This window comes from Malus sylvestris, chromosome 4 (genome assembly GCF_916048215.2).
Source record: "Malus sylvestris chromosome 4, drMalSylv7.2, whole genome shotgun sequence".
NCBI classification, from domain to species: domain Eukaryota; kingdom Viridiplantae; phylum Streptophyta; class Magnoliopsida; order Rosales; family Rosaceae; genus Malus; species Malus sylvestris.
Window position 1 is genome coordinate 25,281,141 of NC_062263.1, and position 60,948 is coordinate 25,342,088.

Consider the following 60,948-nt stretch of genomic DNA (forward strand, 5'->3'; position numbering starts at 1 on the left):
GTTAAGTACCCTTCAGAAGTGATTGAAGAACCATAAATGATTTTTTTTAATACATTTATATTTTTACATTAAGAGAATGAGGAGTTCGGTTAAGTCACATAATGGATAACATAATTTGGTATCAAATTTGTCATTTACGAAATTTGAATCTAAGATCTCTCACTTTCAAGTGAAAATGAATATCACCGGACCATAGTACAAAGTAGCAAGAACAGTAAATGATTTAATTTAACAAAATTTTCACATTAGGAACTTTGTAACATTAACGATCAAATATCTAACAGTCAAATATCGTTGTTAAAAATATATTAGACTGTAGTATAATTTTTGCATTAGTTAGCGATAGTTAAACTCTAAAAGTGAAGTGTGAATTTAAATCCTAAAAGCTTTTGCTAGATACCTAGACTGTTACCCTATAAAACTGTTCGAAGTGTTTTTTTTTTCAAAAGTAAAAGTGAACTTTGAATATTTCAAAAGCATTGCAACCTTTCGAACCTTTGGATTCATATATACATGGCATGCAGTAGAGTTTATGAAAAGAGAATCACGCGGCCTACCAAAGAGGATTTGTTTTGTGTAAATTGTGTTTGGTTTTTATACAAAACCAGGCAAATGATTCAGATTGGCTTCGTAAAAGAAAGCAAGTCTTGTTGGTAATTGGTGAGTTTTCCATTTTTATATGAATATTTTGGCGATTTGAGCCTGCACTGCACTTGGTGCTTAGGACTAAATGACTTGTTTTCTGTGGCGGTAAAAGTTTTGGAGGTGGATTGTCTGCCCTCCCATTTTCATATTCTTCCCATCCCTTCTTGTTTGTGTGGTCATGGTTAAATCACGTCAATATTTTATATTTCTATTACTTTTTGTTTTATTATTTTTATAAAAAAAAATAATATAAAATGTTGACGTGGCTTAACCGTGACCACACAAACAGAAGAAGATAAGAAAAGTATGGAAATGGGAGGGCAGACAATCCACCTCCAAAAGTTTTAACCAATACGCGATAAGAAAGCACCGAGTTAGTGTAGTGTCTTTCTGGGACATGGAGTTTCAAGCTTGACACACTTTCCATGAAACAAAAGAAAAGTATATGTGATTTATTATTATTAAAAAAAAATCAGTCCCTAACTTTGCGGTTTCAATTTATTCTGTGTAAGATTGTTAAAAACTTCGTTTAGAGTTGAAAAAGAACTTTAGGCATACAGATAAATGTTATTAACCAACTGAATTACAAATCTCTTATAAAAACTCAAAACTCAGTTGATTTGTTTATATTCTATGTTGACTTTTGAAGTTTGTAGTAGTTCAGAATGTCTATTAGTTAAACTCACAAGAAACCTTCGCTATTACAAGCACAAGAACTTCTCTTATATCACTCATCTTCACCTAATCACAAAAATGTAAACACCCATTGCCATATTAATTAGGTTTTACAATTGTTAACTTTTGTCTAATAGCATAATGAAATCTATATATAATCACTTTAATAATTTCAGGGTTTCCCTTAATTAAGAATTGAATATGGACAAACCATAGGTATAACAAGAGATTAATTATTGACTATTAGTAGGAATTTGATGTAACACTTAACCCACCTCAACTTTAGTAGTTGAGGGTAGAGCTATCTTAACCTTATTGGTTTACCACTACAGACACTTCGGGGTGTTAAAACAAAGAGTAAAAACTGTGTATTTTTAGGGTTTTTGTTGAGTCAACAAAACACATAGCTGGCCCTACGACATGAAATTAATATTGAACTACTACGTATTTGGTTAATTATGCAAGAGTGTTTAATATTGAAATTCCGCAACCAGAAAGTATATTTTATTTGGACACACTAACCAGGAAACAACAATGTATTTTTTTTGTTTATATAAAGACGTATATCTTAATCCTATTCGAATAGCATAAAACATGCAACTACTTTGCTTGATATTGGACCAAAAAATTATAAACAAGAAGAGAAAAATTAAGTGTATGCATGTATCTATCACAATGTACTTTCCTTGTATTAGCCTCACGCTTCACTTAAAATCAACAACATTGACATAATGCCTCACTTAAAATGTTGCTATACGTTTTTCTCTCATATGCATAATATGTGTAAGATTGCTGATTTTCAGTATTAGAACTTAGTTGACTCATCATACCTGTTAAATAAAAAAACATTCATATACATACATACATATATATATATATATATATATCACAAGTAGAAGACATATATAAATATACTCTGCCTAAATTCTTGACCATATATCTCTTCACCAAGGTGAAACCAAGGATTAATCTACATGCATGCACATCCAAGATGCAACCATATAATATTCTTCTCGATATATATCTAGCCCTAGGCCGAATAATACAATAATTTTTTGACCATGGTATGGCTACGCTTAGCATATTATCTTGAGCCAAACCCCACAAGCCGATATATAAGGTATGGCCCTCTGGCTATGGGGTATTTATTAGAGAATCATTGCAAAATGATTCAACTTCAACGGACTGGACGGTCAAGATTAAAAGGTTTAATATGTAGGTTGTGTCGGCAAGCCGGAAGGAAATGAGACAGACGGACAGAAATTGATGAAAGGGTCGTTGACGTAAAGAGAAAGAAAGCACCGCAACATATATCCGCAGATTCTGGGTTTTTGCAGTGTCGTCGACTCGTCGCCATTGCCATGTAATGTAAAACCAGTAAAATATGCATGCAGCAAGGTAGCTAGGTAGGTAGTCCTCACACTCTTCGGTCCTCAGCTACCGAGTTTGGTCCAAGACTTAAACCTAGCAAGGGCTAGGGGCTTTACTAAAATCTTCAATAATTGGTGAGCATTCGTTTAATAAAAAATTTATTCTTCCCCATGACATCTCCTTCGTTTTTATTTCTGTTTGTTTCTTGCCTGTTAATTCATAGCCTCAAATCTTTGGCAACTAAAATATAATTTCAGTGACATCAATCGTTCAATTAATATTTGCTTCGTGTTTTCAAAATAAATCTTTATTCAAAAAACGTTTGTTGTACAAGCAGCTTGGCCTACCATTTCACATGCAAGCATCGGATGTGCCCGTGCATGTAAGGATAGAGTATTGACCAGTCAAATGATTAAATTAGCTCTCTATAGACACAAATTGCGGCTATCATGTACCGCAGTCTCCAAGTCAACCAAATGGAGTAAAGCAGAAACATAACGGGCACACCATGTTCAAAAAACCCACATTTAAGTGTTCTAATTAATCAAATATTAAGATTTTAATTTGAGTGCAAAAAGGAGCACAATATTCTAATAAATTTTGCCTAGTCAAGTTTATAAAGCCCAAACGCCCTAATAGCACAAAAGATCGATGGAAAACAGCTTTTTAACACCCAAATTTACTTAAGTGGATAAGATCTCAAAATAAATATTTATAGTAGAAATTTCATATGTTATATGATTCGTTGTTGAGCTTATTTTTATGAAATTTCGTATGTCATATGATTCAACATTCTATGTAACTCATTAATTATTAATTTGCGGTCGTCCAAATTTTCGAGGTATATAACTGTAGCCAACATTACCATTTGATCAAGAGAGTTAACATGAGTACTTTTCGGTTCTTAATTGTGCCATAAGATGTGGATTGCTCATGAACGATTCAGAGAGGAACCCACCTTCCACCTCATACCCAATAATTTTCACATGACCATCGCTACCTTCTTTTTCTTCTTTAATGTATAAACCTTCCACCGTCCTTTGGTCTGGTAGAAACCGGAGAAATATCAATGCTAACGTGCACGTGTGTTGAGGAGACAGAAAAATCTTTGGAGAATTTATGAGTACATATATAGACGACAATTCATCTGCGCACGGCTTTGTGAAGATTGAGTAAGACGCTGACTCTCAACAATCTCAGGCGCGGATTGTCTCTCTGAAATTTCAACTCTGTTAATTTACTTTTTTTTTTTTTTTTTTTTTTTAATTTCCATGCCTTGCCTTGCATGCAATCCCCACCACTTGCCAATAGGAAAGAGACGAAAACGAGATTTGGGGTTCAAGATTTGGGCACGTTGTAGACTCATAAACCAAACAACTCATCTTCCCTGCTACCAAACACAAAAGAAAACAGTTGAATCCAGATGAGTCAGTCTGAGGCCGATAGATGATGTCACACTACTAAAATTTATCAACTTCTTATTAAGTTCATATGGGATAAGTTGGGAAGGTAGTTTTTCTTTTGCTTGATGATGTATATATTAAAGATGAAGATGCTATATCATAACCAGAGTTGGTTACTAGTTTGTTATAAGTTTGTTACTCATGTAATTAGTTTGTTTTATGTGATTGGTTTAGATAGCTAAATGTAAATAGTCAAAAGACTATATATATGTAATTGTATTATTCATTTGACAATTAAATGGAAAGTCACAGATTTCTTAATTCTTAAGAAATATCTCTCGCTCTCTCTTCTCTCTCTCTTTTACAAGAACACAGAGTTTCTACATGGTATCCTTCGCCTTTTGCCTCACAGCTAATTCGATCCCTTCTTCCGCTTCGTCTCTCTGATTCTCGACGATCTTCTCTTGTAATTCTTGTTTCTGATTGCAATGGCATCTTCGTCAGATTCTTCCTCTCATGAATCTCTTCAGCATTCTGCCGCAAATTCTTCGACAAACCATAATTTGTCAAATTCGTATGCTTCTCTCACAATTCAGAATATTGGAAGCATGGTGTCGATTAAGCTCAAGAGATCTAACTATCTTCCATGGAGTGCACTATTTGCATCGATTCTCCGCCGCTGCAAACTTCTTAGCATTGTTGACGGTACTAAGCCATGTCCACCACCATTCATTCCAGATCGATTGATTAATCCAGTCTTTGAGATCTTGTATGAAAAGGATCAGAATCTGTTAATTTGGTTGAATTCTACACTCTCGGAAGATGTCATTCATTTCACTGTTGGTGACTCTTCTGCTTGAGATCTTTGGATCAAGCTTGAACAACGTTTTGGTGGAGTCTTAGATGCTCACATTCATCAACTCCGGTCTCGTTTTCAAGCAATTCAAAAAGGTGCTCAATCTATGGCGGATTATCTTCAACAACTCAAAGAAATCTTTGACTCTCTTTTTGCTGTTGGTGCACCTATTTCTGATCAAGATCTAATTACGGTTACTCTTGCTGGATTACCTGATGAATTCGAATCGTTTATTGATTCTTTCATGTTACGTCTCTATTCCACGTCTCTGGATGAGTTACATGGCCTTCTTCTCACCAATGAGCTTTCAATGTCTTGTTGCAAGAAGCTCTATTCTTCCACTACTGAGTCCTTTCAGGCGTTTTCTGCTCAGCCTCAACTGCCTCTTCTTCCAACTCCACCGCCTCAAGCATATGTTGCACAATCTCACCAATCTTTTCGATTCAACTCTCATCGTGGAAGGAACACCAATAGGGGTAATCATTATCATAATCATGGTCGGTACAATAACAATCTTGGACACAGAGGCAATTATCGAGGTCAATCCTCCAACCGTGGTCATCAACAAGGTGTTCGTAACTCTTCATTAAGTAGTACTCATGTTCCTTGTCAAATTTGTGGCTCCACCAGTCATGAAGCTATCGACTGTTTTGATCGCATGAATCCTGACATCTCTAAGAAGATTCCTCCTGCAAAACTTGCTGCTATGTGTGCACACTACACCTCCAAGCCTTCTCCATCTTGGCTACTAGATTCTGGCGCCACATCTCACATCACTAATGATATTGCCAACATCTCTTTACCAACACCGTACACTGGCAAAGTTTATGTCAGTGATGGTAAAGGTCTCTCTATACATCATATTCGCTCTTCTTCTTTGCATTCTTCTAATGCTAAATTTCATTTGAGTAATATGCTTCATGTTCCTCAAATGAAACACAATATGTTATCTGCATACCAATTTCTCAAAGATAACTATTGTGCCTTAACACTTGACTCTGATGGATCTATTGTAAAGGATTGTACTATGGGAATGACGCTTTTGTAGGTTCCAGTTAAAGATGGCTTTTACCATCCACAAAACTGTTCTTCCACTAATCAATCGTCTGGATGCTCTTATACTCTTGTCAGTGCTCAAAGTTCAGTCAAACTCTGGCATAGCCGGCTGGGACACCCTTCCTCACCTATATTTCGCAAAATAATCTCTAGTAATAAGCTTGTTATTAAAGGTACAACATATGTTGACTTCTTTTGCTCCAAGTGTGCTATTGCTAAAAATCATAAACTACCATTTGGTTCATCAACTACATTCACCTCTAAGTCTCTTGAGCTATTACATTGTGATCTGTGGTGACCCGTTCCTATCACTTCAATAAGTGGTTTTCGATATTACTTTCTCATAGTTGATAAATTTAGCATATACAGTTGGCGTTTTCCTTTAAAGACTAAATCAAAGGTGTATCCTACTTTTGTAACCTTCAAAGCTTATGTTGAGAATATTGTTGGTAATAAAATCAAAATCCTTCGTTCAGATTCTGGGGGTGAATTTACCAGTTCACAATTTAAATCTCTTCTACATACTCATGGTATTGTCCAACAACTTAGTTGTCCACACACACCAGAACAAAATGGTTGTGTGGAGAGGAAACATAGGCATCTTGTTGAGACAGCTCGGACCTTATTAGTTGAATCTAGTGTTCCTCATTCCTATTGGGTTGAAGCTTTTACCACTACCATTTATCTTATAAATAGGCTGCCTCTATCAGGACATACTAAATCACCTTGGGAGTTGTTATTTAACAAGTATCTAGATTATTTCAAACTTAAGGTTTTTGGGTGCAGTTGTTATCCATGGTTAAAGCCCTACATTTCATCTAAGCTTGATGGGAAAAGTAAAAGATGTGTCTTCTTGGGCTACAGTTTACAACACAAAGGTTATAGGTGTTTGGATTTGGACACCAATCAGATTTATATCTCTCGGCATGTTACTTTTGATGAGACTACTTTTCCATTTAAAGTTGTTACTCATGTTTCATCCTCTATTGATCAGTCTCCTTCTACATCTCCATCTATTGATCTTCAGTTTTCAATGCCTACATCTATATCCACTACACATGTGCCTCTATCACCATCCATCTCACCTTCCTCACAACCCACTATATCTCCTCAATCTGTGCATTCTTCTCATACTGTGCCTACACATCAACTTGTGCATCTTTCTTTTTCTAATGTTCATCCAATGGTTACTAGATCCAAAAATGGAATTCATAAACCCAAAGTCTTCATTTCTACCAAACATCCACTTCCATCCTCCACTGATTCCATTCCCAATATTTATCTTCAAGCCTCTAAGTCTGAAAATTGGAGATTGGCAATGCAAAATGAATTCAATGCTCTTTTATCTACTGGCACTTGGACACTTGTTCCATCCTCACCCTCTCAAAATGTAGGTGGCTGCAAGTAGTTCTTTAGAATAAAAAAGAATCCTGATGGGTCCATTGAGAGATATAAAGCAAGGCTTGTTGCTAAGGGATTTCACCAAAAGGAAGGTCTTGACTATACAGAAACCTTCAGTCCAGTTGCAAAGCCAGTTACTATCAGACTTTTGTTATCTTTTGCTGTCCAATTTAACTGGTTCCTCAACCAGCTAGACATAAGTAATGCATTTCTGCATGGTGACTTAAAGGAGGATGTGTTCATGGTTCAACCTCCTGGTTTTCAAGATCCCTGCAAACCTCATCATGTGTGTAAGCTCAGAAAATCTCTCTATGGACTTAAACAAGCTCCTAGAGCTTGGTTTGACAAATTATTTCAAGCTCTCCAATCTCTGGGATTTAGTCAATCCTCCTCTGATGCTTCTTTATTTGTTATTCATGCTCCCACTCTGGTTATTGTACTAGTCTATGTTGATGATATTTTGGTCAATGGTCCTGATGCTACCATTTGCAATCAGTTTATAGCAAAGTTGAGCACTTTATTTCTTGTCAAAGATCTAGGCCCCTTGCATTACTTTATGGGTCTAGAAGTTCACCGAACCAAAGATACTATGCTTCTTCATCAAAGCAAGTATTTGTTTGATCTGTTATAGAAAACAAACATGACTGGTGCAAAACCCTGTTGTAGTCCCCTTAGTTCTACCAAGTTAGATCACAGTGGGGATTTACTTGTCAATCCCACTGAATACAGATCAATTGTAGGTGTTCTCCAATACTTAACTTGGACAAGACCTGATATTTCCTTTGCTGTGAATCAAATTTGTCAGTTTATGCATGCACCTACTGTTCTCCACATGCAAGCAGCCAAACATATATTGAGGTTTCTCAAAGGGACTATAACTCATGGTCTCTTGTTTAAGAAAAGCTCACTGCATCTGTCAACCTATTCTGATGCAGATTGGGCTGGTTGTTCTTATGACAGAAGATCCACTAGTGGTTCATGTGTTTTTCTGGGCACCAACTTAGTTAGCTGGAGTGCCAAGAAACAATCAATAGTAGCACGTTCATCTACTGAAGCTGAGGTACAGATCCTTAGCTGACACTGCTGCAGAGGTTACTTGGATTTGCAAGGTGCTCAAAGATTTTGGTTTTCCTCTATCTCACAAGCCTACTCTCTGGTGTGATAATATCTCTAATATATCTCTTGCATCTAATCTTGTATTTCATGCTCAAACTAAGCATGTCGAGATTGAATATCATTATATTCATGAGCTAGTACTTGCAAATCTGGTTGAAGTTAAGTATGTGTTCAGTCAGGATCAAATTGCAGATATCCATACCAAAGCCTTCTCTACAACCGGTTCCAATTTCTGCCGTCCAAGCTTTCACTTGGAATTCTTGATTCTTCCATGTTTAGCTTGAGGGGGTGTAAAGATGAAGATGCTATATCATAACCATAGTTGGTTATTAGTTTGTTATAAGTTTGTTATTCATGTAATTAGTTTGTTTTATGTGTTTGGTTTAGATAGCTAAATGTAAATAGTCAAAAGACTATATATATGTAATTGTATTATTCATTTGACAATTAAATTGAAAGTCACATATTTCTTAATTCTTAAGAAATATCTCTCTCTCTCTCTCTTCTCTCTCTCTCTTTTACAAGAACACAGAGTTTCTACATATATAAATATAGTTGATAATCAATATATGTACACTATCATGGAGGTGAAATTTTTCGACCCTTGAAGGAGTCAATCACAAATAGTTTAATGCATGCATATGTCGGTGGTAATCTTGTTTATCTGTGGCATAAAAAAAGGAGTGTGACCAGTTACAAATGTAGTTATTTTAGCACACACTTTTTAATCTTTTGCACATTCTTTGTTAGTTTTTACCGTTGATTTTACTTTAATAATTCAACAACTACAGAACAAGAGAACTGTGTCTAAGGTGAGAAAGAATGAGTAAAAAGTGTTTCCCTTACCAAAATATTGAGTTACATGTGAGTAGATTGAAAAATTCTTAACATATTCTCTCGTGAGTGTTAACAAATCGAGAGGGAAAAGAAACGAATTACAAGCTCTATATAAGACTTATTCTTATAGAGTTACAAGATGTGTATTTATAAAGATCTAACCTTGAAACAAAGAGAGTCAGGAAATTAAGCAATCTTAAAACCTAATAAACAAATAGAAAAAAGATAATCACAATCCTTATCCTACTAGAGAGTCTTAAATACATAAAACATAAAAAATACCCAAACTTTTTCTGCATGAACAATTATTTATGAAAGAAGTAGTGAGTCTCACTATGCATACTAGATAGCTAGTCTCTCTTGCATGATGTGATCTTTTAGAATAGCATATAGTTAATTGCTAATAACTATAGTTATGTGCGCGTTAATGCAAACGTATATAAGTGAGCTTAGATTAGATTAGATGCTTTATGATTCGTTTTTACTGAATGAAAGATTGAGAGAAACTTCTTCAGTTTTGTGTCATCTTCAAACCCTAACTTCTTCGGTTCCTATTGATTCTCGAGTTGTTTCTATATGATTTAACAAGCTCAATCAGATGCATTAACAGTTAACCACCATTCTGTGAACAAGATCGACTTCCAAAAGAGAATCTCACAAAAATAATCAGTTGTGTTTTGCAAATAGGGTCATGTCTTAGTCTTACCAAAAGCTCACATGATTGCATGTTAAAGCATGCATAGTTGTTATAGTGGAGAAAAACTAATGGGGGTCCCCAATATAGGATTTCTTAATAAGTGGTAGATCGATCGAGTTAAGCCAAGATCAAATTTCAAAACTTGAGAGATTGGTTGATGTTGATTGGTGAGTTAAATAGAGAAAATGACTAAAAAATCTAAAGAGATTCTCTCAAAAGTGAAACTCTTTATGAACTTTCTACTATCTTATGTTTTGAACATAATGTTTTATAATATTAGCATGGAATTAGACGGTGAACTATAAGATGACAAATAATTCATAAAGAATCTCATTTTTTAAAGAGTCCCTTACCATTATTCTCAATGATTAAAGTGACTCCAACATCACCAATAATGTAAAGGGATTATGGTACGATTCTCTGATTAATACAAGGTACTTTAGTTTGATGTGTGCAATCAGATTCAATATATATATATATATACACACAGAAAGCTTAAGGGGAGGGATCCCCATTTTTTGAAAAAAATGGGGATTAGGTGTGGGGCCCACTTCACATCAATTTTCAACGATCCGAACCGTCTATTTTGTTAGTCTCGATTCATAGATCATCCTTGCAAAAATTCAATTCAATCCGAAACCATTTGCCTATTTAATTATCAATATCAAATTTCATATTTTCTTATATAACAAAGTATTCGTTCATTTCCTTGAACCCAATTAGATGTCTTAAACATTTCCAATTTAGCTAATATTTTGCAAGGATGATCTATGAATCGAGACTAACAAAATAGACGGTTTGGATCGTTGAAATTAGATGTGAAGTGGGCCCCACACCTAATCCCCATTTTTTTCAAAAAATGGGGATCCCTCCCCTTAAGCTCTCTGTGTATATATATATATATATATATAATACTAGGGCTCGGAAATCTTTCGCTTGTTATGTCATATGGGGCTCTAACATTGACGTCTCAACCAAACAAATCTAATCTGCTCCTTGTCAATTGCTTATATACCGCTGGAAATAAAACATAAATCAAGTAACCAAGCTTCACTCTTTTCAGCTTTAATTTATAACCAACCGAATAAACATGGCAATCAATCAAGAATCTTTGGCGAAGAAAAAAATGTAACCAAATCATTGAAAATGCTGTTTTAAGTGTTTCCAAAATGCACAATCATGAACAATGGAATGGAATTGACCAAATATATAAAAACAATGGATGGAATGAATCTTATCAACGATTGATTTTTCGTTATACTCGCAACATTGGTATGTGATGAGGTTATTATTCCACTTAATTATAACAGTTCTAGTTCTTAATATCGCCAACGGTTATGACATAATATAATAGTAATAATATGTCTTATTGTAAAAAATGTCATAAAATGGGCCTTATGCTAACCATTGCACCCAACAAAAGATTTAGACAACTCTAGGTGCACCCATTTGTTAGAAATTTAAGTAGTGAGTAAAAATTTCTTTGTCCCACATTGGCTATTCTCAAAATATTTCATCACTTTATAAGGCTTTGTCATTTATAGAAAGTAATTGGAGTAATAAGCCTTGGAGAATAAAATTGGGCTTACCCTTGGGGTTGGGCTTTGGGGTGTACTAATTAATTATCAAAAGATGGATGGCTCTTGGGCTTTGAAAATTAAATTCTTTAATTAATTTTATTTAATTAATTTCGAATTTAATTAAATTAATTTTTATTTGAACAGACTCATCTTTTCAGATGAAGTCTGAAGTCACTGAAAAATGCAGAGAGCATTGCACCCCATCTGAAGAGATGTCTCCCAACAATCACATCCCATTCTTATACTTGTTGCGAACCGGCATAATCCCACTATATATACATCCGTCTGCATGACATTTAGAACACAGAAAACATAAATCTCCTTCTATAATATATAGCATTCTGACTGAGAGTACCACAAGGAAATTTGCCAAAATTTAAGTTTTTAGGTGCTGGAATTCTAACTTGATCGTTGACAAGGAAATTCGCCACAAGGAAATTTCTGTTTCAAGGACATTGCGGTACGCAAGCCTCAATCTTCAATATTTCTGTTTAATATTAGTTCATTATTTATACACTGTTTATTTATTAGCATATATAAATTTATCACATATTGTTGACATATATCCAACAATTAAATTTAGCTTGCGCAACAAACATCCCAAAAAAAAAGACACATGTCCAATATGGTGGAATTACTGTGCTCATCACTGTAAACAGTAAACGCCTACATCAAATGAACTGCAATTGATGAAGAAATTCATAACTTCCTATCAATTATGATAGCTACAATATTGCTTAGAAATTATACAGACGTCCATGTATGTAGCAATGTGGCTTAAGGCTCCACTTCGTCCACCATCAAACTTGAAGAACAAACTTGGATAATTAATTTATATAGAAAAGAAGAAAAGCCAAAGAAGGAGGAGCTAAGCCATATGAGTGCTAGGGATTTGAGAATGCTGATTGTGATGTGCTTCCTTGTGTTGGGAATAGCTCAATCGCCTATGGAGTTGTGTCATAGAGATTGTGCTTTTTTTCTTTCTTTCTTCTTTTATTGACATAAGCAATAGAGTTTCTGTTCGTGGCAGGAATTTCCGTCGGGGATGACTTCCTGGCCAACGAGCACACAGCTCCCCTGGGAGATTGGCGCCGGTTGAGGGCTGCTGTCGGGCTTCTGCTTTCCTGTCGGGCTTTGTCGGGCAAGTCTCGTCGGGCAAGACTCTTCGGGCAAGGCTGAAAGAGAAGGACAACGTTAACTTTGAGATGTGCCTTTGTGGGGCCTTAGGTGTAGGCCTTGAGGCTCACAATCAAGGTTAACATTTTAGTGCTCAGGCGTGCCACTGTCATCTTCAGCATGGCAGATGTCGAATGGATGTCAAGTTTTAGTTGTGAATATGCATATGCCCGAGAAACCGTGTTAGATATAACAGGTGCCTTTGTGGGGCCTTAGGTGTAGGCCTTGAGGTTTCCTGTCAAACTAAACCAGTACTTGAGCATATTATATTTGGTCTTTATGGTTGTCGGAGTCTTATAACTATTATATTTCTGATTATCCGAGTCTGAGAGGTAGAGCGAACCCAAATAGGTGCCTTTGTGGGGCCTTAGGTGTAGGTCTTGAGGCTTCCCATTAGAGTTCGTTCTTATACTCAAACCATCTAGACCGCAGAATAGAATGAATCCAAATAAGTGCCTTTGTGGGGCCTTAGGTGTAGGCCTTGAGGCTTCCTATCAGAATCCATTCCATACTTAAGCGTTCTATGATAATCATGATATAATAGAAATAAAACCAAGAGGTAGGTCGATTACTTGCGCCCCAAGTAACTTCGGACTTCTCGTTTATCAAGGATTGTCGTGGATGGGTTAAGTCCACATAAAGTTCTTTTTTATGCCTTGAGGCCAAGGACTTTTAAACTAATCAGATTTACATGCCTGAGGGCTTAAGACTTGGATCTGATTTAAACACTGAAGATATATTCAAATCGAATCCAAGTACTGAGAAAGCTTTGTCATCGTGATTTTGCTAGAAACAACTTGCATATAACTGGAAATATACAACATATTGCTAGACTTTAAAGAAAGATAAGACAAAGACAGAGAAAAGCAGGTCGGGCAAGATTAAACCTTATCAATTAAGGCTGATCGTCATGCAGGTCCCTATCTTTGTAGTTCTGTCAAAGGTCTGAAAGCTTAGAGGGGGAAAGGGGAAAGGAGAATACAAAAGGTGAATCGATACTACAACAAGTTCGAACAAGGTAGCAGAGCTATTACAGAGGTTGGGAGAAAAGATTATCCCGCGGGGGATGAAGGCTTGGGCTAACTACAGCTTCGTTTTGAAAGGCAAATCTGGCTTTTTGAGCAGAGTTTGTGCTTTTGTTTGTTTGATTGAGTGTCTTTATTCCTGTCTTCTTTTCCTCCTTTTATAGACGACTCGGTTTGGCTCCTGTAGCGACAGCTTTGCCCGAATGCGGTCTGAGGGTGATGACTCATCAGCTTTATTACATGTAATGCCACCATAAAGTACTTTATGGGCTGTGCAGTCTGATCAGTCTACACCACTTGGTCTTTGGGTAGGTAGGCAAGTGGCCCTTATGAATTGTATCAAGTCAAAAAAGGCCATTTCCTGCTTTCCCAAGTTTCGGCCGGGCCTTGATCTTCTATTCCTCCAGGCCTCCTTTTGGGCCGACTCCATCCTTGGGCTAAAAATCAAGTTTTAATCCAAACAATGCCCCCTTCAATTAATGTGAAGGTTGGAATCCCAAGCGTCGACATTGATTGAATACCCGCATGCATGCATATCCGTCCTTGGGAATTTGTGCTTCCGGTGCCCCCTGCTCTTCTCACGACCCTTGAACTGTCTTTTGGGCCCTATAAAAATCTAGCTCGGGACTTCTCCTATCAAACTACCAAATCCCATTTGGCTCTAGCCTTCAACTTCCATCCATCTTGAGCGTTCTTGTCTCCTCTTAGAAACTGAAAAATGGGTTCCTCAGGTTTTGAGTGGAGTTTCCTAAAACTCCCCTTTCGCGAGAAAATGAGGTTTCACCTGATGACTGCTATCTCCAACACCCTTGGTCAACCGCCCCTCTATCTCCAACACCTTTGGTCAAGCGGCTTCCTCTTGATGGTTTGTCTTCCCGCAAGCTGCGGCGATAAATCGGGCTTCACCATCACATATGGTGACAGCCCCGTCGGAGGATCCTCTACCAGGCCCATGTTGGCCGCACAACCCGATCACCCGATTGGGTTCCATCCATGAAGACATCGGGAAACCAGCTGAAGACACCACTATACTCAGAGAGAATCAAATGTAACACATAGGATTGGAACTCTGTAAATTTCATCAATTTGTCGACATGAAATAAATACTATTTTAGCAATTTCTGTCTTTCTGCCTTCTTTGAATGTTTGATGAACAAAAACACTGCACATGAGACTCCCAAAGCCTGTTTCACTCTGCCCCCTCTTCAATGTAACAATCCCTAACATCCCATAATGTAGGACAATATTTTTTTAAGAATCTAACATTAATGGGATGTTTCTGCCCATTTCCTTCGAGGTCCGCTAGGTAGTATCCTCCTTTATTCAAGACTCGACTAATAATGAAAAGACCTTCCCATGTCGGGCTCCACTTTCCAAAACCCCGAAGCTGAGCTCCCAGCGGGAGGACTGTTTTCCATACTAAATCTCCCTCTTTGAAAGACTTTACCTTCACCTTCTTGTTATAAGATCGGGCAACAGCTATCTTTCCTTCTTGAATCTGGTTCAAGGCTTCAATTCGGGTTGCATCCAGGTCTTCAATACCTTGACACATGGCTTCGATATATTCCGCACTATGTAACCCAAATTGGTTCTGAATTCTTACGGAACTAACGTTGATCTCCATGGGGAGCACTGCATCTTGCCCGAACGTCAAAGCATAAGGAGTTGTGCCTGTTCCTGCTCTTTTAGAAGTCCTGTATGCCCACAACGTATTCCCTAGCATCTCGTGCCACTTTTCTGGACTATCCATCACCATTCTTTTAATAATGTTGACCAGGATCTTGTTACTAGCTTCAGCCTGCCCATTTGACTGAGGGTAGTACGGACTGGATTGGATCATCTTTATCTTGTACTTGCTTGCAAACTCCTCGACTTCTTTTGAAATAAAAGATGGCCCACGGTCCGTTACTATAGTCTCGGGTACCCCATATCTGTGCAGGATCTTGGTCTCGATAAAATTCTTGACTACGGCGGAAGTTATGGATTTTACTGCTGATGCTTCCACCCACTTGGTGAAGTAATCCGTTGCTACAATTATAAAAGTATGCCCTTTACTAGAAGCTGGATAAATTTGCCCGATGAAGTCCATCGCCCATCCTCGGAACGGCCAAGGCTTGACCACTGGATTCAAAGGCACTGAAGGCACGTGCTGGAGAGGTCCATGCCTCTGACATTCTTCACAACCGCGGGCATAAGATTTGCAGTCTTTTTCCATGTCGGGCCAGAAATAACCGTACCTTCTGAGTAGCCATCTCATCTTTGTCCCTGCTTGATGTGCTCCACATATTCCCTCATGTACTTCGGCCATCACTCTCATGGATTCTTCCTGGCCTAAGCATTTTAACAGTAATCCATCTGGGGTTTTTCTTAGCAGGTTCTTCGCCCATAAGACATATTTGGTTGCTTGCTGCCTATTCTTCTTACTTGTATGTGAAGAGGGATCCTTCAAATGATGAATGATGGGTGCCCTCCAATCTTCCATCTTGGTTTCTAGAACCATTACATCCAAACTAAATCCCCTGTCTAAGATGGAAGGAAGGTTTCTTGTTTGGATCTCGACATCTATTCCATACTTTCTTTCTTGTATTGGCACTCCTGAGGCTAGTTGCGCCATTTCATTGGCTGCTAAGTTAGACCCCCTAGGAATATGATTGACTGATATCTCAGACTCCCAGAAACTCAACAATTATGTTGCTGCCATATAGTACCCCGCCATAGTGATATGTCTGCACTTGAACTTGCCATTTAGCTGGTTTATTACCAACTCTGAATCACCAAAGACTTCTACTTCTGCTGCCCCTAAATCCAACAGGATTTCTAGACCAATAATCAATGCCTCATACTCTGCCCGATTATTAGTATTTTCTTGGTAATCGAGCAGGAATGAGTAATAATGATAAACCCCTTGAGGATTTATAATCACAATCCCAGCCCCTGCAGCCTTCTGAGTGTGGGATCCATCGAAATACAACTTCCAAGGAGTAATCCAGAGGCCCGTTACTCTTCTTATCTCTTGCTGGATCCAATCTTCTTTGCCCGAAACATCACTTCTTGGTGGGATCCAAACGCTAGTAACCTCCAAACTTCCCGGGATATTGATTACCTCACTTTGAGGTTCCTGATGCTCGGTCAAGAAGTCAGCAATTGCCTGGCCTTTAACTGCCCTTTGGGGTACATATTGAAAGCTGAATTCTGATAGTGCTAGAATCCACTTCCCAATCCTTCCTGCTAGCATAGGTTTTGACAACATGTACTTTATCACATATGTTTTGGCAATGATGTGCACGTGACAAGGTAACATATAATGCCTTAGCTTGCTGGTAGTAAAATATAGAGCCAAACACAATCTCTCCACCGGAGAATATCTTGTTTCTACCTCGGTTAAAATTCTGCTGAGGTAGTATACGGCCTGCTCATTTCCACCTTCATTATTTTGTGCTAGCAAACTCCCAATTGATTTTTCCGAAGCAGAAATATACAGCTTCAAGGGCTTTCCCCTTTGCGGTGGTACCAACATTGGTGGAGAAGTTAGGTAGGCCTTGATGCTGTCAAATGCCTGCTGGTGGGTCGGCCCCCACTCGAAATTCTCTTTATCTTTCAATCTTAGTAGATGAGTTAGCGGCTGGATTTTGCCCGCTAAATTGGCAATGAATCTCCTCAAGAAGTTGATCTTGCCTAGTAGCCTTTGAAGCTACACTTTGTTGGTGGGTGGAGGGGACTCCAATATTGCCCGAGACTTGTTCTTGTCCACTTCCACACTTCTCTGATGCACCAAGAATCCCAAGAAGTTGCCCGCTCTTACTCCAAATGCGCACTTCTTTGGATTCATCTTTAATTTATGGATCCGCATCCTTATCAATGCTTGCCTGAGATCTACTAGATGCTGCTCTTCTGTTTTAGATTTCACCACGATGTCGTCGATATATACCTCCATGCTCTGGCCAATGAGATCATGAAAAATGGCATTCATTGCCCTTTGATATGTTGCGTCAGCATTCTTGAGCCCAAATGGCATGACCAGATACTCATATGCCCCCACATGACCAGGACACCTAAAAGCTGTTTTATGAATATCATCTGGAGCCATCTTTATCTGATTATATCCGGCATTTCCATCCATAAAAGATAAAACTTTATGCTTTGCTACTGCATCTATGGATAAATCAGCCATGGGCATGGGGTACTCATCCTTTGGTGTAGCGCCATTAATATTTCTGTAATCGACACAACATCGTACTGCTTTTGTTACAGCTTTTAAAACGGGTACAATGTTGGCCAACCACTCCACATATTTGGCTGGTCTGATAAAACCAGCTTTCACTAGCTTCTCAATCTCTTCTTTGACCTTTTCTTCTATCTCATTTGACATCCTCCGTGGTGCTTGCTTGACCGGTTTATATCCTTCCTTGATGGGCATTCTATGTTCCACCAAGGTTGGATCTAACCCTGGCATCTCGGTATAATGCCAAGCAAAACAGTCTTTGAATTCTTGCAAAAGACAAATAATTTTTGCCCGATCATCAACCCCTAACAAACCACTGATCTGTATTGGTCTTGGATCCTCCTTCGTGCCTAGATCAATAACTTCCAAAGGATCCTGAACTTCGGGTGATGGCTTATCAGGTTCTGCACATAAAAATTCAACCAACTCTGGGCTCTCGGGCAAATCGTCTGGCCCATCTAGATCATATATGCACTCGGCCATTTGAATGGCCCTATCCAGTTCTTCACTGCAAGATTCCTCTCCATTTCCATGCTGGCTGGTTGAAGCTTCTTCCTGCCATTCTTGCTCTTCCTGCTCCCTTTCTTGTCTTCTTCCCTTCCCATATACCAACAGTCTTTTAATTAGGGATCTGACTGCCATGACCTGATCTTTCTTCTTTTGTTCAGTCATTGATGGTGTAAGGAATTTGGTATGAGACAGGGTCTATCCCACTCCTCCTTAGTAAGGAGCATTCCTTGTTCCAGAAGCTTTTGGGCCGTCACCTTGGTAGGGCGGCCGTTCTCGTCAGCTCCTGAACACTTCAAGATTCCTACATTGGGGTTGTAGAAACTTGCTTCCACCATATTGGCTGTGGGGAGAAATGGCCGTGATTCGGCCTCTACTATCTCCCAAAAACCTGGTCCTTCAGTACCTGCCTCATGATATACAGCCACTTGTTGATGAAAAGTGGAAGGTATGGCTAAACTTTGGTGGATCCAATCTCTTCCGAGTAAGGCTCCGTAGGTGGAGGTGCAGTCCACCACAAAGAATGCCAGCATTATCTTTTTGGACCCTAAGTCGACCTCCAAAGGTAATATCCCATGCGTCTTAGTGATAGCACCTAAGAAGCTAGAGACCGTAAGGTCCGTGGGAATAAGATCTTCCGTACCTCTCCCCATCTTCCTCATCTGCTTGGCCGGTAACACGTTAACAGCTGCTCCTCCATCAATTAAAATTCTTTTGAAGGGCACACCTTCCAAGTGAGCTGAAACATATATAGGCTTCAGATGGTTGGCCAACGAAATACTCGGGCGATTGAACACCATCTCGTCTGTGTAAATCCTCATAGGACCACATTTGGATGCTTCTGAGGGCTCAGCCTTGCCCGAGTCTTCTTCTTCTGCTATCTCCACATTGACTTGTGCCATCATTGGCTCCGTTGTTAAGTAATCACCCTCCATAGTAGCAGGCTGATCAGGTCTGGCACCAAACGTGGCGGATAATACATACGCCATGTTGATGTGGAAATTACTGGGCTCGAGTACATCCTCTTTCTTGCTCCCAATTTGGTCCATGAATTCATCTAACCAGGTCATCGCATCGGCTGGAAGTAGTGGTTCTGGTATCCCTTCCTGTTGTGGTTGATCCATGGCCTCGTACAACGTTTGTTTTGGGACTTCACCAAAGGGATCCACCAATGGCAGAGAAAGTGGTCTTGCAACAGTCCCCATGTGAATAGGTTACGGCTTCCACCCAGGAGTTGGTACCATGATCAGACCTTCTTGAGCTCTTCTCAAGATCCTATACTTCCCAGGATGTTGGCTCTGCGGCACATGATCCCCCACCCCTTCTGCTTTGTTATTGGCTTTCTCTACCTCCTGCTTACTTCGCCAACGGGGCTGGCTACTACCTCCAGATGTTGCTCTTTCCAACTTTTGATTTTTTTAGGCTTCGGAGGTAGTGGGGGTCTTCAAAGAGTTCATGTAGGCATTGCGCTGCCTTTGAACCCTCATGATCATAGAGGCTCCCATCAGTTTGGTAGGCTGTCCGTTCTTCCCGACTACATACCATTTTCGCCCGAGGTGGGCAGGATTCCCTTTTCTGCCGGGATTAGCTATCCCATCAATTCTCTTGACTTCCCTCCCCATCTGGCCATTCTGAAGATGATCTGCACCTCTCTGGACTTTGGCCTCCATTTTTTCTGCCTCGTCAGAAGCTTCATGGTTTCGAAACACTTCTGACAAAGCCTTGGGCTGGGAATCACCTCCTAAGCGTTGAAAAACACTTCGGGAAGTATCCTTCTTTGTTGCCTGCTTACTTCTTTCGCGGGCTTCTCTTCTTGTATCTTATTCCTTCCTCCTGATTAACTCGTGATCAATGAGGACTCCAGCCAAGGGAACCTCGAGCTCACATTCACACTGGCATTTACTACACATAACCATCCCCTTGATTATGGCAGCCTTTGGATACTCGAGCCGTTTGATTATTCCCTCTGTAGGTTTTTCGGCCAGTCTTTCTTCTTCTTCCCTTGTAATCTTCCCTTTTCCTTTCTCCGCCCATGTCATTTTGAGCATATTTATAGGGGCCACTGAGAAAGGAAATGCAGGTTTGATTATGACCATCTCGTCTGGCTGGCTGTTTCTACGTCTTTTGCCTTTGGGAGGAACCACATCTATATCACCTCTAGAGCATGTGGAGGCTTTCTCCAATCGTTGCAGCATTTGAAATAACGTGGTCTGTAAGTCTTCTGGCATATCTGTTTCTTTATCTTCTGATTAGAAATCCCATCGGGCGTGCCAAAACTATGTTTGTGGCAGGAATTTCCATCGGGGATGACTTCCTGGCCAACGAGCACATAACTCCCCTGGGAGATTGGCGCCGGTTGAGGGCTGCTGTCGGGCTTCTGCTTTCCTGTCGCGCTTTGTCGGGCAAGTCTCGTCGGGCAAGACTCTTCGGGCAAGGCTGAAAGAGAAGGACAGCGTTAACTTTGAGATGTGCCTTTGTGGGGCCTTAGGTGTAGGCCTTGAGGCTCACAATCAAGGTTAACATTTTAGTGCTCAGGCGTGCCACTGCCATCTTCAGCATGGCAGATGTCGAATGGATGTCAAGTTTTAGTTGTGAATATGCATATGCCCGAGAAACCGTGTTAGATATAACAGGTGCCTTTGTGGGGCCTTAGGTGTAGGCCTTGAGGCTTCCTGTCAAACTAAACCAGTACTTGAGCATATTATATTTAGTCTTTATGGTTGTCGGAGTCTTATAACTATTATATTTCTGATTATCCGAGTCTGAGAGGTAGAGCGAACCCAAATAGGTGCCTTTGTGGGGCCTTAGGTGTAGGCCTTGAGGCTTCCCATTAGAGTTCGTTCTTATACTCAAACCATCTAGACCGCAGAATAGAATGAATCCAAATAAGTACCTTTGTGGGGCCTTAGGTGTAGGCCTTGAGGCTTCCTATCAGAATCCATTCCATACTTAAGCGTTCTATGATAATCATGATATAATAGAAATAAAACCAAGAGGTAGGTCGATTACTTGCGCCCCAAGTAACTTCGGACTTCTCATTTATCAAGGATTGTCGTGGATGGGTTAAGTCCACATAAAGTTCTTTTTTATGCCTTGAGGACAAGGACTTTTAAACTAATCAGATTTACATGCCTGAGGGCTTAAGACTTGGATCTGATTTAAACAATGAAGATATATTCAAATCGGATCCAAGTACTGAGAAAGCTTTGTCATCGTGATTTTGCTAGAAACAACTTGCATATAACTGGAAATATACAACATATTGCTAGACTTTAAAGAAAGATAAGACAAAGACAGAGCAAAGCAGGTCGGGCAAGATTAAACCTTATCAATTAAGGCTGATCGTCTTGCAGGTCCCTATCTTTGTAGTTCTGTCAAATGTCTGAAAACTTAGAGGGGGAGATGGGAAAGGAGAATACAAAAGGTGAATCGATACTACAACAAGTTCGAACAAGGTAGCAGAGCTATTACAGAGGTTGGGAGAAAAGATTATCCCGCGGGGGATGAAGGCTTGGGCTGACTACAGCTTCGTTTTGAAAGGCAAATCTGGCTTTTTGAGCAGAGTTTGTGCTTTTGTTTGTTTGATTGAGTGTCCTTATTCTTGTCTTCTCTTCCTCCTTTTATAGACGACTCGGTTTGGCTCCTGTAGCGACAGCTTTGCCCGAATGCGGTCTGAGGGTGATGACTCATCAGCTTTATTACATGTAATGCCACCATAAATTACTTTATGGGCTGTGCAGTCTGATCAGTCTACACCACTTGGTCTTTGGGTAGGTAGGCAGGTGGCCCTTATGAATTGTATCAAGTCAAAAAAGGCCCTTTCCTGCTTTCCCAAGTTTCGGCCGGGCCTTGATCTTCTATTCCTCCAGGCCTCCTTTTGGGCCGACTCCATCCTTGGGCCAAAAATCAAGTTTTAATCCAAACAGTTTCATTACCACAAAGAACCAATTACAAGGGTGCCAGATGGGAATATATCCTCCGGTGATCAATTTCTTGATCTGGAGAAAATTAGCACAAGAACACAAATAATTTAAAACCCCTGTACGACTACCCCACAACTCATACCACTAGAACGAGGAGTCTTGAAACAAATATGCCACGTAGATAAGACGTGATATACCAAGCGTCAAAACCCTCACAAAAGCCAACGCAGTTAACGAGGCTACAAAACACTGTAGCTGCACAATCATCTTGACGAAGCAAGCAGACAAAATAACAAAATGACCTAGAATAAAAAAACAAGAAAAACTTACATGTCCACAATGGAGGAACATGTGCAGAATTGGCAGGAGATATGGGAGCAGAGTCACATGCAGAGATGGCATGAGGCATAAGATGCTAGCTGTAGCTGGGGCAACACCCATAGCACCAAAATCAGTCATAAATTCTGTCGCCCGGTAGGGGTTGTAACGGTAGTAAGGTTAGCGATAAACGACATGGATGATAGAGGGCAGGCCAAACCATCCATGCCACCACACCTCTAAACCCCACCACCGCCATGAACCCAAATAGGCTGAAATGATAGTTCCAAGGGCAAAGCCTTTGGAGAGCCCAAATCACCAAGAGAACGACAACAGATCTGCAAGCCAAACTGTAGGCATCCAAGAAGGCCGCCGCCGGGAACACTCCAAAACTGACTCCATCCAGGACACATAAACATGACAAATCTGAAGGCTCTTCACGTCAAAGCGAGAGAACGACCCTACGAAACATGCATTCAAAACGCCGCAACACCAAACCCAACAACCACCATAACCATCCAGGAAAGCCACTTATGTTGGGAGGGAGTAGAAGACGCGATACACCAAAAAGCAAACCCCAGGTTAACATCCACCAAACGAATGACCAAGGGATGCCATTATTCAACCCGCTCAGGAGAGAAACTGGAAAAACAGTGGCCAGAACCGTCTAAACTAAAACATACACAACGGCATAGCCATACAAGGGAACACACAGAGCAGAAGAACCTTGGATCTAAGCCCGCCAGTGGGACGATGGAAAAAGCGTGGGAGGAAAGGGAAGGGAGAGAAGCCTGGGATGAGGGAGAGGAAGAAAAAAGGGATGGACACAAGAAGTATGAGCTAAAAGTAGGGAGGGAGAAACAGCCACCAGCCCCTAGCCATAGCCAGAGGCCGGCAGCTAAGGAGATGGGTTTTTCTAGAGTTGGAAGGAAGATTGAGAGAGAAAGATTGGAAGAAAGATTATTAGGGATTGTGCTTCTCTAGCTATGCACGATTGTGCCTTCATGTCGGGCAAGCTGCGTCGTTTTGCCGCCTTTGGAAGTTTCCTATGATTGTACTCACTACTCAAGATTATGCCAATTCAGTCGCCACCACTGCCGCCGCTACCACCTCCGCCGCCACCACAGCTTCAATTCCTAATAGTGGATATACTTTCAATTTTCTAATTATTGGAAATTGTAGTACTCTCGTTTTTAGTCATAGTTATATTACAGTTGTGTGTTTAAATAACATTAGCGAATAACTATTTATAGTTGTATTATCAAACACGATATACATTTATGGTTTATTGCATGTCATGTCCACGGTAGATGATCACTACGTTAATTCTTGGTACAAGAGATGCTCCAACTCCAAGAAATAAAAACTAGTAGCTTGTACAACTCCACAATCCATATAATGTTTTACAAGTTTACAACACAATACATAAAATATTGAAATGCAATAATGTTGGAAAATATTAGTATTTTGGCTTATTTGAATGTTTGGTTTTATGGGCTTAGCCCGTTAGAATTAGGTTTTATTAGAGATTAGGGTTAGTTTATTATAAATAGGGTGCTTTGTTATTCATTAGAAAGAAGTTAGTCACAATGTAGTCTCTTAGGGTTTTGTAGCCGTTTCGGCATTCTCGTTTATTTAATAATATTCCTATTATTTTGTTAGTTTTATTCGTTGCACACTATGATATTCAACTTGGTATCAGAGCAGGTTCGATTCTTCGGAATTTAATATGTTCTAGATGGGTATCAATTTGTTCATCCATTTGTCCGCTGCGTATCAGTTTGTTCAGAAGTTCGCAATTGGCATCGGCATCGGCATCAGAATTTGAAGGCTTGCATCCACATTTGCTTGTTGGCAAACTCATGTCGTGTACCGCCATGAGTTTGACGGGGGGTGTTGGAAAATATTAGTATTTTGGTTTATTTGAATGTTTGGTTTCATGGGTTTAGCCCGTTAGAATTAGGTTTTATTAGAGATTAGGGTTAGTTTATTATAAATAGGGTGCTTTGTTATTCATTAGAAAGAAGTTAGTCACAATGTAGCCTCTTATGGTGCGTTTGTTGCACCGGACTGTCTCGGACTGGACTAGCTGCAGGGACTAAGCTAGACTGGCTTAGACTAGACTAAGCTGGACTAACTTAGTGAAGCGTTTGGTGCAGTGTCGGACTAAAAAGCAGGATAATGAAAAAAAAAGAAAAAAAAATAACGGATCATGTATAACAAAATATTAATGTTATTTGCTTCAATCCAACAAAAAGTAGCATATCCGCAATAAAAAAATTGAGGAACAAAGTCTTTCCAAAAAAAAAATAATAATAAATGGAGGAACAAAGCTAAACATAAGCAATTCTTGGAAACGAAATTGAGTAAACAAAGAAACAATTCCAGAAAATATAACAGTTGACTCTGAGCCACTTATCCTTTACATTCCCAATTCTTGTAATTAGATTTCAACTTCTCACTACAGACTAAAACTAAGATGAGAGCTTTATATTGGAAGAACAAAACCAAACCAATTCTACTTATCCAAACTTGTTTTTTCTTCTTCTAGTTCTTCTCCAAGGTTGTTCTTCACCTAAAGTCCTTTTCCCAACGACCAACAACCGCTGCCAACGGCTGTTAATGTCAATGGAGCAACAGCTGCGGTAAGAAAAAAAGAAATTAGCAAGAAATCCCCAAGAGACATTCCATGTTAAATAGGAAATTCCCCATGAATTATATGATCACACATAATAGCATTACTTGGTTAGAGGTGGGGTGGAGCTTCCAGATTTTCTATGTGGGTTTCAGACATGGGACTCTGGTAATCAAGAGACAATTCTATGAAAGCCGATCCATTTCCTTAGCAACCTCTTTTGCATATAGTATATCTCATTATGAAGGTTCAAACTCATTGCTAGATACCTCAACAGCCTGAATAAACATGACCGCATTGCTTAAACACCTAAAACTCATCTTAATTGCAAAGGCTATGAAGAAAACATAGCAAAATAACACATACAAAATATAAAATGTTACCTGGCTAATAAAGTACTCTGCAAAGGACAATGGTGGCTTTATTGAGCAATATCATGCTTTGCACCATCCAAAGTGCTCTTGAGCAACATTGCTACCGTCATTGGTCCGACGCCACCAGGAACAGGAGTTACCCATCCGGCTACCTTACATGCTTCCTAGAAATCTACATCTCCAACCAATCTATAGCTCGACTTTCTACTCGGGTCGTCTATAGCATTTGTGCCGACAACAATGACAGCAGCACTTGGTTTTACACAACTACCCTTGATCTGAAATTCAGCAAGGAAATATAATTACAAAAATGATAGTAAATAGATTTCATTGAGTTAAAACATAAACAATAATCGCCATGAGACGAAGACAAGGAAAGTACAGAACCGAGCAATGTTATCTGCACCAGCAGATGTTGGTTATTCCATTTAAGCAACGATAGAGCCTAGTGAAAGCTTATAAATTTGTAATGCATTGTCTTACAACTCCAAAGTGAACGATGGAATGTCCTTTTTCCTTCACTTGGGATGAATGGAACCAAACAACTAGTCCTATTCTTTTAACTAGAACGAAACTAAGTACTAGATTTTTTCATGGAAAGCCAAAAAATACAAGATAAGATAACACCTGCATGTCATAAGACGATGTTACGACATACCAAGGAACGATAATCTATGAATTGCCTACCATCATTGCTTGTCCTGCTGCAACAATAATAATGTCCGCTTCGCGAATGAAACTCTCTGGATCAGGTGTGCGAGAATGGACTACGGTAACAGTAGCATCTGCTTTCAAAAGCGGCAATGAAACTGGTAATCCAACAATGTTACTTCTGCCTATGGAAGAAAAAATCGATAATATCGGCGATATTTCGCAGATATTATCGATTTTTTGCTTTACCGATATTTTAATAGGTATCCAGGGATTTTTCGTCAAAATATCGCGATATTATCGATAATATCGCGATATTTTAGATAATATCGCGACATTTTGGTTTCTCGACAGTCAGTCACAACCTCGCCAGAGAATCGGAATAACTCCGAGCAAGAACGAAACCTGCAACCAAACGGAACAAAATCATCACTATCTTTCAACAAAAATCACCACTTTATACCAAAATCAGTGACAAAATTACACTAATCCGAGAAGCAAGGGCTTGAATTCGAGCAAGATCTGGAAGAAAACAGTAGAAGCTGAGAAATCGAGTACCTCACCGGCAGTTACAGTGCTAAAGATCATCATCTTTGGAAGGCCGCGGATCGGACGGAGCTGAGAGATCAATGAGCAAGCATTTCACAGATCGTATTCGATCAGCGGCTGAAAGAGATGAGAGAGAGAGAGAGAGCAGAGGGAGACGCGGACGAGGAGGATCGCGCCGATGGGGACGACAAAGGAGAGGTAGAGGTCGCGGCCCGCGGGACATGGTGACGGGCTCGACGAGGAGGAAGGCGAGGGAGGAGCAGAGGAGATGGGTGCGTGCGATGGGTGCGTGCGTGCTGCGGTGCAGAGAAGAGAGATGAGGGAGATATGAGAGAGAGAGCCGAGAGGGAGACACGGGGGAACATAGAGAGAAAAAAGAAGAGTGGAGGGGGGCTGCCACGTGGCCACTTCAGAAAGAAAGGGATCCAATGTTTTGGATCCTGATTGGGTAGTCAAAGAGGACCAATTTGATATATTAAAATGTTTAGGGGATAATTACACAAATATATCTTTATAAATGGGGGTGGGTGTTACATATTGCCCTAAAAAACTCCAAGTAATTACAACATCGTATTAGAATTGTAATTGATCCTTGTTAGATTTGGTTTAGAAATTCTATGTAATTTAGTGATTGTTTCATATTAGGTTTAGATTTGAATTTTTTACTCCATTCAGATTTTAAAGGATTATAATAGATTTAAAAATGTATGAATTTTGATGAAGTTTAATAATTTTTAAAACTTTTATGTAAAATTTTAAGTGAATTCCCTCAAATTTTCAGGGAGCGATTTGAGAATGTTTAAAATATTATGTGAAATATTTCTAATTTTTTCGAGTTTCCCAACTTTTTAAAAATCTCTTCTAATCAATTTCTAAATGAATACATTTGGAATGTATGAATTTCTTAAAAATCATGATCGAATACCCCTTAAACTTTAAAGAATCACTTAAAATCCTGATTAAATGCCCTTAGATTTTTAAGGAGAATTAAAATGTTTATAAGCCCCAATTGGATGTACCGCTTAATTTAACTAATTGACACAACACAACAAAACAAGTTAAGATTACAAATTAACACAAAAGACGACTTGATGCGAGGTCATATCTAAAAAACTTGCCGCAATAAGCCCCAATTGGTGTGTTTAAACTTCTTTCATTAATTACTACATATTTTCTACACTCACAATGTTTGTCAGCTCGCTATATAATCAACTTGATAATGTTAAATCCATCATGCAATGCATTTCCTTCCAATTTTTTTGTGATAAACTAATAGATAATTGACTAAATAAACATCCTGCAAAGTTTCAATAAAAATTTCCAAGTTTTTCTTACAATTTCCGTGGTTTCCATGTAATTTTTATCGATATTGATATTATCTCGATATTTCCATCGATATTTCCGTGTTTTCGGACTACCGATATTACCGATATTTTCTTCCTTGCTTCTGCCAACAACTGCCTTCTTTCCCTTTATGATTATCCCACTCCGCAACATAAGTTCAAGACAGCCCTGTAGAAAAAAACCATTAAAACAAAACTATAACCTGTACATGAATGGCTTTCGCGATTTTATGTAAATATTACTTGGACAATAAGTTCTTTCCACCATTTAATTTCCATAACTTTCTGTGCAACTAAACACAAAATAAACATGACAGAAAAAGCATACAGATTAAGCATCAAACTTACACGAATTGATAGGCATAACCGACGAGATCGATGTTGGGAATAACAACAAGGCCTTTCGAAGGACATGCACGGAACGATTTTCTCAGAAGAAGATGATTGTTCTCTGCATGATCAAATATTCTCCTAAAACAATATGACTGATTTGTGATCAAATTAATACCCAGAAATCAATCAAAACCTAGAAATCCCATAAATAAATCAGAATGAAGAAATCCCACAAGTAAATCAAAACCTATAATCAATTAAACCCAGAAATCGTTCAAAACCCACTAACAATTTCACGAATCTTCATAACAAAATCGAAGAAAACGAAGAAGAGGAAGTGAAAGAGGAAGCCCTTAGAGACTTATGAGGACGCGGCGTTGGTCATGGAATGGTCCGGCAAGGTTATGGAGCAGAGCGGGACGACGAGAGAGATGACGGTCTTACTAGTCCACTGGTATTCGGGGGGTCTCGCTAAGACGATCTAGCGAGCCCCTTAGTCGAGGCGAGTGAAGGGTAATCCCACTAAAGCTAGTCCAGTTGTGGAACAAACAAGGGACTACAGTCTAGTCCAGTTCAGTCCCTCCTAATCCGGTCAAACAAACGGGCCCTTAGGGTTTTGTAGCCGTTTCGGCATTCTCGTTTATTTAATAATATTCCTATTATTTTGTTAGTTTTATTTGTTGCGCACTCTGATATTCAACTAATAATCCAGCAACAAATTGACAAACTGGCAGCACAAAACCTTTAAATCTGCACATAAAATACAATCCAATGGTATGAACAAACCAAAAACCCATCAAGCTATGGATCCCATAATATACACAATCACGGCATTATGTTGATAAAAAAGAGAGAAAAATCATTAAAATCTTCAAACCAGTCAATTATCTCAAGTAGTGTTTTATATCAAGTGACAAGGTGTGTGTAAGTAAATACAACAATCTTGTATGGTACATATAGAATGACTGCAATGACGATTTGATCAGCAATGGAAACTGTCTTATAATTTTTTCTAAAATTTGAAACCAGTGGAACTTTGAGTTGTATGGAGAAAGATGTTTGGCTTCTACTGATGTCTGGGACAAAGATCATTTCCCCTGAAACACATTTATATCCCTGCATGCTCCAAATCAAAAGAAACCCAAGTAAGTTTTGGGCGCTGAATGCAAAATGCCAATAGCAGGAGGGCTAGAGCTTAATACATGAATAACATATAAGGGCCGTGTGACACTGATTTCAGAATTTTGTGACAAAAATAAGCTTTTAAGAAACCAAAAATGCTTATGACAGTGTTTGATAGGAAATCATTGCAAGTATATCAAGGTTTTAAATGTGTTTTTAGTTCTATTAGAAAATCACCTTAGCTCGTTCTTTTCAAGGACATACTATTCAGCGTTTTAGTAAAAAAAATTCAAAATCTTTGTAATTAAAACACTTTCTGTTGAGCATGAATCACACATTGATGGAAGGGGCGACCTTACGCGAGCTTATAAGTAAGTTGGGCTGCTTTCTATATTGTCAATTGGTTTTATGTTAGAACCTCAATTTTCTTCACTTTCAACGATACTTGTAGGCATAAATATTTTTCATATAAGAAGTCTCAAGCGAGTTCTAAATTAAATGAATGAAGCAAGAGCTCAGCAAAATTACCTCATGTTCATCATAAATATTTTTCATATAAGAAGTCTCAAGCGGAAGGTGAAGGCACAAAGCATGTTCATCATCGCTCTCACGCATGTGAATTTGACTGCCATTGATTATCTCATTCTGTAAATAACTAGGGTTTTGCCCCATGGAATGATCTTGGTGATTGTATCTTAATAACTTTACGTTTCCCATTTCACTTCTCATCTCCTCAAATTGCTTTTCTGCATTTCCATAAAAAACTTGGCTCAGCTGCTCAGCAATTGCCTGAACTTTTCTTGCAACCTTCTCCATACTGTTGCTGCAAATCAATGAACAATAAAAGTTATGAACTTCACTAAACTTGGTTAATTGCAAATTCGGAATTTTCCAAGTCGTCACATGAATGTTTACTCGAGTTGCAATTCGCAGATTAAATTTTTGATGCAATGTGTCACCTTACTAATAAGTTGCAATTTTTCACCTACAGTTATAAACTCAATCAATTCTTTCGTGACAAGTTAAAGTTTCTACTACAACAAATTTCTTGGAAAAATTATGCGTATGCGAAACATTGCAAGTAATATTAGTGTTTAAGTGTTTTAGCTGAAATAAATCAATTCATTTTTTACTTGTTTTAATTAGAGCCATTGGATTACATTCCAAAATGAATGCTCAAGATTAAATGAGAGTTAACAATGTAGAGTGATAGTTGTAGCTATCTCATAGGATAGATGAAATGAATCGCTGTGATGTATACTTTCGGTTATGAGAGAGAAAGTGTGAAAGTGCTATGTATTAACTTGCTATCGGTTACATTCCGATTGTGTGAAGAAGAAGAAATGAAATCAGTTCACTCCTCTCTGTGAATCCTCTTTCTAAAATATTCATTTTCTTTCTGAAATTCATAACCATCACTCTTCTCTGTAATCTAACAAGTAATTGTTAATTCACAGGACACAATAATTCAACAGCAAATTGAGACTCGGAGCAAAGTAGCAATTGGAGACGTTGTAACCAGAAGTTGTTAATGACACTCCGAAAAAGTCATCCTCTTAACCATTTCAGATTATTGTTTTACGTGCCAAAAACACTTCCATTTGCAGTCAATAAATAAGACTAGTGTTTCGGGGTGCTTAAGTACCAAAAGTCTCGATATCTTTTGTCCTCCCATACCTGTGGGCGCCATTTAATCTCCTCCCGATTCCCAATGCGTTCAACGAAGCGTTTCCCGATTACTCTGCCATTTCCGGAAACAGATTGGGCTTCCCGAACCACGGATCCCAACTCCTCGGCCGAAATCCCGTGATTGCTGATCCGAAACGCGCCGAACTGCTTGGCCGAGGCGAGAAGCCGGGCGACGGACGCGGCGGAGAGCGATCGGAAGTCGACGTCGGCGGGGAGTTCGTGACGAGCTCGGGGATCTGCAGTCACTTGTCGAGGAATTGGGTGAAGTTCTCGTTGGACGCAGAGCGGGAGCCTCTGCCTGTTGGGATAGGAGAGGGAGGTGGGACCGCCGTGGTGAAGCGGCTCTTGCCGCGCATTATAGCCATAGGGGCTTAGGATAGCAGCTAACTGAATCGGAGTGGCGATCAGTATTCAGTGGTGAGGTGGATTGATCAGTTCTTCATATGAAACATGAATGGGTGGCACCTTATTCTTTTATTTAATTTAATTGATTGCACGTTGGACGTCTTTACTTTTGGGTTCCAACACGATCCTCACCGGATCTTTTTGGTGAGAATATTGAAGATCTGCAAATCGTATATCATGTGGTCAGTTTTTGTCAAGTATTATTTGTATTTAATTTTAAATAAAAATATTTAAAATAATTTATGATCACACGATGTACGATAAACGGACACGATTCACGAATCTTCGAGATCCTCACAAAGAGGATCCGGATTCTTTTGAGTTTGTGAGTTGTTAGTTTGGAATGAGAATCCTCGCCGAAATTTCTTTGTGAGGATTCTGAGGATTCTCTAATCATATACGTTCATCATATATCGTGCGGTCATAAATTATTGTGAATTTTTTTATTTAAAATTGAATATAAACACTATCTAACAAAAATTGACCGCATAATATACGATGAACAGATGTGATTGAATGATCCCCATGTCCTCACAAAAAGGATCCGGCAAGGATCCTCTCTCGTTAGTTTGGTGTCATGGAACTTACGGGCCATAGTGGCGTTGGAGATGTTATTGGCTCAAATTTTGTGACGACTTATGTGAAACAGATTTATTATTGTTGTAAAAGTTATGTTTCGATAATATAATGTTATTGTATAACTCTCTATTTACATGACATTCTTTTATTGAATTAAACATTATGAACTCGTTCTGTGTAAGTAATCTCCCCATTACACAACTTAAAGTCTGTAACAATGGCTTATCGAGCTTGTAGGATCCTAAACGCTCTCTCCACATCCTTCCTGTAAGACTCTTGCCTCTGCGAAAATAATTTCTTCTTTGCACTATCGAGATGAGAATAACTTTTGACAAAGGTAGACCAACTAGGATAAATATCATCAGTTAGGTAGTAACCTAGCTCATACATATTATCATTTACCTTGTACCTCCATTATGGTGCCCATCCATTGACAACATCATCGAACAGAGGAGAAGATCAAAGAACGTTGATATCATTATTTGATCCAGGAACGCCGAAGAATGTGTGTCAAATCCATGTGACGCCACAGCCTCAAGCGCGATGGTTGGCTTGTTATGACGGCCCTTGAATTGGCTAGCCCAAGCATTAGGACAATTCTTCCATTCCCAATGCATACAATCGAGACTTCTTATCATGTTAGGGAAGGCTCTTTTGTCTGCCTTGCGTAGAAGCCTATTCAAATATTCACAATTTGGCTTGCGGAGGTATATGGCTCCATATATGGCTTTAATTGCCTTACAGAAGTGCTTTAAGTTCTCAATAGCAGTAGTCTCCGCAAGTCGGCAATACTCATCAGTTGAGTCTGCAGAGCACCCACTAGCTAGCATCCGGATTGTAGATGTGAGCTTCTGATGAGGTGATAGACTTTGTCGGCCTACGACATCTATCTTCTTTGCAAAGTAGTGGTCATGATTGACAACTGCGTTCAAGATGCTTTAAAAAGTTTTCTCCTCATCCGAAACTACCTCCGAAAATCATGAGTAGGATACCTCGAACGCTCGATGAAATAATCTTTCATCATTCAATCATGACACTTTTCTCTATCACGTTGCACAAATGAACGCCCCTGTGACAAAACCACGATAGCTAAATTCGGCATGGTGCTCATTTTGCATAAGCGAGTTTGCAAATTCGGCTTCTATGTTGATCATTTCTGCATCCGTATTGTCAAGGCTTGCTTGGTATTGTGCCATTTGCATTGCCAAGCTACTCATTCTTCTATCACCCATTGATAAGATATTGAGGATTTTTTGGAGACAAACACATTTTGAAAGTTGAAAGATTGGTGAATATGTTATGTGATGGTTTGATATTCAACCTGTGTTTACATAGAGGATGATTGAAGGTTTCAGTTTCATGTGTGTAGGTTTCAGTTTCATGCGTTTGATGTGTTTTGTATGTATTTAGTATTGGTTTCATGAGTGTCATGTGTTTCACATGTGTTGTGTGTGTGTTTCATCTCTATCATGTGTTTTGTATGTCCTTCACATGTGTTTTGTGTCTTGTGTGTTTCATGTATTTTGTGTTTATACATCTCTATCATGATTTTCATATTCTTCCATAGTGTTTCATAAGTTTCATGTATTGATTTAGTGATTTTTCAATATTTATTGAAATTTAAATATTTTTAAATTAAAATGGTCATAAAATTAATTTACGATAGTCTACATAATTTTTTTTTTAAAGTTAATTTAAGAAAAAAATTAGCCTAAGTTCATTCTTTATAATCTGGGGTTAAAATTTTTGGCCAGAAGGGTTGAAGCTGTTTCTGGGCTAAAACCTAAATTTTATGGGCTAAAAATTTTAGGTTTTAGCCCAAGGGTTAGAGGTTGTCTAAGAACTTGTTCACTTCAAAATACATATATATAGAAAAGAAAAAAAAAACTTATATAAGAAGTGCACAATTAAATTTGAAGTGCCAATACGCAGCATACAATACCCTTCTTTATCTAGTTGACTATTCATGATTATCTTCTTTTTCATTTTATAATCTTTTTATAGTTTAGTAAATTGATTGACAAATTACAAATTTTTCATAAAAGAGAAGTTCACTCTGCAGAATTATGTTGCAGGTTCATAAAAATCATAACCTACACTGGTTATTACCATGAACCATACAATTTTTCTTAAGGCTCGAATGTTTTAACAACCATTACTTTATTTACACACTAGTACATTGCAAGTGTAAGGAAACTTGTTACTTGCCTCCCAAGGAAACTATAACTGCTAGCTTCCTGGTGTTTGAAACCCAACGTTCTCAATTGTCCCAACAGTCTTAAACAACCGCCTCTTGTTTACCTCCTCCTCCAGTGACCGGTGCAACAATTGACTGCGCACGTCGATGAGTGATTGAATCTTGGGTAATTTCCTTTCCTGATGGTGATTCAATTTGTGAGGTCTCTGATTATCTAGTTGTGAATTGCATTGTTTGTAAGAATTTGCACCCCTGCTTTCTGAAGGACAAAACCGAGTAGATTTATGAGTAGCTTTTCCGAAGCTCACGTCATGGAGATCATCTTCATTGCCTGAGTAGTAATTTATGTTGGAGTAGTTGCAGGAGTCGAATGAACTCTGAGAACTTACATCATCATTCATAAACAAATCACCTACATTAAAAAAAATAGATCAAATACATTTGAAAAATATTAGACAAGCAAGACTTATTGAAGTAAATATTTTTTAATTTTTATATATGTACCGTGAAGCAAATTATGATTCTTGCAGTGAGATCTGAAAGAATGAAGAGAATTTTGGGATGAAGAGCACGAAGAGAATGAGTAGAAAGGATGATGGTTGAAACCAACATCATCGTCATCCTCTTCTTCATAGTTAAAGCTGTGCTGATGAGGATGATAATCTTTGGGTGAGCCCCATTTCTTGCAACCCGGAATCAAAGAAAATATCTCCTTTTCTATCATCCCTGCGATCTCTGGTGGTTCCCAGTCACTGATTTCTAATTCTTTCACCATCTCCGTTGCTACATCAATTGCAGTGTCATTCATGATGTCAAAGGGAAAGTATATGTTCCTAGCATTTTTCCCTGCTAAGGAAACATCACCAACACAGAAGGTTACATACTCTTAAACTTAAGGGTCTGTTTCAATCTGCTTGACCAGTTTATATAGTGCAACGTGTATATTAGGTTGAGGATTTACCGTCCAGATCAGAAATCCGAACTGTGAGAGAAATAGTATCATCCTCTGGATTCATTTTTCCAGTGATGATCATGTTTGTGCTTCTTTCCAAATCAACCTCAGCGGAAAAATGTAGCTCATCCTCCTCATCCCCCGCCTCCGCCACTGGATCATTATTACAAATTAACTTGGGAATTGAGATTCTTGGAGGGGACGCTAGCTCTACATCATCAGAGGCTAGAAAAGGGTCTAGCAATAGCTCGTGCGCTGGTAACCTCCTTGAAACATTCTCCAGACACTTCCCTACAAATCGTTGAGCCTCCAAATCTTCAATCTTGTAGAATGCGTTTGGTAGCTTCCCCTGCAAGCAAAAGTCACATAATATAGTGTAACGTAACATCACCCATTCACATTGCTAATCAAGTGAAGACAAAACTTACTGAAGTAACTTTCTTGTAAATTTGGGCAGGATTTGAGCACTCGCTATAGGGATATTCTGAAGTAAGCATTTCCAGCACACACATGCCAAAGGCATATATGTCTACTAGCTCATTGTATTCCTCATCATACAATTCAGGCGCCATAAACTCTGGTGTACCTAATGAAATAGAAGCAAATTAAAATTGAAAAAAAATAAGGAAGATAATCTGAGAGATCTAGTTTGATATCATTACCTATGACACTGTGGGCGTGTTGTGTACCACGAAGAATAGCAGCCAAGCCCAAATCACCAATCTTGACTTGCCCTAGATGGCCATTAACAAAGATGTTGTCACACTTGAGGTCTCTGTGAATCACAGGTGGATCAAGTCTGTGCAAATAAGCCAGACCACGTAAGATCTGCCGGGACCAATTTTTCACTGCACCAATATTCACTCGCTGGTACCTATGTCTGTACCTGTTTAAATTAATACCGGAGTGTGAATTGCTACCCTTACTTTTCGTGTGTGTGCTGAGAACTTAAAACTTAGAAGTTGGAGTTGCCATACTTCATGATCAACTACTACCTTAACATATTTAAGTCAGGTTGTGTGCAAATTAATTATAAGTTCTGAGGTTAATTAATTACTCTCTGAGAGTGCCGGAGGTGAACATTTCGGTGATGAAGTTGAAGGTTCGATGATTAACATCGATCCACGACTTGTAGTATTGGATGATGGAGTCATGCTTCAGGTTCTTGAGGAGGTGGACCTCGGAGTATAGGCGCTGAAGTTCGTCCGGCGAACTGAAGACATCATTAAGCTTGACTTGATTCCACGCCACCTCCATTCCGAGGACCTCATCAAATGCCTTGTAAACTGTCTTCATGGCTCCTTTGCCAAGCATTTCCCTGAACTGCTTGGAAAGAAAAATTAATTAAGAACAAAAGGGCCCTCTTAATTAGCGCTAATGATCTGACCAATATTATCATCAAAATTAATATTCCATTTCCAAGTATTCATTGGAAGCATGTTTTTACAAATTATTTTATTTTTCTTGGTCAAGACAAATTATTACCATTAAGCTTTGTATACATGATGGAAGACTGTTTCAGAAGAAAAAGTTTGGGAGCTCGGTAGCTCGATCGGCTCCAATATATTGCATCATCAAATAGGCATGCAGGACAAATTTAGGGTCGAATATAAAAATCCATCAGGTTGCATCATCCAATTGGGCTAATTTAATAAAACTGATCGGATGACACATTTTCAATTTTAAATCAATTTAAATTAATATCATGTACAAATTAACATGACAGTTGACCCAGCAAACATAGGGAACTGACTTATTTAACCATCCATTTGGTTTATAAATTATATTCTGGTTCTTGTAAGTTATTGGTAAATGAAAATATGAACTTATGTTAATATTAATATTAATATTAACATGGACTCGTTTGGAGTGCTTTTAAAATGATTGAAACGTTTTTGGGAAAATTATTTTTGCGATCCAAAAGCACCTAGAGTAAGCACTTCAAGTGCTTATTGTATGAAGCACTTCAAGTGCCTTTTTAAGATTCAATTGTAATTTTACTAAGGATTAGTCCCGAAAACATTCACACCAAAAGTGCTTTCAGCCATTTTATAAGCACTCCTAAAAATTTAAATTTTGAACCAAGCTGACAGGTCAGTTTGTTCACAATTTACATATTTTACAAATCTTCAATTAAAAATAAAACTTTTTCACTAAATTGGCAATAAAACAGGTTAGTGCTCTGTTTAGTGTCTCCTTAGAAAAACGTTATTTTTTATTAAAGATTTGAGAAAAGTTTTATGCCTAGTTTTTAAAAAATTTATCATCATATGGTATCGAATTTAAAAACAAGGTAATTTTCTTGCATGCAGCTACATGTAAACCTTATTTCCTATATAAATTTCCAGAAGAGTTTTGAAGAAAAACTCCATACAACTAGACATTATATTTCCCAAGCAACTCGTTAATTAAAGAACATATATAAAAAGTAGTAAATAAAAAAAAATAGTAAAAGGAACTTACTCGTCCATATCGACCTGATGGATCTGTTTCAACGTATGCAGGTGACTGTGGCCTGCCTCCCATGGCAGACCTTCTTCCGATCCGGCTGTTGTTCTTGTTCATGGTTAAGAACTAATCAAGCAAACCTCAGAAACTCTCCGACCACATACAAGTCCCAGCAGCTTTTCACTTTATTATATACTACGAGCGCAACGTATATACCTAGTAATTATAAACTTATAATTCAACTCTAACTAATTATAAGGCTTGTGGAAGACTTTTCCCTACGTGCTACGAAATCCGAGGCTTTCCCTCATGATTTTCATAGGAGAAGACTCTAAACAGCAACCAGAAAAGCCTCGAGTAATCAACGCTGAGCATGATCCAAGCCATTTCCACAACACCAAGCGGACGTTTGTAGTTTTTAGTAACCATTTGTGTAGAAGATGGAGGTGTGCCAAGGAATTTAAATATAGAGGAAGAGTAGAGAGTTATATCCGATTCTAATCAAAGATTTTTTTTTTTTTTTTCAGAAAAGACAGACTAACTGGAGCAAACTGTTGAGCTGTAGCCTGTAGGGTGTGGTGGGGAAGAGAGAATAATATTTGTCAACTAATGGGACTGGAAATTAATTGAACCTAGCTTGTGGAGGAGGACTATTTTCCCAATAATTTCTAAAAATTTAGAGTATCAAATGATCATATGTAGGACTTTAGCATGGAACTGGAAAATTAATCCTGAACTTGAAAAATCGGTGGCTGTGCTTTGATGGTTCCATTTGTGGATGTAGAAAAAACCCTAATATCAATCAGAACTGTGGAAACAAAAATTGATATTTGATTTGTTTGAGAGACTCTTGAGTTTGGAAAGATATGGGAACCTTGCAAATTTTGCAAACAACAATAATATGGATAGAAAAAAAGAAGATTGTGGTGGAAAAACGTTGGGGTGGGTTCATGTTATAAAAGAAAATAGGAAGGACATTTTTTGGGGTTTTTTTTTTTTTAGTAAATTGTAGTAATGGTTTTTTAACTTTTACTCAATTTGAGCAATGGTCCTTCAACTAAAAATTCATTACCATTGGTCCCTCAACTCATCAAAACGTGCAGATATGGTCCATCAACTAAAAATTCATTACCATTGGTCCCTCAACTTTAATACAACTGGAGAAATAATCCCTCAACTTTAATACAATTAAAGCAATGGTCCCTCAACTTTAATCCAATTGTAGCAATGGTCCTTCCAACATAACTCATTTTGACAAAATTTTGACGAAGTTGACAAAAAAAATCATAGTTAGTTACACGTTTTGACCCCAATTGTAGCAATGGTTTTTCCAATATAACTTATTTTGACAAAATTCTAACGAAGTTGATGAACATGACCATAGCTACATATTTTGATGAATTGAGGGACCAATAGTAATGAATTTTTAGTTGAGGAATAATTACTCCAATTTGATTATAGTTGAATGACCATTGCTACAATTTACTCTTTTTTTTTCTTTGTTCTTTGTTTTTCGTATTGGGATGTGATATCCACACACCCTATTTTACTTCTCACACACCTTTTTAATTTTCAATCGTCGGATCGGATGAATTGAAGAAGATCAACGGACAGAAATCATCAAGAAGTGTGTGAGAAGTAAAATGGGATATGTAAATAGCATACCCCTTTCGTATGGGTCCCCATTTGACGGAGCTGACGGAAGTTGAAGGAGTCCAAATTAACTCCAAAAGAAAACAGTAACATAATTGCTGACAGTGTTAACTGGTTTATATTGTTTATTATTGGATTAACAAGTGTTTGCTTGTATTGGGAGTGGGTTCGACAGTGGAGAGAGTTTGGAGGATGGTGACTGTGTTTAAGGAGGATCCGAGGATGAGGAAGGAGGGACGGAAGAGGGATTGAGGGGAGACGGGAGCAGTTTCTGGGGAGAAAGGAAGAAACAATTTTTTTTATTATTAATTTTAATTTTTAAATAAAAAATTAATAATTTACCCAAAACTAATTAATTTTATTTCAAAAGAGTGGGCCTGCTCTTACCACGTCATTATGTTTTATTGCAATATTTAAAATATGAAGTATAAGATTATAGTTTGATTTATATAATTGAGGTAATTTTGTATAATTTATCTTAAAATAAAAAGTATAGTAGAAATTCTAAATTAAAATTATTTAAAATTAAAATTAAAATTTAGGGCATGTGGTCGATTGCTCCTATAATTAAAAAACAAAACCTTTTCTAACAAAAAAATTTGAAATTTTCTCTTTAAACCTGAATAAGTCTAGGCGAGCACGTGGTGGTTAAGGTTTTCTTCATCAGACTAGTGCGTCATGGATTCTCGCTCTTTTCCCTCCCTTTAGAGTAGTTTAAACTAAGAATATCGCTTGATTTCAAATAAAATAAAAAATAGCCCAGGCAAAGAAGAGGTCTCGGGAAAAAGAGAGGATAAAACATTACATTAAACAAGAAATGAATGAAAACTAAGAGAAATTAAGAAATTTCCGGCGCTTGCACACTGTTGATTGTTGAATGTTTCCTGTTTCTGCATCACCCAAACATTTTAGTTCGATAAATATGAACCATTTGCATTGCCCCCGCACAATCAGCATTAATAGCTGGAAGGCTACAATACTAGCCTCAAATCCAAATTCGTCAAAAATTAATCATGATTTTATGTGAATGCTCTCCTCAGATATTTTCTCGTGAAACTGATTCACCACATGATAAGTATCTAACAGACAGATAATATATTACTTAAACACATTATGATCATCATCTACGTAATTAGTGCCGCCAATGACACTAAATATTGGTTTATACGCGATACGAAAGGACAAAAATTAACATATGATTTCAAATTTAGGGATCATATGATTTCAAATTTAGGGATAATACTCTTAGCCACTTGCATGTGAATGCCCATAATTCTATATAATAGTGGACTATAACCTGATTTATCTACGGACCGCTGTCTATTTAATATTCCCGTCTTTTTTTAATTATAAGTTTATAGCCGGCTCTGTGTAGATATTCTCCAAAAGATGATGTGCAAGTTTGTAAACCAAATCTTTTTCGTTTGATTTTTTCTCTTTTTCCAAAGGCCAAATCTTACCTTTCTTTTTCAAAGGCCAAATCTCACCACACCAAATTGGCTCTACCATGCCATTGCTAGGGGAACAAGATATCTCGATACCCCAAAGTCGACCAAGTGGACGCCAAAAATATGGTGATAGGGGTAGGGTAGGTCCCTAAAGCAGATTAAAAGGGCAAATAATTAGCCGTCCAAAAGGCAAATGTGTAGAGCAAACTGCCCTTTTGCACCACTGAGTAGACAAAAAAAAAAAGTTAATCCGCATCTGTGTAATTAAAGCGATTCTGAATACAAGTTACATCAAACATCAGCAACAATATTTTGAACAGCGTTAGTACATTTACCCGCAGGGGCAATGGCGAGAACAAAACCTGGGGAAAAACGATTAACCAACCAACCTATACACGAACTACTCACTCGGTGCAGAGCACAGCTATCGGGATTTTTAAAGGGTGTAAAACTTATAACTTGAAATGTACAAATGGCTTCCAACAAGCAGAATATCTAACTCCATATGTAACGCTTCCAAAAAATAACTGCGGCAGAGAACAGGCTCAATCCGGTATGTTAGCAATTACTGTAAACACTCTTTCATTCTACTGACCTTATAGATAATTCTCACGCTGCTGTCAGGTCGATAAAGGTGGGAAATCTTCTTCATCTTTCAAACGGTATGATTGTGGAGCAATCCTACAAGTCCAAGAACAAAAGGTTAAACGGAGTCCTATCTGTGTTCCCTATCGGTGGCTAAGAATTCTTAGCAACGACAATGGAATTATAATACCTGTTAGGATCCGTAACCAACTCATCTTTTGTCAACTGCATCTTTGGTGATGACTGGCCACTACCCGAGTTTTGAACGAACGATGAGCCAGCATTTGTATGTTTGCCATTTGCATGTCCCTCTTGTGGGGCATGCCCCAATGCCCCAAATTCTATAACTTTCTCAGAGGAATGCATTGAACCATTCACATTAGGGTGTACTTTCCTTCTAGGGGAACCAGTGGAGCTATCTGCGGACCCAGATTTCCCCCCACCTTTATGAAGAGACATTTGTAGTTGTGACATATCACGACTGCTTCTGTCAGACGTATAATTCTCTAGAGGTGGTATCATGGCATGGCCATTGTTACGAGGAGACTTTGGCGGTGCTTGATTTCTTCCCCTTGGCGTCACAGGCCTATCTCTGAAATGGTTCTGCAAAATTTTATGCATAAAAGCACTTCAGCTAAAAAGGTCCAGCGACTGAAACATTTAGCCGAAAAGAGAAACTGCAAACGGCCACCAGATTGACAAAAATCTGGCCCTTAAAAAATTATGACTTCAAAAACAAGAAATTTCAGAAGCTTAGAATGAGTAGTACCGTATTGGGAAAGTAAGTTCCGGTTCCTCGTGGCTTTGGCATCTCCTCCCTGCCAAAGCCTGTGCCGTTAGACAACATTGGTGGGTTCATCGGATAGAATGGTGGTCTAGGGACAACACCATTGACACTCATCTGGGAAAATGCATTCTGCCTGTGCTGCACTGACTCTCGAGTTACATCCCATGGCTTCTTGCCTTGAAACTGTGGGTGCACCAGAGGTGGCGCCATGGGAGGAATCGCCACATTTAGCTCACAATCATAACACCAACGCCCATAGTTCAGACTACGTAAATGACTCTCGTAATCCCCACTCAGATCTGTTACATAGTTAGAAGGTTTGGGACTTCCAGTAGTGCCACTTGACATTGGATAATAACTAGGATAGAAGTCTTCAGAGGAACACACAACAGCGCTCAACCGTGACGGATGGCGCTTAGATCCAACAGGAGATGGAACTTCCTGATTACCACCCAACTGATTCTCATCCTGGTTACTGACCAAAGTATCAGCTGAACCAAAGCTTTCTGGCAATAGCTGATCTTGGTTTCCAGTGCTAATGTCTCCATTTTCAGTTGACGAGTGAGAGGAACAGAGATGAGGTGCATGCTCTACTTTACCTAAAAGAGATATACTCACTTCACAACTGGACGGCAAAGGACTTTGAGCATCATTTGAAATTATAAGACCTTGAAATCTGGAGGTAGCAAGGTCTTTTGCATCCCCTATAAGACGGTTTTCGGAAACAGCAATTCCATTTGGGGAACTGTCCTCGTCCAATAACATTGTTGGGGATGCAACCTTCATGCTTTCATGTGCTCCATTAACATCTTGATCAGGTTTCATATCATTTTCATGTGGTCTAGTCACACCTTGACCAGGTATATGACCACTTGCAACTTTACCATTCCATGAATCATGATTTAACCCACATTCCCCAATCACGCCAATAGAATAGGCAGATTCCGAATCATGAATTGTCTGATCTTCTTGTGACTCTGTACCTACCAATAATGGCACACTACCATACCCATCATTTATGGACCATGGGACAGGATCTTGGACATCAGGCCTTTGTCCGCCTCCATGTCTGTCCAATGTGTTAGCGAAAAACTTTCGGATCTCATCATCTACGTTTACTTCTGGCTGAGAAAGAAAGCGCCCTAGTTTACGAGCACCATATGTGAAAGCACTTCTTATTCGGTAAAAGTTCCCTGTATTTAGGATTGCAGGTTACATCAACTAATCCATACAAAAATTCCTCCAGAAAATACAGAAAAACAAAACGGGAGGACTATAGGGAAATTAATTCACCTTTACTCACACTTCGGCCAAGGTTGTTATTGTCTTTAAGCGGATCAACTATGTTAAGATGCTTTGGTTGAAATGTTCTATGGTTTGTCTCATATCCTCTTGAAGGAACTGAGAACCTTTCCACACATCCCTTGAGAAAATCATTACTCAGTAATAGATCACCGCCACCATTTTCTGGCGTCTCAGCTGCAAAATTGACAGCAAAGAATCTCACTTAAATACATTTACCCATACAGCATGGCGCCAAGACAAAAAAATGTTGCTCACCCAAGAGTTCTGGAAGAGAAGATATACGAACAGGACCACTCAAGCTGATACAATAGCTATCCCAATCAAATTTACTAAAGTAGTCCAAGAATTTATATAGGACCTATAGAACATTAAACAGAGAGTTAAATTTATGTCATAGATATGGAGGATACTAGTGCTAAAGCGTTAGAGCACTCACCGCTAGAGGACCATTCAAAGATGAATGGAAGAGGTGGAAGATATACAGAACCAAAGTCTCCAAAGCATATGTCGAAATCAAACCATGATGGGCACCAAGAATCCGGCTCTCATAATAGCACCAGGCCTTAATTAGTATAATACTGCGTTTAAAAAGATGGTCTTTGCCAATGAGGCGATCAACCTATGCAATAAGAAGCATCATGGATATGATTAGGGAAGCTAAATAACAAGGGACATAAATTCCAAAAAATCACAAACCACTCAGGTCACCAAAGGCATACCATAAGATCAAAAGTAAAACTATGACTTGAAAACGATAGAAGAGGGTGGAGTCACCACTCAACAGAGTACCAATTGAATACCGTTCAAGGTTATTCAATTCATATGTAAGAAATCGAACTTCATTTTCAGTTCAGCTCTGTATGAATGACTACCTGCTCAAGAAAGCATAGTGTGCATAGCCCTCCTAACTGATTGAAGGAAATATCGACCACAATATTTTGCACAAGGCACTTTACAAGTTTGACCTGCCAGAACAAAACCAAATACTCTTTACAAAGGAAAATCAAAAGTTGAGTTAACTAGAATCAAAATAATTACTAATGACATAGACGTACGTAGTAATTTAATTTAAAGGAAAAGCAAGTTACACAACATAAACTCAACCCAAAAACTTTACTAGACAAACATGGCAGCGTCAACGCTAAGCTGTAACTTCTACCTATCATCATTCTAATAAAGTTAAGGGGTAAAAGCTAAAACCTCTGCCCGAATCAACTGCACATCTTTAACCATAAACTCAGCAGCCATATTTTTATCTTCCCTTTCAAGGACAGCGCAGACGTCATTGGCCAGCGCCTCCTCAACATTCATACCACCAAAAGCAGTCAAATCAATATCTCCATCAGGCAAATAGGTCTTTAGAGGTACAGACCCAAATGGGAAAACCTGCAACAATTTAAGTAAAATCAATACGCCCGCGTGGTTACACCCCCTCCACTTCCCCCCTAAAATATCAAATAGGGTCATGACATCATAAGTTTGTGATCGAAAAGACCATTCCCGAGTTAGAGAAAAATCAAATAATATATTGAGAAACTGAATATGCAAACACCCAACTCACTCAAAGTAAAAATCTTCGAAGCTAAACCGCATTACATTAGCTATTCACAAAAAATGTAGATATAATTGCGGATTTAAGTAAAGTTTCGAGCTAATCATACAAACGATGTTAAACCATTGAACCAATGAACTATATTAGTTATAAACTAAACTCAAGGTCCAAGTCTTGTGCAGCTAAAGCAAGACATTTTCGACCTTTCGAACAATACAATCAAATTTCAGGGCTTTAATTATTACCATACAGATTAAACTAAAAGTGCATTAATCTTTTGTCCAACATTAACCTGTGATTCTTAAACAAAACAAAAAAAAATCCTTTGCAGCCCCAATACATCGTACGGCACTAAAATCAACTTCTTTCATTCACATTCGTTTGTACTTACGGAATACGTACGTATTTGGTACGTATAAAAATACTGACCTCGCAACCAAGAGAACTTTTGATGAGCCTCTGAACGTAATCAATGACCGCCTTCCTCCTCCTCTCGGACACGTCAGTGGTCTGAACCTGCGCTATGACGCGCTGCGTCGCCTCCTCCGCCCGCAGCCAGTACTCGGCGCTAATGGCCGCCGCCGCAGACGCAGACGCAGCCGCCGCGGCCTGTTGATTCGATGAAGATTGGGACGAAGGTGATGACGACAACGACGAGGACGAAGAAGCCCTCTCCGTCTCCTCCAACACGGCGCCGTTCGGTTCAGGCGACCAATCCCGAAGATCGCCCATGAAATAACAAAATTTACAGAAAAATTACAGGAAAACCGAACCGGAAATCCTCACGCCGGTTGACCGTACAACCATAACGACGACACCAACTGCGGTGTCGGAGAATTGAAAAAACCGAAGGTTCGATGTTGGGCGATCAGATTGTCCAGATTGCTACGCGCGGTTGTGCAAAACGACGGTGTGGTTAGAACGAAACGACTTGCAATTTGCGGTTGGGGGAAGACGAAGTGGTTAATAATTTTTATTTTTAAAATTTTTAAATTTCTCTGATGGAGGATTAATATGTACGAGTGAGTTTGTCGATTTTCTGTTTTTTTTTTTTTTTTTTTTTTTTTTTTTTTTTTTTTTTTGAGGTTTTTATTTGTATTTATTTATTTTTCAATTTTCGGTCGGTTTTTAGTTTTTGTTTTTTTCAGAGAAAACTATAAAAAATCAAAACGAATCTGTAATCTTTGTCGTTTGCCGATCTCCCTCTTCTTTCTTCCGTTCACACTTCCTTCTTATGGAAAGTGTTTTTTCTTTTGCTAATTTACCTTTTCAGCCGGCAAACGTCGACGTTTTACCCTCCAAGTTTGAAAGAGTTTGGGTGCAACTCGGTCGGATTGTACAAAGTTGTGAGATTGACTTAATTATAAATTACTTTTATACGACTCGGTATTACAATTTTAAAGCATTTGAGCTATAAATCAGGTTTGATTTGCGCAAGCAAAGGCTCAACCCAACCTAACCAGAAAAAATAATCTGGTTATTCGAGTTCGGGTGAGTGTAGATTGACATAGTCCAAGTTGCAGCAACATTATTTTCTTTCCATTTTGTTATTTTGACAATACGATATTCAAAACTATTTTAGTTTTAACTCTTTCCAATAATTTAGATATGATTTTGTTTGCAACTTTACAAGATGCTATTTTGTGCGGCTGAACAAATACTAAAAAAGAAGTCCTTGTGACTCATTGCATAAGATTTGGGGTTTGAACATAATCTTATTACAATTTTAACGTATTAGGACGGAGGTAATAAAATGGCTCAATCCTTGCCACGACTTTTGCCTTCCCTTTGTCCTTTCTTTTCTTGCTAAAGTTTCTCCTCCACTTCACTTGATGTACCATATTCAATTTGATTATAAGCGATATTTTATACTAATTTATAATGAAGAAAGTATGATGGCTAGAATCTGAAATGCAATGGGTTAAAACGGAAGACATTAACAATCATGTCAATACAACAATCTGCACTAAATGAGAAGATTTTAAACCTGAGACACAATAAGTTGAAAAAAAAAAAGAAAGACGCTAACTATTAAGATAATGTACCACTTACATATACTCTAAACCAAATTTTCTTTCTTTATTTGTCTCTACTAGGTGGATGAAACAATATATGTCACCTAGTATTCTTACATTATTATATAATATTATTCGAAATGCTATTAATTTGTTAGAAATGGTGATTGATTCGTATAAGTTCCAGGGGAATGAGTGGTCCAAGGAGAAGCAACGTAGAGAATCAACTAGAGTCTAGACTCCTAGAGTGCCCCAACCAACCAAGAAGTCCACGTGGACCATTTAGTAATCTTTAAGACATTTGGTCCAAAATTAAACCAAAAAGGGACATTAGGTCCAAAATTAACTAAAATCCACGTGTTAACCAACTAAGATGGGAAAATATCAAGTGGAGACTGTTAATTTTTTGGCTCTTTGTATTCGTTTAAAAATGCTTTTAAAATGACTGAAGGCGTTTTTGGTGAAATTGTTTTTTAATATGAAAAACACTTCAAATGTTTTCTACAAGAAGCACCAGTTAATTGCTTCTTGCAAGAAGAACTTCAAGTGTTTTTTCAAGATTCACTTGCCTTTTTACGAATGATTGGTTTCAAAAACACTTTCAATCATTTTAAAAGTATTTCCAAACGAACTATTTATCTACAATGCATATTAGAAGTAGCATATAAACATGAGAAAAAGAAAACTTTATTCGTACGTGTTAAACTGAGATTTGTTTGCTAAAAAGAATGAATTCTTACATTAAAGAAGTCAAGCAATATTTGTTACTTTCAAGATTGTAGTTTAATGCTCATCAGTCATTACAATTCAATTACAATGAGTAAAATCGTGATCGTTTAATTGGTTAAGAATATTTACTCTTCTCCTCGATGTCTTGAGTCCAATTTCGTCTCAAACAAAAAAAATTCACAAAAAATATATTATTTGTAAATAAATAAAGTACTAGGACAAATTCCGTTGAATGTTATTTTTTTAACTCAAAAAAATGTTAGTTTGGTATATTTACACCAATAAATAAATAAAACTGTGTGGGTATCCAGAGCAATTTTATTCAAACTCCAAACCCTAGGCCCATATGTAACTTTCCTATATGTTTTGGGCCTGACCCAAATTCTCCAAACTCCAAACCCGAAATAATAATTCCTTCACATTTCTGCCCGGCGACTGCATCACCTGCAACCTCCAGTCTCCAACTTCATAAGATCGAGTCAAAGTTTCAGAGCGATAGAAATTACAAGATGGCGGGAAGTGGAAGGGGGTCGAGATTTTCACTCCTGCTGCTCCCTCTGTTGATTTCTTTCTCCATGCTGCCCTGCATATCTGCCGCTTACAAGCCAGGCGACATCGTGCCCATGAGCAAGATGGGCCTTTATCACTCTGTCCGTACTCTCTCTCTCTAGAATATTTATTCAATTTCGGCTCAATTTTAATGGGTTTTGTTCAAATTTAATGGGTTCTGTTAAATTTTTAATGGGTTTTGTGCAATTTCGCGGTTTCAGATGAAAACCGAATGGCACGATATGATCGGTCGACACTGCCCAATTTTTGCCGTGAATCGTGAGGTAAATATAGGGTTTATTTTTTGGTGATTTTACATGGTTAGTAAATTTTTGTGGTGTATAAATATGTAGGTGTTAGTTCCTCTAGTGAAGCCGATGGGCTATACAGGAGCTGATGCTTATAAAATGTGAGTATAATTAAGGCTTTAAAGTTTCGTCTTTTGATTCAAATTTTGTTTCTTTGCTGTGTATTATCAGTTTTAGATTGTAAACAATGGGAATCAGCTAAACTATCTGTATAAGCAAGGGCGAAATGTTTCGCAATCGAGATATTGTTTTGTAATTTGAGAATTTCAAGTTTGGAGTTTGGTAGCTGAATTTACTTTGTTTGTACTTTGCGATTGAATGTGCAAAACCTCGGATTATAATGTTACTAATAAATTAACAGTTGTTCGTCGAATTTCCTTTTGACACCCAATTCACGTTTAGCAGTGAATTAGTATTGTTATGAACATTTCTGGTCAAATTCATATTTACAGAGAGCTTTTTGTGCAGATCATTTCAAGTTGGGAGAGAAAAGTTTTTAGTACCTTGGCTTTTTGTGATAAATCGTAAAAGTTCCGAGGTCCCAATGATTGATGTCCATTTGGTAAGTCATGATTTATGAGCGTTTCAACATATGTACGATGCCACATCTTTTGAGAAATTGGAAAATAGTGGCTTACTGGGATAGCTTCTTTTAGATGCAAACACTTGATTCTGTAACGTTATATCTGTTAGAAAAACTAGTTATATGGAAAGGATAGAAGTTATTTTCTGTATTTTCTATTGAACTAATCTGTTATTGTGGTCAAATTATATGCAATACAGAGGTATTCAGGAAGTGATTTGCATGGTGTCACTGCTAAAGTTGTGGATATGCCTCACCACTGTACGTAATGCCATTTTGCTCATTCTGTAATCTAGTTCAATAATTTTCTTTATCATAGTGAACCTAGCTGGCTCTTTGGAAGGGATTGTCTTGTAACATAGGCACTTTATGCGTTTATCATGTTTTTGGTTAGTTTAGTTTCTTCACCATTTAGGTCAGTCTAAATGAAAGCAGGGAATAGGACTTCTCTGATTGTCATTGATATAGTTTTGAGTCTTAATATCATTTTCGGACACAAAAAAAGGCACCTATAGTTCGAGTTTATTTTGCTATTGTTCAAGGAGTTCTTATAACCGTTGTGGATTGTTCTGTCCTGAGCAGATGTAGAAATCCATCCGGATGTTCGTAAACAATTTTGGGATGCTCAGCACTGGCCAAAGCATGTGTTGGTCAGATATACATGGTCAGTTTCACCTTCACTTATCTTTTAGCTATGGATTTGTGTAAATCTTGGGGTTTCGGAATTTTCACTTTGTGAGATGTGACATAATCTTGTTGTTACAGGGAGGAGCAATCAGAGATAGACGTGACATCTGGATTTTATGTACTGTTTGGATCGGGTAAAAAATCAGTGCTTCATTATGCTCATTGTGTATTCATTATCCTATTCCTACCTGCAAGCCTATCTTCTATCCAACTGTTTATAGAACATGCATTTCTTTGATGCTTTAAGATATCCAAATCCAATACGATCCATGCATAAATTAAATGCGAGACCACCTCAATGTAGAGCTTTTCTGACACTATAGCTACTAAATGTTTTCATGCATTCAACAGGTCTCATGCTTTCTTTTATTCTGTCGATATACATTTTGCAATCATCACGGGACAAGTTAGCAAGGTAATTTTCAGAAACATTGGGCTACTTTGTTGCCTAGAAACTAGACTTTATGAACAAGCTAAGTTTCGATCACTGTTGCGCGGGTATTCATGCTTTGCTCTACCTATTTGTCTGGTAATGTGGAATTTTGTTATTCTATCCAGGTTTGTGAGGGAGAGAGTCGCAGAAAGCAACATGCCTGCTGGAGGTGTGGCAAAGGTTGAATGATAGAACACCATTGAAAGCGTCGATATATTGTCTGCATGTGCAACTCAGTCCGAAAGAGAGTGAAATTGGTTGGGGTAGGTACAAATTACAATGCAGTGAACGCGTATGTTGTTATCTGAATTCACTCTCGATCTCCAATCTCTCTAGAAGAAGAAAGCTGAATGAGCCTGGTCCGAGATTTAACTAATCAGATTGATATGTAGGTCATAAACGTTTCTTTGTAAACTCTCACAGATGTACCTCTAGAATATTTATAATTTGTTTTTAATCTAACAAATCAACTTGCATATTGAAGCAGCAATGCCGTACATAATAAATTAGCCTCACTAGATAAAGAAAATCTTGGATTTATATTTTTTCCAACGCAATATTCTAAACTACTCTAATTTATCGGGCAGGAATTCAGACTCAAATTCTCGTCAACTGGCCTAATTTTACACCTGCGAGAATCTCGGTTACATACGTGAAGGATTATTTATCGTGGGTTGGTGAACGAAGTTGACAGGGTGGTAAGGGTTTGTCACGAACACTTCATACAAATGTGTATACAGAAAATATTCCTTGGCGTGCTTCAATAACCGATCAAACATGTCGGTAGAACAGCATGGAAGCATGAGAGGTTCTTCATCTTCGCAATCGAATTCCTGCCCCGATTCCCGTAATAATTTGACGATGAACGCTTCGAATATTGGATTCGAGAAATACTTCTCCGGAACTTCATATCTTGTCTTCTCTTCGCCCACATATACAATTACTGTCTCGATATTTGGATCATGAACGGGAACAAATCGTTCGTGTGATTTGTTCTCGAACAGCATCCTTAAACCTAACAACTTTCGGAAGAGAGTGGCGATTTTCTTAACAGGGTAGAACATTAGTGAAGACATGATTGTTGTTGTTGGAAAGAAATAGTCTGAGAGAGTGAGAGTTATATAGTATTTGTACGTGCTGGAGAACTACTACTCCTACTGGGATATGGATTTCCTGATACAATCATTAATCTGATCAAAAGGCGGCTGGAGTACATGCGATCGTGAGCGATTATTTAATCATGATGTGGAGATTAAGTAATTCCGATCAAACACAGATTATAGTAGTTTTAGTTGGCCCTTAATTTTCCACACAATGAAGACTGGTTCGTAAGCCCCCGTGGGATAGTAGTCCGACTGTCCGGTTCTCTTCCTTCCCTTCCATGAAAAAAAAGAACTATTTTTTTAAGGCTAAATTTTTGTACGGTCCCCGTGGTGATACCATTCTTTTAATGTGACCCTCGCGATGAAAATGTTGTTAACTCAACCATCATGATGAGGTCAGTTGTCAATTGGTGTCCAAACCTAAAATTATGTTAGTTTCCATTAAATAAGCACATGTGAGTCTCATGTGTAGAGGTTAAAGTCTTCTAATCAAACAAATTTAGAAACCCAAGGCATTTGTCGTTGATTTGGTGATGGATCCTGCTGAAATATGGAGGACCTTTTTCTTCTCTTCTCCATCAGCTGGCGGGGGATTCTGTGGAAACAAACACATCCATTGCTTTTGGTCGATGTTTATGACTTTTTCGTGTTACTTGTTTTTTTTTCCTGGGTGAGATAAGTTCCCTGGTATAGGTTTGCTTCTTGTCTTGCGACCGAAAAATATATTCATGCCTCTATTTAAGGAAAACTAACGGAAGTTTAAGTTTTGGCCTCAATAGCTAACGGAACTCACCACAAGGGTTTAATTAATAATTTTTTCATCACGAGGGCCACAGTAAAAGTGTGGTATCACCACAGAAACCAAAATAAAAAAAATATAGCTGTTTTCCAATATATAAAGAAACTCCGCCTATGTCTTACATGGCCGGTCCCAAGCCCGGATAAAGGAGGAGGGGGAGGGCGTCAGGTAGTCGACAGCCGGCACTCCATGATCACGTCGAATCCTTATGAAAATGAATCCAGAACAAAATAGCGCTAAAGCTAGGGCGTCACCCGTAAGTGGCGCGCTGTGCGGCCCGAGCACAGTGATAAGTGAGCAAGGGTCGCTGTATCTCCATCGGCACCCGGATGCAGTGTTAAATGAGCAAGGGGGCCATAGAAACTTCTTTTCGAACGACTCCACTCAAAGTTGTTTGGGAGCATATGCTCCTATCAACTTTACCCGGGACACACAAAAGAAGTACTTTGATCCTATTAGACGGGGGAGGGTGAAGAAGCTAGGACAGAAGAGTAGAGTTCAAGAGAGCAAAATGCGTTTAGGAACGTGGAATATAGGAACCTTAACGGGAAAATCTATGGAAGTAGTGGAAGTTATGGTGAGGAGAAGGATAAATATTATGTGCCTACAAGAAACTAAGTGGGTTGGTAGTAAGGCAAAGGATCTAGAAAACTCAGGGTTTAAACTTTGGTATTCGGGCACACATAGAACGAGAAACGGTGTTGGCATCATCGTGGACAAGACCTTGGTACAAGATGTTGTAGATGTCAAGAGGGTAGGAGATAGAATCATGGCAATCAAGATTGTAATAGGACAAGAACTTATCAATGTGATTAGTGCGTACGCACCTCAAGTAGGGTTGGATACGAGGTCGAAGGAGAAATTTTGGGAAGATCTTGGAGACTTGGTGCAAGGAATTGCTCAGACGGAGAAGTTATTTATAGGAGGAGATTTAAATGGACACGTGGGCAAGGAGACAGGCAACTATGGAGGTTTTCATGGTGGCCATGGTTTTGGGGAGAGAAACGATGATGGGGAAGCTATCTTGGATTTTGCAATGGCATTTGATCTCTTCTTAGCCAACACCTTCTTTAAGAAGAGAGAAGAACATGTGATCACCTACAAGAGTGGGTCGTCAAAAACACAAATAGATTTTCTTCTAATGAGGAAAGGGGATCGTATAACTTGTAAGGATTGCAAAGTTATACCAGGAGAGAGTGTGGCTAATCAACATCGCTTGTTGGTGATGGATGTACATATCAAAAGAGTGAGACAAAAGAACAAGACTTGGAAGTGCCCAAGGACTAGATGGTGGAATCTAAAAGAAGAAAAACAAGCCATTTTCAAAGAGAAAGTAATCACCCAGTGTGTGTGGGATAGAGAGGGGGAAGCTAGCCAAATGTGGGATTCCATGGCTAGTTGTATCCGAAAAGTAGCAAAAGAGGTATTAGGAGAGTCCAAGGGCTTTGCCCCACACCAAAAGGAATCTTGGTGGTGGAATGAGGAGGTACAAACAAAGGTGAAGGCTAAGAAGGAATGTTGTAAAGCCTTATACAAGGATAGGACTGATGAAAATGGTGAAAGGTATAGAAAAGCGAAGCAAGAGGCGAAGAAAGCTGTGAGAGAAGCTAAGTTAGCGGCTTACGACGATATGTATAAACGACTAGATACCAAAGAAGGAGAGTTGGATATCTATAAACTAGCTAGAGCAAGGGAAAAGAAGACAAGGGACCTAAACCAAGTGAGGTGCATCAAGGATGAGGATGGAAAAGTTCTTGCTACAGAGAATGCGGTTAAAGACAGATGGAGAGGTTATTTTCATAATCTTTTCAATGAAGGACATGAAATGAGTGCTTCTTTAGGGGAGTTGAGTAACTCAGAAGAGTGTAGAAACTACTCTTTTTATCGTCGAATCCGGAAGGAAGAAGTGGTTGTAGCTTTGAAGAAGATGAAGCAAAGAAAAGCAATAGGCCCAGACGAGATACCAATCGAAGTGTGGAAAGTTTTGGGAGAGACAGGTATAACATGGCTCACTGACCTTTTCAATAGGATTTTGAAAACGAAGAAGATGCCAAATGAGTGGCGAACGAGCACTTTAGTGCCTATCTACAAGAATAAGGGCGACGTACAAAATTGCATGAACTATAGGGGTATTAAGCTAATGAGTCATACAATGAAGCTCTGGGAGAGAGTCATTGAGCATAGATTGAGGCAAGAGACACGGGTTTCGGACAACCAATTCGGGTTCATGCCAGGGCGCTCAACCATGGAGGCAATCTATCTCTTACGAAGATTGATGGAAAGATATAGAGATGGGAAAAAGGATTTACACATGGTCTTTATAGATTTGGAGAAAGCGTACGATAGGGTCCCAAGAGACATTCTTTGGAGGATTTTAGAGAAGAAAGGAGTACGAGTAGCATATATCCAAGCTATAAAGGATATGTATGAAGGAGCAAAGACTGCCGTAAGAACTCATGAAGGACAAACTGAAAGCTTTCCCATAACTGTAGGATTACATCAAGGCTCATCCTTAAGTCCTTACCTTTTTGCGTTGGTAATGGATGAGTTAACAGGACATATTCAAGATGATATTCCTTGGTGTATGCTTTTCGCAGACGATATAGTGTTGATAGATGAAACTCAGGAAGGGGTAAATGCAAAGCTTAACCTTTGGAAAGAAGTGTTGGAATCTAAAGGTCTTCGCCTAAGCCGATCAAAGACAGAATATATGGAGTGCAAGTTCAGTGCAAATGGAGGCCAAAACGAGTTAGGGGTGAGGATCGGTGATCAAGAAATACCAAAGAGCGATCGTTTTCGTTACCTAGGATCTATCTTGCAAAAGAACGGAGAATTAGATGGAGATCTCAACCATAGAATACAAGCTGGATGGATGAAGTGGAAGAGTGCATCCGGCGTGTTGTGTGACCGCCGTATGCCACTGAAGCTCAAGGGAAAATTTTATAGGACCGCAATAAGGCCGGCGATGCTGTATGGCACAGAATGTTGGGCGGTGAAGCATCAACACGTACACAAAATGGGTGTAGCGGAGATGAGGATGCTTCGTTGGATGTGTGGGCACACGAGAAAGGATAAGATTAGGAATGAGGATATCCGGGGTAAAGTAGGAGTAGCCGAAATTGAAGGAAAGATGAGAGAAAATCGGTTACGGTGGTTTGGACATGTGCAAAGAAGGCCTACTGACGCTCCGATTAGAAGATGCGACTATGGGACAGAGGTTCAGGGCCGAAGGGGTAGAGGAAGACCTAGGAAAACTTTGGAAGAGACTCTAAGAAAAGACTTAGAGTACTTGGATCTAACGAAGGACATGACACAGAACCGAGCACAATGGCGTTCTAAGATTCATGTAGCCGATCCCACTCAGTGACTTGGATTTTCCAAGTCTCCAACCGAGAAGTTTTCCTCACTTAGGAAATTAAGGGAACACTACCTCAACCTACATGCTCCACTCACAAAGCTCCAACAAAAGAAAATTCAAAGAACTTAGCGAAGAAGGCTTTGGTGTATTTAACACAATACGTTGAAATGAAGGAAAACTTATTTATTGATATCCCCGATAAGCTACAAATATGTACATATACATGAGTCAAAATAAACAAACAAGAGAGAGCCTTCACAAAGGTTGCTTAGGAGAAGTCGCAGCAGTCGGTAGAGCCCTAGAAAGAGAAGGCACCGGAGGGGGATCATTCGGAGCCTCAGTACTGGACAGAACCCTAGAAGGAGGAGGCATCAGAGGTTGATCATTTGGAGCTTCATTACGCGGTACAGCCCCAGAAGACGAAGGCAATAAATGCCTTTGGAACAAACCCACAAATCTCTGATGATCAAGTAAAACCTGACCATCAGATTCCTTCATCTGGTCCAGCTTCCTCTTCATGTTTGTAGCATAGTCATGTGCGAGACGGTGCAACTGTTTATTCTCATGCTTGAGCCCTCTAATCTCCTGTTTGAGACTCATCACTTCAGCCGCCAATGATTCAACTTGGCGGGTTCGAGCAAATAGGCGTTGGGCCATATTAGACACAGAACCTGCACACTGAACACTGAGAGCCAGAGAATCCTTAACAGCTAACTCATCAGATCGTTTGGAAAGTAGTCTGTTATCTTTGGGAGTGAGAAGGTTCCTGGCCACCACCGCAGCGGTCATATCATTCTTCATAACGGAATCCCCAACGGTAAGAGGACCAGTAGGGGAGACGAAGGATGGGCGCCATATGTTGTCTGGAGAAGGCGGGGCTGCCTCTTCAACAAGGTTCAAGTCAAAACGACGGTCGGAGGGGCCAGACATTTTCAAAGGTGTTGAAGAGAGAAGAGGTCGAACAAATCAAGATCTTAGAAGTGTAAGAATGGAGCTTCTACTGGTGGAGATTCAAGTGTGCTTTGGAACTTAATGCCAGCCCCTATAAAAATCTGCACTCGACGGAGCTTCAGAAATCGAAGAGGCGTTTGCTTTCTCAAAAGCTGGGCTGCTCAGAGACCACGAGGGTCGATCTCAGAAATCGAAGAGGCGTCTGCTTTCTCAAAAGTTGGGCTGCTCAAAGACCACGAAGGCCGATCTCAGAAATCGAAGAGGCGCTTGCTTTCTCAAAAGTTGGGCTGCTCAGAGACCACGAGGGCCGATCTCAGAAATCGAAGAGGCACCTACTTTTCCAGCCTTGGCAGCACCTGTCACACGCACACTCAGCTTTGCGGAAATTATGGGCATTCTGTCGAAGACTTCTGGTGAAGTAGAAAGCACATGAGTCTTACTGTTCAATCACCCACTTCCCACACGCAATAGTAGTTCATGTGTATCACAGATAACTTTGCCAAAGTTCTCTGCCAAAGTTGAGCACGTGAAGCTTGCAGCTTCCACTACATCGCTCTGACCAAGACGGGTAAAAGAATAGCAAAGAAACAGCACTAACAAAGTTTAGACACATAAATTTTGAAGGTCTAGCTACCCCATATTATTACCCACAAGGGTAAAGGAACAGTATCACTGCTGGATAATTGGAAAGTCTTTGTGTGTCAACCTCTGTGCTTCGTGGCAAGGTAGACTAGCAAACATGCCCAACCTTTACTCACATTCGAGAAAACACTCCCAACAAGATTGCTTGCTCCAAAATCGAAGAGGCACCGTCCTCCGAATCTCGAGAGCCAGACTCCCAACATGACTACTTTCTCAAAAATCGAAGAGAGGGTAAAGAAACAGTACCATTGCTGGATAATTGGAAAGTCCCTGTGTGTCAACCTCTGTGCTTCGTGGCAAGGTAGACTAGCAAACATGCCCAACCTTTACTCACATTCGAGAAAACACTCCCAACAAGATTGCTTGCTCCAAAATCGAAGAGGCACCGCCCTCCGAATCTCGAGAGCCAGACTCCCAACATGATTACTTTCTCAAAAATCGAAGAGACATCGTTCTCCGAATCTCGAGAGCCAGATCCCTGATAGGATTGCTTGTTTGAAAACCGAAGAGGCAACACTTTCCCAACTACAAGAGCCGGATCTCCTTGGATAAAGCTGTCTGTAATCTTCACACGCAACATCAGCTTTCCACATACCACAGACCACTTTTTCAAAGTGCTCTGACAGGGTAAAGGAATAGCATTACTACTTGTTGTTAAGGAGACTCCTATATATGTCAACCTCCATCCCCAACGGACAGACAGACCTGCAAAAATGCTCAACCCTTCCTCATATATGAGAGGGCACTCTCAACGAAGCCTTTCGAAATATTCAGCTTTCTTTCCCCCCGATAATACCTCTGCAAACAAGTTATACTAGAGCAAGAATATCTCATATCATCAGGGTTAAAAGCAAGAGTATCCCATATCATGCTTTTTCCCTGTCTTTTCCTTTGGCCTTGTTCTTACCTGCAAGACAAGGAGAAAGAGAGCAATCAGTCAGCACTTGGAATCAAGCTTCCAGCCAGGAACTGACTGCCTGGAACTTACTTACCTGGCATTGCTCTCGAGTACTCATCTTCAACATCTTATGCTTCCAGGGAAGATACCGCATCTGCCTGAGGAACAGATAGGGCAAGTGAGAAGGATACAAGGAAGCATGTGGAGACAAGCGTAACAGCACACGTGCCGATACATCCATTACTCTGTCAAAGCAAAAGTATCCCATATCAGTAGGGTCGAACGTACTCTAGATTTGATGGACTTGTTTTGACCCTCAAATTCTTCAGTCGGCCTTATACTCTGGAGGAAACCAGAAAACCCTCCAGCTCAGTTCAAGAATAAGTCTGTGGAAAGTTACTTCTTCAAAAGCAAAAGTATCCCATATCATCTCTTCTCATTTTTCTTCTCTTTATCCTTCATGCTGCCTGCAAGATAGGGAGAATGTGAACAATCAGCCGGAGCTCTGATTGCTTACCTTGTCTGTCACCTCTTTCAGCAAATCCCCTAGCTCGGCAACTTGAGGGACTCCTACTACATGGTTTGTATCGCGCTTGACCAAGCCTGAAACTACAAGTAAGCTTCAAGTGAAATTGATACATTACCTTGTGCATCTCCACCAGTTAAAGATACCACCCCTGGATGGAGGAAGAGTACTTCCAGAGAAGATGCCACATCTACCTATGAGACAGATAAGGCAAGTCAAGACGATACCACATTCCGATACTTAGAAGTTTCGTGATTACGAGATCATTCTCCCACAATATTTCCTAATGTCATTTGTACTAAATCATTCACCTGTACTCACTAAAGGAAAGCTTGAACCTATGTACTTGTGTAAACCCTTCACAATTAATGAGAACTCCTCTATTCCGTGGACGTAGCCAATCTGGGTGAACCACGTACATCTTGTGTTTGCTTTCCTATCTATATCCATTTATATACTTATCCACACTAATGATCGAAGCAATCTAGCGAAGATCACAAAAAGCGACCGTTTTCGCTACCTAGGATATATCGTGCAAGAGAACGGAGAATTAGAGAGAGATCTCAACCATAGAATAGAAGTTGGATAGATGAAGTGTAAGAGTGCATCCGGCGGGTTGTGTGACCGTCGTAGGCCACTGAAGCTCAAGGGAAAATTTATAGGACGGCAATAAGGCCAGCGATGTTGTATGGCACAGAATGTTGGGCGGTGAAGCATCAACACGTACACAAAATGGGTGTGGCGGAGACGAGGATGCTTCGTGGGATGTGTGAGCACACAAGAAATGATAAGATTGGAAATGAGGATATTCGAGGTAAAGTAGGAGTGGCCGAAATTGAAGGAAAGATGAGAGAAAATCGGTTCCGGTGATTTGGACATGTGCAAAGAAGGCCTACTGACGCTCCGGTTCGAAGATGTGACTACGGGACAGAGGTTCAGGGCCAAAGGGGTAGAGGAAGACCTAGGAAAACTTTGGAAGAGACTCTAAGAAAAGACTTAGAGTACTTGGTTCTAACGGAGGACATGACACAAAACCGAGCGCAATGGCGTTCTAGGATTCATATAGCCGACCCCACTTAGTGGGAAAAGGCTTTGTTGTTGTTGTTGTTGTTGTTTCCAATATATAAAGAAAGACCAGTTTTTAAATATGGGTTTGATAAGCAGTTCAAGTTTTAGTTTTCATTTAAACAAATGAACCGTTTTTTGCACTTCAAAAATCTCATCTTGCATATTTCATAAGTGTAGTTTTCTTTCTAAATATGGAAAGTTTTGAGTGCAAAATGAAAATTTTAGAGTACCAATAACAATTGTCTAAAACAATTGAAAGTTAAAATCTTAAAGCTACTTTCGTAAGTTTTCATAATTTAGTTTGAATTTAAAATCAATTTTATCAAACAGTCCTAAGTTGCATCAAGAAGGAAAAAAAATGATAATTTCTTAATGCAGCAAATATATTTATCGTATGTGTAGATATTTCTGGAATTTTTCAAGTCGATACGATAATGATTTATTGATAATGTGTAGACAATTCCAATTTCAATGATTTTTCGACCTCCATATAATAGAGGGTTTGCAGCATCTGTTTAAAATTAATTTAATTAACTTGATCATAATCAATCAAAGTTAATCAAGCTAATTTCTTGGCAAAAACAATCAATTAAATTCAGAATTTAGCTATAATACTTACATATATTTTATACAATCAATCACCATCTCAATTGTCAGATGATGATTGTATTAAATACAGATATTCACATGAATTATAACTACCATCAAATGGTAATTATATAAAATACATGTAACCATGGTAGAAAAAAAACAAATTAGCCGCCGAAGATTGGTTGTAGGCCAACCATAACGACGAATTGCCATCAGTGGCATTTGGGGAAGCCAAGGAGACGCACAACCTCGACTTGGGGAAGGAGACGACCAAAACGTCTTCGTTTTTGGGT

General features: G+C 39.0%; 4 protein-coding genes and 2 pseudogenes across 6 annotated transcripts; 1 reads left to right on the top strand and 5 right to left on the bottom strand.

Annotated features, from left to right (window-relative positions):
* Positions 1–25,699: 25,699 nt before the first annotated feature.
* Positions 25,700–28,855, bottom strand: LOC126619809 (bifunctional protein FolD 2-like; annotated as a pseudogene).
* Positions 28,856–31,290: 2,435 nt separating this feature from the next.
* Positions 31,291–32,041, bottom strand: LOC126619837 (uncharacterized; annotated as a pseudogene).
* A 2,460-nt stretch (positions 32,042–34,501) lies between these two features.
* LOC126619948 (probable serine/threonine-protein kinase WNK5) lies at positions 34,502–38,974 on the bottom strand. Of its 2 annotated transcripts, none has more exons than XM_050288383.1 (7): positions 38,101–38,974; positions 36,695–36,960; positions 36,300–36,523; positions 36,066–36,223; positions 35,647–35,986; positions 35,190–35,534; positions 34,502–35,097 (listed from the first exon to the last, which is right to left on the bottom strand). In XM_050288383.1, the coding sequence occupies exons 1-7, from the start codon at positions 38,200–38,202 to the stop codon at positions 34,718–34,720; spliced, it is 1,815 nt and encodes a 604-aa protein (XP_050144340.1). In that variant the 5' UTR covers positions 38,203–38,974; the 3' UTR covers positions 34,502–34,717. The 2 variants fall into 2 exon arrangements, with proteins under 2 accessions (XP_050144340.1, XP_050144341.1); XM_050288384.1 differs by having other exon boundaries at positions 35,190–35,531; positions 38,101–38,972.
* Positions 38,975–41,426: 2,452 nt separating this feature from the next.
* LOC126619566 (uncharacterized) lies at positions 41,427–46,414 on the bottom strand. 2 transcript variants are annotated; one of them, XM_050287972.1, is made up of 9 exons: positions 45,845–46,413; positions 45,064–45,249; positions 44,736–44,828; positions 44,300–44,482; positions 44,119–44,221; positions 43,852–44,037; positions 42,541–43,751; positions 41,962–42,374; positions 41,427–41,867 (listed from the first exon to the last, which is right to left on the bottom strand). In XM_050287972.1, the coding sequence occupies exons 1-9, from the start codon at positions 46,145–46,147 to the stop codon at positions 41,807–41,809; spliced, it is 2,739 nt and encodes a 912-aa protein (XP_050143929.1). In that variant the 5' UTR covers positions 46,148–46,413; the 3' UTR covers positions 41,427–41,806. The 2 variants fall into 2 exon arrangements, with proteins under 2 accessions (XP_050143929.1, XP_050143930.1); XM_050287973.1 differs by lacking the exon at positions 45,064–45,249 and having other exon boundaries at positions 45,845–46,414.
* A 2,166-nt stretch (positions 46,415–48,580) lies between these two features.
* Positions 48,581–51,197, top strand: LOC126620132 (uncharacterized). Its single transcript, XM_050288616.1, has 9 exons — positions 48,581–48,809; positions 48,930–48,992; positions 49,062–49,117; positions 49,485–49,578; positions 49,800–49,860; positions 50,182–50,263; positions 50,365–50,420; positions 50,638–50,701; positions 50,845–51,197. Exons 1-9 carry the CDS (start codon positions 48,669–48,671, stop codon positions 50,906–50,908), a joined length of 681 nt encoding a protein of 226 aa, XP_050144573.1. The 5' UTR covers positions 48,581–48,668; the 3' UTR covers positions 50,909–51,197.
* A 5,037-nt stretch (positions 51,198–56,234) lies between these two features.
* On the bottom strand, positions 56,235–60,110 carry LOC126619918 (uncharacterized). Its single transcript, XM_050288359.1, has 2 exons — positions 58,759–60,110; positions 56,235–58,628 (listed from the first exon to the last, which is right to left on the bottom strand). The coding sequence occupies exon 2, from the start codon at positions 56,907–56,909 to the stop codon at positions 56,235–56,237; it is 675 nt and encodes a 224-aa protein (XP_050144316.1). The 5' UTR covers positions 56,910–58,628; positions 58,759–60,110.
* Positions 60,111–60,948: the final 838 nt, after the last annotated feature.

What these genes read in the sequence shown, in the direction of transcription:
- LOC126619566 (XM_050287972.1), bottom strand. Translation starts at nt 46,147, where the DNA reads ATGGGCGATCTTCGGGATTGGTCGCCTGAACCGAACGGCGCCGTGTTG. An exon ending in CACTATGCTTTCTTGAGCAG is followed by an intron (nt 44,483 to 44,735) that starts GTAGTCATTCAT and finishes CTTATTGCATAG; the next exon opens with GTTGATCGCCTCATTGGCAA. An exon ending in TGGCCGAAGTGTGAGTAAAG is followed by an intron (nt 43,752 to 43,851) that starts GTGAATTAATTT and finishes TCCTAAATACAG; the next exon opens with GGAACTTTTACCGAATAAGA.
- LOC126620132 (XM_050288616.1), top strand. Translation starts at nt 48,669, where the DNA reads ATGGCGGGAAGTGGAAGGGGGTCGAGATTTTCACTCCTGCTGCTCCCT. An exon ending in GGAGCTGATGCTTATAAAAT is followed by an intron (nt 49,118 to 49,484) that starts GTGAGTATAATT and finishes CTTTTTGTGCAG; the next exon opens with ATCATTTCAAGTTGGGAGAG. An exon ending in GTGTTGGTCAGATATACATG is followed by an intron (nt 50,264 to 50,364) that starts GTCAGTTTCACC and finishes TTGTTGTTACAG; the next exon opens with GGAGGAGCAATCAGAGATAG.
- LOC126619948 (XM_050288383.1), bottom strand. Translation starts at nt 38,202, where the DNA reads ATGAACAAGAACAACAGCCGGATCGGAAGAAGGTCTGCCATGGGAGGC. An exon ending in TTTACAAGAAAGTTACTTCA is followed by an intron (nt 35,987 to 36,065) that starts GTAAGTTTTGTC and finishes TTTTGCTTGCAG; the next exon opens with GGGAAGCTACCAAACGCATT. An exon ending in TCGGATTTCTGATCTGGACG is followed by an intron (nt 35,535 to 35,646) that starts GTAAATCCTCAA and finishes ATGTTTCCTTAG; the next exon opens with CAGGGAAAAATGCTAGGAAC.
- LOC126619918 (XM_050288359.1), bottom strand. Translation starts at nt 56,909, where the DNA reads ATGTCTGGCCCCTCCGACCGTCGTTTTGACTTGAACCTTGTTGAAGAG.